Raw genomic sequence first — 66,551 nt, 5'->3', positions numbered from 1 at the left:
ATAATGGCGGGGGTTGAACACATTATGAAGTCTATTTCATTTTTAGTCTCTCCGTTAGGACTTTTCCATGTCCATTTCCGGTTCTTCCGTTTGCTGAAGAAGGCATTCATGATTCTTAAGTTATTGCGCTCTGCAAACTCAACTAGTAACTCCCCCCCGCTATTCCTAGAACCAATGCCATAGTCACCTACTACCTTGTCTCCTGCCTGTTTTTTCCCTACCTTGGCATTGAAATCGCCCATTAGTACAGTATACTGCGTCTTTACTTTTCGCATTGCCGATTCTACATCTTCGTAGAAGCTTTCAACTGCCTGGTCATCATAACTACATGTAGGTGCATAGGCCTGTACAACCTTCAGTTTATACCGCTTATTAAGCTGAATTACGATGCCTGCAACCCTCTCATTAATACTATAGAATTCATCTATATTACCCGCTATATACTTATTGACAAGGAAGCCTACTCCTAGTTGTCGCCTCTCTGGTAAGCCTCGATAACACAGTACATGCCCATCTTTCAGTACAGTATATGCCTCATTCGGCCTCCTAACCTCACTAAGCCCTATGACATCCCATTTGATGCCCTCTAGTTCCTCTAATAGCACTGCTAAGCTAGCTTCACTAGCTAGGGTTCTAGCATTAAACGTTGCCAAGGTCAGTTTCCAATGGCGGCCTGTCCAGCGGAGCCAGACTTCCTTAGCACCCCCTGCTGCGTCACAGGTCTGACCGCCGCCGTGGTCAGTTGTTCCGCAGCCGCTGGTGACTGAGGGCCGGGGTTTTATGGAGCTTATCATAGGAGGTTGCGGCCAATTACTGCACCAGGGTGGCCAACTCCTGTTCTGGTGAGGGAGTGCGTTGCCGGAGGTGTTCACCGGCATCAGGTCGCACCCCAAACCTGTTTATGCAATTCCATCAACACGCGGATTTTTTTTTTTTCTTTCACCCGGTGGAGAATTGCGCGGCACCGGGATTTGAACCCCGGTCCTCTTGCATGCGAGGCGGATGTTCTACCGCTACGCCACCGCTGCACCTCTTGTATCTACTGTCAAATGAAAAATACCCCCCCCCCCCCCCCCCATTGCAAACTAGAAAAACAAAAACAAGAAACATGCCACCGTTGAGGTCCGAGACCTGCACATTATGCATCCCATGCTTTACAAACTAGCTACAATGATGGCTATGCAATCTTTTATTTTCAAGCTATTTATGTTGCATGTATCCCAACATAGACAGCGTTCACCAGTGCTCAACTAAACCGCAGCAGCAGACGTGGGAATGCCCCGTAAATACAGCAACAAGGTTAACAACTGGGCGAGTTGGTAATCATTCATTCAGCCAAAAGACTAGACACAGAGAAGCCAGCCTCATCTCGTTAGCTTCTATTCTCCGTCTTGTTTTTTGGCTGGTTTAAAATAAAATACAGCAAGTGCCAAGTAGAACATGATATGGAGTGTGGTGTCTGAAGGGTTGTGTATGAACGAGCCGCGCTGGCGCGGCGCGCCACTGCTCGTAGTGTGCCCAACCTCTAACAGGCAGTGAGACTCACGGATTCGGGCAGTACGGCCAGTGCGACTCTTTCGTCTTCCCACGACAACTCTAAACTGTTAGAAATACGCTGAAAAAGAATGTATTAGTTTAGGCTGTTCACAGTCTCCAAACACACCACGAAATATGTCAGCTGTATTGCATTTCGCTTCTGCTCAAGGGGGGACATGGCTCTGAAAATTATTTTCCAAGTTTTGACCAAATTTGATAAAACCTGGCATTCTGATTCAGTTTCTTGCACTGATTTCAAACATGTAACCAATTTTCTAGCTGCCCAATTAGTTCAAGAGATAATGAAATTGTTCATAATTTGCAGAAATAATGAAAAATAACAGCACTACTAAAAATTCACATGGACACTTTGCTAGGTACTAGAAAGCGTAATGAATACAATGTTAGGAGCATTTTTTTATTTAACAAATATTAGCGATGTTATAGCAGTTCAGAGTTTTCAATTTTGCTCTAAATAAGACAGGAAGGCACTCACATTTGGAACAGTGAACTGCTATAACATCGCTAATATTTGTTATACCAAAGTGCGCCTAACATTATATTCGTTATGCTTTCTAGTACCTAGCAAAGTATTCATGTGAACTTTTTGTAGTGCAGTTATTTTTTCATGAACAATTTCATTTATCTTTTGAACTAATTGGCCAATTGGAAACCTAATTACATATTTGAAATCAGGGCAAGGAACTAAATCAGACTACCAGATTTTATCAAATTTGTTGAAAAACGTAGGAAAAATAGCTTTAAGAGCCATGTCCCCCTTAAAAGCAACCAGTTTGGCCATGATTTCAATTCGTGAAATCACATTCAATTAGACAGAAAAAAAAATTGTCATCGGACTTCTTGCGAGGATGCCTTAATATTTAGACACCGTGTGCAGCAAAATATAACTGAATAAAATCCCGAGAAAACGCAAAGTAGCTTAGTGTGCGTATGTAGCCTTTACGCCATGCCAAAACTGCCGTTCGTCAAGCGTAGGTACCACCTCCTCGATTCTTCTCGATTTAATGTATCTGTGAACTGGAGGCGACAGTGGTAGAAGACAAGAAGCTCAGGCGGCGTGCCCGCCCTGTGGTGTGCGAGAGGTGCCGTTATATCATAGCTCACAACAGCACCGCCGCCAGGGCCGGCACGTGTTCTGGCTGCAATGCTCTTCGCTGATTCTGCATGTAGAAGCCCCCCCCCCCCCCCCCCCCCCTCAATTTCCTGCCGAGGAAGATGGCGCCGCTGTGGCAGCAAGGCTGTATCTGTGGTTGAGGCGTCACGAGTGTTGAACACCAACCTTGAAAAAGATCGCACCTCATCAAGCGTTCGAATATTGGCCCTTCCCAGTGGTTTGTATGAGTTTTCCAGTTCCTAGCCTCCAGTGGTATATAACTGACCATATGTGGAAGCGCCTTATCGCAGACCAGACTGTCTGCGCTCGCTGATAGCTGAAACAGCCTCACCTGGCGCTATTCTAATTTATTAGGCGAACTCCACGCTGCACCACACCAGCGTAACCCGTACATGGCATTTTACGCTTTAAAACATGCAAGAGCGGTGCCTGACTGCTGCTCTTTAGTCGCCGGGGGGAGTAATTTCATATATTCGTTTGTATCGTTCAATGTGGCTGGCGCACGCCTAATTGTTTACGACACTGATTGACTCTATTTAAAAGTTGCTCATTCAAGATTTATTTATTTCATCGTCAAGGAGATTTCTACTCTATCAAGCCTTTGCGGCTATTTCAGATATGAGACGTTCCAATCAACAGATTAAAATGAAAACCATACCCACATTTGGTTTTGAATTTTCTCACATGGAGAATAAAAAAAGTGTACATGACGCCAAAAAAACAACAAAATAGCCATGTCTCTGGAGCAATGGTCCCAAACCGGCTCAAAGTGTGAGGACGCCGTAGCAGAGGCGTCCGGATCACTTCGGCCACCCGGGATTCTTCAATGAAACTGCCATCGTTAAGTATATGCCTGCCATGCTTTCAGCTTCGGCCAAAATGCTGTCTCCCAATTAGGATCAGACTAGGGTATCCCAGCTTTAATGACTCAGCCACCGCGGTGCCGTAATAAGTAAATAAATAAGCTAAGAAGACTAAACTTCTTTCTCGGAGTGTATCATGGCTATTTCATCCATTTCGCTGCAGCGACGCCGCGAATGTGTATTTTACTCTGACAAAGTGACTATAAAGGACATCGGCCCTCTGTGTACAAGCCCGAATCCAGCTCGGACCCGTACGTTTAAGCCCACCCCGAGTCCAGCAAAAATGTTCATGTGTCGGCCCAGACGGCCCGTGGGTTGAGCCGCACCCAGCTTTTGGGCCTGTCCATGCCCACGCAGTGTCGTGTGAAGCCCGTGCTACCTTCACCTGACGCTTCTACATAAGGTTTGACGATGTTCTATTTTTTCGATTCCTGGGGCTGCCTTTCAGTGGGTCGCTTTCTACTTTTCGACGTCTGAAAGGTAGGTAAGGCAGGCAGAGAATATCGTGGGGACCGCTTCCTTTGCTAGCAACGCGCAACGCTTTGCAGCATATGCCCATTTAACTCTGTCGTCCATGTTTTGGACATAAACCTGGGCTCAAAGTGCCCCTCACAAACAGTGACTGTATAGCTCGGTCCTTTCCTGGTATGCCGGCCACCATAGCTGAAGTCGTTCGACATCTTTTCGCACCGAAGAAAGCTGACATTTTTCATTGCAGAATACGTAGCCTGTATTGCAGCAGTGAACAATGCACTTTTTTCCACATTACATTACATTACAACTTAGAATATACCATGATCGAAGAAAGGCTTGGAGCAGGGCGCACCGATGCACGTTGAGAACTGACTGGCAATCCTTGCGGCACCAGTTAAGTTTGCGGGCTTCGCCCAGAAGGAGATTCCGAAGGGGCGACCAAGGTCAAGGGGCAGCTTGACGCGGGCTGATTTATGACGGTCACGCAGGCGACCGCTTCTCGGAAGTGAGCCCAGAACACACGGCAGCGGGGGGGCGACGCTGCCGGCTCTGTCCGTCCCGTGCCGCGAGGGAGGCAGAGCAGTGCAAGTAGAAGGCACAGCGCAAGCGCAGTGGTTGTGGGTTCGGCGCTAACTGCTGTGTCTCCCGGTTCGAGTGGAGAGGGCGCGGAGTCCATAAATCCCGAAACGCGGCATAACACGGGCCTGGGGAGAACGCGCTGTTGACATGTCTTCACGGGAAGATGCCTGTACGTCCCTTTGAATCCGCTGCCCACGCGCAACCGACCAAGGGCAGGGATCGGAATGTTTGGGCCTGAGGTCTGAGTGTGTGTGTTTTCGGAAGTGTAACCGTCGACGCCGTTTGTCTTTGCGACTGCTTGGCGCCTCTTGTGTGGGAGGATTTTGGAGAGGGAGAAAGCACAGATGTATGTGTTTGTGTGCGCAACCACTCGCCGCGTAGTGCGTGCTTTGTGTTTGTATTACTTAACATGCATAGGAGAGGGGTATATGTGGCACAGCAATTGGCCAGCCCATTTTGAAGGACTGCATGTTATTGGCCACAGAGTGACTAGTCGTTGATTGGTCAACGGATTAGACTCGAATTTTGAGCGCTAAGGAAGGAGCTTTGGGACAGTTGGGCTCGGAGGGACGAGGGCAGACGGGTTGTTCGAGGAGGGAGGCTAGGCTGACGAAGGTCTCTAGGGACTCCGGCCTAAAGTGTAGCAGAAGGCCAAGGCTTGATTCTGCTAGCCTCTGACCTCCGATCGTGCACCCAGTTGCAGTTAGCCCTCTATGTTTTGATGTCGCATCTGACGACGTTATTGTAAATAGTTTGTAAACAAGTGTAAACAAATGTGTACAATCGAGAAGGGATGTCCTCATCTCCGCACCGCAATGTGTCGCTGAGCCACAAACGCAGCGGTGGTCACCAACACCACTCGATACGAGCGAAGGCAGAAGAAACAGCAAGAAACACCTGCTGTATAGGGAAGCCCATCTATTCCCCACGCCTTCACCCGAAGATTTTAACTGCACCCAGCGAACCTGCGGCCACCAACAGTCAACGCAGTCTCTCGGCAGCCTACGGAAATCAGAGCATCGGTATCGTCACTTACTGTTCGGTGCGGAGCGGCCCGTTCACACACTTCTAACACCATGATGTGGAGGTTGTGGGTCTGAGCCGACCAATGGCGTATGGTAGCTTTTTGCTAAACAATTACCTTTCAGACAAACTCATTATGAATTATCCATTGACCCCCTGCCATTATGGGCATAGAGCAGGGGGTCTCAAACTCATATTGCTACGTGGGCTGCATTGAGAAAGCTTTTTCTCTCATGACCCAGGAGCCAGAAATTAACAAAACAACAGGAAACAAAGTACAATAAATAACAATAAAATGAACAAAAATAAGCTAACTTCGTTTTGTCAGACCAAGCCCTCCTATTATTGCAAAAGAAAAGCAATGTGTGCTCCTTTCCACTTCAATGCTGGACAAAAGCCGCTTCAGGATCGCTCGGAGAGAGGTACTGAAATGGTACACCTGTTAATAAATACTACCACACTTATAATCCTCAAAAAAAAAAAAAAAAAAGCACACTTGGAAATAAAAGAGAAGGCAAGGATGTCTGGCTCCTTGCTTTGAAGGCATAGTGATGTCAAATGAAAGTTCACGCAGATTAAGTGGTCAACGCCTTTTCAAAAATGAACGCGTACTAACTGGTACAAAGTCTGAGTTTATTTTAGTTGGAAATTAGGGCTGGTGGTAATGCTTTAAAAAATGTCAGCTGAAAATTTTGAGCTGGCAGACTGCATCACGCAGCTCCGCGGGCCGTGCGCCAAGGCCCCTGGCATAAAAGGATAATCTTTGATGAGCGGAAAGAAAGTGTTCGATGTTGGCGAGAAGATAGTGGATGGAGTGGAGGGGCTGCATTCCCCATTCTCAGCAAGGAAAACTAGAATGCTTCTTTGCTCATCAAGTGAAGAGGATATACTTTAGGCAGGCATTGCCTCTGCTACGAAATGGGCACCACTGTAGGCAGTGTACACCTGGCCAATGCTTTAAAGGGCCACTGCTCAGGGAAGGCCCTTTTAAGCAAAGGAGCCCAGTGTTTCGATCAGGTACCGGAGATAGTCTGTGCAAAATGCTACAGTGACACGCGCGCCGCAAAGTATCGAAAATACAATTCAAAGCTATCTCATGCTCTCCTTTGGGAAGCTAGCTTCCCCGTTTCCTGCGCTGGCCCGACGGGCCCCAGTAATGACGTACATACCGCGACCGACGTCCATTGGTCCGTCTCGCTGACTGACGGGAGAAGGATGGGTGTCTACCGCTCGCTGCGCGCTTTTCCCTCGCCACGGCCAGACTGAATCTAGCGGCGAGCGCTCCCTCAGCCTTTTTTTTTTTCTTTTTTTTCCGCGCTCGCGGAGTGCCACGCCCCACCTCCCGCCAAACGCGGAGCAGGAAGGGAAATTTGTCTTGCGGAGGCTAGACGACCTCGGGCAGGAGAGTGAAAAACCTTTGCGAGGGAACGGAAGGAGAGAAGCATGACAGAATCGGGCAATTGCGGTGGCTATAACTTCGGTATTAGTTACTCTTTTCAAAAGATTTTGCGGCCTTGCATTCTAGGGGCGAAGTCTCACAGTCACCGGGGAAGAAAATATTTTCGACCGGAGGGTGGACAGTGGGCCTTTAACAGTACCACGTGACCGTCGACTGCCCAGCGCTGCTGCGCTGGAAGATGCAGGAGTGCGAGGGCGTGCTCCCAATTCTTGCTGCTGCAGTGAACCTCGTTTGCTACGCTGCTTTGATCAATGTGAAGCAACCCTGCCACAATTGGCTGGCAGGCATGTCGGTGCCCGGAGAAGCTGTCATTGCTTGCTTTTAGCCGCAATAATATCTGCATATCATGTGAATAATATCTTCAAAGTACACACATTTCCAATAAAAAATCCAACTTGCCCCATAACTCTTGCCATCAATACTTTTGAAAAATTGTTGTATCGGTACTTTCATTGCTTAAAAAAAAAAAAAAAAGAGAGAAAAGAAACCTTTGAGACAGTATCTGAAAATAGAACCAGGGACAAGTATAATATTTGGAACGTTAAAAGTTTGCACAGCTTGAATCCACAAGCACATAGCAGAGCGCTCTCAGAACTACAATATGAAACTTGATTCAAGGGGTTGCTGCCAACGGAGCAGAACAGCCAAGCAGACAACACTCGCTGAAGCAGCATGATTACATCTCCCTGCTTGTTCCCTCTCCTGATTTCCCCTTTGCTTCTGCTCGGACAGTCGACGCTCGAGTGATACTGTTAAAGAATTGGCAGGGTGTATATTCTGTGCTGCTTGTCTTGCAAGCCATTGATGCCAATCTTGCAGACCTCATTTATCTTTCACAGTGGTTTCCAAAGCTATAAAGTTCTTGCAGCAACATTGTCACACGCACAAAAAAGCAACACAACCAACCTGTGCAGGAATATCATTCGTTGGCAGCTTTGCCAGTTTTCCACAGTGAATTGAGAAGACAATATAGCGTGGTTTGATCTTCCATCTTGCGCAAACATTTGCTTGTTTTTGGAGCTAGTCTGCTTTTCTTAGTCTGAATCAACTGTTACATTGCACACTGTTTGCATTGCATTAGTTGCAACTGAGAAAGAAAGGCTGCAAACTACAAGCTGGACACTGCAGCTGCAGGAATGCTTGCTTGTTTGATTCATTCATGCACTCTATGCAAACTGGGGACCTGTGCCCAAGCATGTTCCCCATGTAAAACAAATGACCATTCGCGGTGGCACAGCAATTGTTTCGAAATTAAGTACAGGGCTCACCTTGTGGCGTTAGAGCATATGCTGCCTCCGCCTTTCATAGTCCCTTGTTCAGCCTCAGCAACCAGCAAGCACATGCTAGACTCCAAAACACATATCAGGAAGGTCCCTGCGTACCAAATATTAGACGTCAGCTTATAAGCGATGTTTACACACACAAAAGAAATTAAGACAAGTACATGTTGATGCACTTAAACACAAGGCGAAATCGCTTACCTCACCGTAATTAGAAAGGGGCCCTCATACACTTGACAGTGTGCAGTCATAAAATGAGGTATGAAATCATTACACCGCGTCATAGCAACGAGGGCCACACAAAATGATAGTACGTCGCACAAGTGGTTAGCACGTCGTGGTGCATCAAAACAAAAGCTTCCCACACAGGCCTGTGTGATCCTCGCCTTTCCTGCTTCTACGCGTTGTTTTGTCATGTCCTAGTACCTCCTAAAGTCCCTCTATCAGCTCAGAGACGTTACAATCATTAACTATTCACCCAGACAGCTGCTGAAAGCTTACCCAAGTTTCCCGCCCTTTTCAAGCGCACGCAAGACTGATAGTCAGGCGTGCTTTACATGATTGAGATTTCCGTACGGTTGGCCTAATAAACTGTATTTAACCACATGTTCCTTAGTGTCGAACTGCGTTGAGCTTTCGATTGAAACCTTCGATGATACACCTTTGGGGCGTTCGGGCCCACTGCCGGCCAAGCAGGCTCAATGGTCGTCAACAGAACATTCGGGCGCACGGAAGTTGAAACCTAAATGTAAAACTCCAGACAGCGGGTAATGACTCAATACATGCACACTGAAGTATCTAAAGAATGGAAAAAATTGTTTACGTGCCGTACAACACGAGAGCACACGGCTGACACGGCGACACAGCTCTCACGGCTCCCACCATGAAGGACGACGACCAGCCATTTTGCTACTAGAAGCAACACAAAACCCACAAAACAATAGCCGGATGTGACGTTTTTCCTAAACCGGATAAGACGTCATGGGTTGCAGGAAGCATTTCGCTGCTGCAACCGGGTCGCAGCAGACGGCGCCGGCGACTTGCGTAAGTGTGTGCCGTATCCATGGCCGTATCCTCGCCAAATACATTTATATTCTTTCCCGAAAGTTCCACTTGTCGCAAACATTTATTTACACAGATTTTTTGTCCCGTTATGGACTCCGCTGTGCTGGAAATGTCTGGAATTTTTGCGAACAACTGGCTTGCGCGATTAAATTATAGTACACTATAATTAAAGGTTGTCGTCCGTAATATCCAGCGCGGTCGGAAAAAGTTGTCAGTGCTCTGCTGGAAATTTTGTGAAGTCCTAGCGGTTGTTTCTGCCGGCATCTAATTCAACGTGGTTTGCTTGTAATCAGTCGAAGAATGATTGGGTACACATGTAAAATAGGCCGCACATTATTAGTTTCCAGGGCATTTGTGATCGGTGGGCATCATTCGAAGAGATTTTACCCAGGTAACATAAGAACTTGTCGCCGATATTATGAATATGGTCGGATTCTTGGAGTTTCTGATTGCTCGCTCCAGGTCAGCGGCGGTATGAAAACTTCGAAATGCAGAGCACTTCACTTTTGTGAAAAATTCGGATGCTGAAGCGGCCAGAGTGCTGCCAAAATCCGACTTTTTTTGTAGCCGAGTACACGATGTTGACAAAATGCTGTTAGCTTGGAATTTAAGTGTTATTGTGCTACAGAAATGACGCAATATAAGCGCTCAGTTTCAGTTCTGTTTTTGATGCAGCAACTGTATTATAGTGTATCATACCTTTTATTTTTGTAACCTACCCACCCCTTCTTTCTTCGTATTGCTCACCTCTTTGATTTCCCCTGCATGTTTCTCATATTTCCGCCGCCCCTGAATTCAGGTGCTTTAGTTATTTAAATAGCAGATACTGGGGCTGGCGAACGTCTTTTTTCGTCCTTTTTTTTATTACTTTATTATGCAACCACGTACTACCACTTCTTGATGCAGCCAAAAAGAAGCGATTTTACAAGCAAGTCAGCATTGTTCGATCCGGTGGTAAGTGTCCTAAAACTGTAGCAGATCATGCTGTTTCGATATGGGATCCAAGCTCAAGATTTGCGTTTCTGACTCGTGCAGATCTGTTCGAAGTTTGCCTTGACCAGAGAAAGCTCAAGACGCCCCTGGGAAAGTTGGTGCTGGTTCCAAATGAAGCCCTGGCAGTTGCCATTGCTACAGAATGGGACTGCCAACAGGCAGAAATCAACCCAAACGAAATGCACCTGGTCAGTTCTGAAGGCTACACTATACACTAATATAGTTTGCATGTGCACGCGTTTAACATAATAAAAAAGCAATGCACCATTTATTGCATTTGAGATGACCTTGTAAAGTACGTAACTGGATGCCTCCGTAAAAATAATGGTGAAAATATTTTGTATATGGCTTGTGGTATTCTTGCAGATCATATAATTTTTGTTTGGCTGCAGCAGGAAAGAGTTAAGATTTCATCATCATTGAGAAAGTCAATTGGACGCCTGGAAGTGATACACAAGCAGTGTACATAAAAAGAGTAATTACTCAGTAGCATTCATCCCAACACTTTATTACAGCTCTCATACAGGGGGATTCCCCACAAAATTGGATTAAGCAGCTAGCTACCGTGTATGGTAGTAATTGTTATCCTGTGTATTTGCTGCAATTCAAAAGAATATCTCACCCAAAGCTCTGCATACTGTAGTTCCTGTCACTTGTATGGCTAGCTTTAGTAAATTAGAATTCTGGCATAAAACATGAGGTTAGTTCATAGCATGCAACATGATCGGAAGCAGCATTGGCAAGTCATGCATGAGAGAACCTCAGTTTAAGTGCCCTGACAGTTCACAATGAAAGAAATTTAGCAAGCAGTGTGTGGCTCTGTTTTATGAAGGCAAGCTACAGAGGAGCAATTGGGATTACTTTTGTGGAGATGGGTTTGACCTGCTGTTCTTGAGATGTGTGCTCTTAGCTTTGAGCATGCTTGTGAGATAATGCTATTGACTGTTGTGAGACAGTTGTGTATGTGCTTGTGAGACAACAATGCTATTGACTGATTGATGCCTTGGGATTCTTTAGAAAGAATGCAAGCAATAGAACTTGCTTAAAGAATTTGCCCTGCTAGGCTCTGTTACTTGTCAGTAGGAAAACGTGTGAAGATCCCCATTCCGAGAAAGGTGATGGGGGGCTTCTCACAGCAGTGCCAGTACTCACATCTCTATGAAGGTTATACATCTTGTCCTTTCCAGTTATCCTTCCCCTAAGCACGTGATCCTTTTTATTAAAAAAATTTGGTTCTTAAGTACGACCAAAGTGTTTTCTTTGATGTTTCTTGTCCAAGAAAATGCTGGTGGTCAACATTGCATCGTGGTAACCTCTGCAACAAGTTAGGGATAAGTGTGAAATCCTGCGTTTAATGTCGGTCTCTTGATAAGTAGTGTATTTTCGGTTTTGAAGCATCTTGTTAACTTTGGTGCTTGAGCCAAACAAGGAACACAGTTACATTTCCAGATTAGCTAGGTAATGTGAGATTTTTTGCTAACCTCGAAAAATGGTTTTGGTTTCTTATGTATCTTGATTTGCACAGTTTCCATAAGGGCCATCACTACACTGAGCTGTGTATTTCTTTCTATAATACGTACAAGTCCTTGTTCAGTATATGGAATTTTTTATCAGGTACTCTTGACTGCATGAGTGAACGTGAGGTCAGTATTTATTTTCCATCAGGTAGCTAAAGAATATTGCTTTTTTCATCCTTCTATTTCTTACTGTTATTCCCTATGTCTTCCTTTACTTGCATTTCCAATAGCTGTTCGGAAAGGCAGCAGTTTACTGTGTATGTTTTCTCTAGTTAACGTTAGTAGAAGGTGTAGTTTGAGTAAATATCACATCTCCCTTTATTATATTTAACTATTATATTTAACAACAATACATGCTTTTCAGAATATCTGTGGATGAATATTGGCAATATTACTTTTTTTTTGTGAACTTATTGACGTGGGATGTATTAATTTCTCCACATTTTCGACTCTTCCATTCCTCAGACTGGGCTTTGCAACACTGTACTGGACAATCCTTCGAAGAAGACCAAGGAAGACATGGCCTCCGAGATTTTGGAGTTCCTCGAGTCCGACACACTCTGGTTGGTTGCAGTGCTATTCACTCAGGCACACTGTCAATGTTGGACAATGACTTGCATAGTTTATATTGTCACCACCATTTGTGACGACATGCAGCAATTTTTAAAAAAGAGTTTATTTTAACATCTCCTAACGCAGCACATATTTATATCTATTCACATTACCTTTAATCAGATGCAACTCCACAACACAGTGGTGAAATCTTTTAGTGAACGCCCTTCAACCAAAGGCCACAACATCTTGGTCATGAAATCTTAAACTGCCGACTCCATTGGCTGACTTTCTTTGAGGGACATTCGCCGCTGTGTTCTTGAACTGTATCCGACTATAAAGTGTCAACTTGTCTCAGTCGGAGGCATTCCCTTTTCCTATATTTAACATGCTGCTTTTCAAACGTTGGCTAGTGACTTTAAAAAGGACTTAACGCCCTGATGAGTGAAACAAAGAAAGATGTCTGTGTATTTGTTGCTAATTCCGGGAGGCAGTAATCACTTTACAGTTCTGTGGAATTTGGCTTGACTTGTGCCTTCCTGTTTGTCTGCTGGTCCTGAATGGACCAACCACTAACCGAAATGTGTCGTGTGGTTATGGTGGAAATTTAAGCGTCTTGCCTCACGATGTAAAGACTGAGCACTCAACTAGTGTATGGAGGATGCTTGTCCCCTCTTATTTGCATATATTTTAGATGGTCGGTATTTGATTGAGTGATTCAGACATGCTGAAATAATTCTTTTTTTTATGCAAGCTGCATCTTAGTATATGCGCTCACTCCTGACTTTGCTGTATTTTTTCATGTAGAATTTTTCCCTCTGTGTGAGCTGCAGCCTTTGTATTGAATTTCTGCCGTATTTCTACACGCATGTCAAGTTTCTGGGCAGTTTACCAACAGAAATTTTGTGGAAATATTGGTATTAGTATTCATACGATGGTTTGGAATAGGGTTTTCTGACGCTTACAGCTACCGGATGCAAGAGCCTGATGACCTAGTTGTCTTGCAAAGGGAGAAATGGGATCCACTACTGCGCTGGTACGAAGAGAGGTGAGTTGAGAGCTGTTATGTTCTCTTCATATCGGTTTAACAGATAACCAATCTGGCATATTGCTGGGGCGTATGTGGCAGAAATCAGAAAAAATGTGCCTAAATTTTAAGGTTTTGATATCTGATGCCTCAGGAAAAGCAGATGTTTGGCAAAGAAAGAGCAAAGCCTTACCCTCTGAGTAGCAAAGAAGTGATGACTTTCTAGTCCCCGTCAGCTACATGTACCGTAGACGTCGCTGGGGTCATGATCTAGATTTGGGTATGTTCTTTAAGTTGTTTTTGGACAGAGATTGCTGCCGAGGTTCAAGAACTACCGGCCTGCAACTAAGGCGACCGTTCCAACCTTTACGGTTTAACCCCTGAAGCGCGGGAACGTCGCTCTGCTGGACAAATGAAAGCTCTCGCACTAAAGAATTCATTCTTGAATTGTTATGCTGTGACCAAGTGCATTTGCAGCCAAACTGTTGATTGTCATCCTATCATATTTAAAGGTTTGGAGTGAAGTTGGAGGCCAAGGACGACTTGGTGATGTCAAAGCTGCCCGAAGAGGTTTGCGACATTGTCTTCAAGCATCTGATGTCATATTCACTGTGGGGGCTAACAGGTAATAAATCAAGGATTTTTCTTTAACCGTTAGATTAGACATACGATGAACTATGAAGCAAAAAATTACGAGGGAATTTAGCGGCTAAAGTAGTGAAAGGCAAAAGCCTGAGTGCCACATTCTGCTATGCAGCTGGCACTAATTAGTAATTAATTAAGCAGTCATTTGATAATATATAGCAAGTTGTTAAGCTGGTAATTAATTATCATTCAGTTAATTAACCAATGACATAATCAGTCATCAATTAGTGATTAATTAGTAATTGGTCATTGATTGACATATGGCCATATAAGCCATGCATTTGCGCATACTGTGGTGGTGCTCTGTGATTGGGCAAGACCTCTATGACGTCATCTCGCCTCGGCCAATCAGAGCCACTGCAAAAGCGGGACACATTTTGTTCACAACAGCATGAGCCACTAAAGGCTTTCGCCTTAAAAACAATCAAGATTTCATCGTTCATGAAGTGGGCAATGCTGTTGTTTTAACGAGTTTATAACATGGCACTGTTGAACTGCTTTGGCAAAATGCAACCCTTGCTCTTTCCAGCGTGATGTTTAGGAGGCACATGAATACTTTGCTTTGCCGACGAGTTGAGAAAATCCTCCTCGCTGTTACCTTGTGCAGGGCCAGATTTGTGAGTCGCTCTTGGAAACGGAGGTTGTTTGTGAACCATGTATTTTTTGCTTACGGTGGATGGGTAAAACCTCCCATAATGCAACCCACTTAAATCCATCTCTGATGTGTTGTTCTTTTTGGCACTTGTACGGGTGCATATAAGCTGGACATGTATTCATGTTGTTGAGGGTAGTTTTACAGGGTGGAAAGTTGGGCTGGTTGGTGCATGAACTTGTGGCTAAAAACAGTGCCAATACAAGACGAAGGAGAGATGCTGACCACAATGCTGATGTTTGAATTTTTTGTGGATGGGGTCTTTTTCTTAATGCGGGAGTGTTAAAACTTGAATGCTTTTACAATGCCAGATCAATGTTCCATGTGCTGCAAGTTTTAGCATGATGGTGAAAATTTCAGAGCCTGATGGAATTTTTTGATAGATCACATTTTTGTGCAGTGATGGAGGCTGCACCAGTAGCCCTTGAATGGGATGTTACCTCATTTGTCACACTGCTGTCTGTTATCAATAGGGACCACCTGTGAATATGCGAGACCACTGTTGAAGTGAAATTCTTATTACTTGCACCTAAATATTTAGCCTGAGCTGTGTTGTGTATTTTTTATTTGTTTCAAAGTTACTGCAGGGAGACTGACTGTGAGTGGAAAAAAAAAAAAATAAGACTTCTAGAATGACTTAGTCCTTGTAAAGTATCAGTCAATGGCATTTAAGTGGTTCTAGGTGACCCGTGCTGTGAATAGAAAAGGCAAATTTCGCTTGGCAAGGCAGTTCTTTTCTGAATGATCAAATAAATGAATAATCTCACCAGCTTTTGGCACTCAAGGAGGGGCTCTAGACTCAGTCACTGCAGCATATCAGTAACAGATATAAGCAGGATCAATAATCTGATACAGTGTGCCTAGCAGCAAAACAACGAATTCATTCCACTCGTGCAATGTTTTTAACTTGTGTAAACATCCTATACTCATTAACGTGACTGACTGGATACATTTATGAGTAATGCAATGTGTATGAGATAGCAGGTTTTTCTTTGTTGTTATCCTGACAGAAACTATTTAATAATTAAAATTAATTTGCACTATGTTTGGGAAGTGCTCCTAGTTTGGCATGTGACATGTGGTTGACAATTAGGCAGTGTCTGGTTGACACTGAATACCCATTTAGACACTGCTGAAAATTTACTTCCAATGGAATTCGTTTAGCCCACTTGTTAGAGAATTGACCGCATTTTTATTTGTGCCCGCCGAGCTAACAAATCTCTAACAGCATTATTGTATGCAGCGCTGGTGTTACTGCTGAACCACGTTGTTCCAAATCTTTGCCGCCAGGTGTATGAATGCAACATATTAATTTGTCAGTGTGATCATGACTGGAGGCGTCAAAGAGCACTGGAAGAGGTGCACCTGTTACACCTGTGCTCTGCTGCACAATCTTTCCAGGCATCCAGTATGGCACGGAGAGCCTCAAGTCCTTAATCCTTTTCCAAGCAGCCACAGCGCAGTATGTGACGATCGAGCAAGCTGTCGCACTGGCAAGGCTGGAGAGCGAGTTCCAGGTGCGTTATTGCCCATTTCCTGCTCCACTTTCTCCTTACTGTTGTTACAGTGTCGCATACTCGGGCCTGCCTGTAAGGGGCTTTTTTATGACGATCGTGACGATGACTGTGAGAAAGCACTTCTTTTCAGGAGAGACAAAGCACTCTTGCTACCATTTTCCTGTATACAAGATGACAATACCAACTCCATCGTGTTCAAGAGAAACCAGGGGTTGTATTCAACTGCATTAGATTTTTCGTTTGCTCCTCCTCCGTCATTTGTGTCGTCCACCATGGACTATGTGACGGGGAAACTGCAGCCAGTCGTAGAGGGCCAAATGAAACAAAAACGAGATGAACCGTTACAACATATGGTCCCAGGTGGCAGTGTTTAAGGCGTTTTACATTTACTGCTCTGTTTCTGCGATGGGGTGTGTGTTGTAGAGGTGAAAGTTCTGTGGACACGAGGATTTGGGAACTCGCCATTTTCAGCAGTCGAGGAGACTTCTCACCTATTCAGAGCTTTCAAGTGCTGTGCGCTGCAGTGGTACAGCACCATTACGCGGTCCAGTGTGAAAATGGGCGGACCGACAGCTTTGGCTGAATGATGACGGTGCACAAAAGATTGGAATGTCTTTGTGGGATGTAATGATCAGCCCTTTAGTAAGGGAATAATTTTTACGACTTGTGAATTTGGGAAAACCTGTTCTTAGAAGAATGCATGCAATTCATAAATGGTGTGTTTTTGTTGATCCTTTTATTGTGGCAGCATCTGAATGGCTTAACTGACACTTAATCTTTCTACTGTCTACTCCGTATCGAGCGTCAATTTGTGGTGGTCATTTATGTAGACCTGCAAAACTTAGTGTCTAAGCTTTATTGTTTTGGAACTTTAGATCAGACATTAAGACATAGTGGCTATTTCATAGTATTTGTTATAGTATACTAACAGTGGTTACAGTTTGCCCAAAATTTAAACTCGGTGGCACTCGGTTGCTAGAAGAGTCACCTTTTGTGCGCTTGTTTTATGCTCCCCTTTTATTTTTTCTGGCATACAGACCTGGTTAATATATGCTTTAGGATACATAATATTGCCGTGAGAAGCCGGGAAAGGTTTTTACCACCTCGCAGGGTTTTTGCAGGCCACTGAAATTTGCTCAAGCAATCTTGAGATGCATGTTCTGTCGTCGACTGTTTATGTTCTTTGTTGCTGCTTTTATTCTGGACGTGCTGAAGCCATTAGCATGCTTACTTGAGAATGGAACGAGAAACTCATCTTGCTCTGTTGTCTTTTGAGGCTGCTCACCGCTTCATTGTACTTCACTGTGTTGTAATTACAGTGTGCAAACTAATTGTAGGTGTGCTGGACATGAATCGAACACAAATGGCTATATCCAATGGCAGCATCTCTTATGCATATTACTGAATTCTTTCACGCATATCATTGGATAGCGAGTTGCTTATCCGTCACTAGGTACAGACACCCACATCAAAATGTAAATCATGTCGGTTGTTGTTCATATTGACAAATCGCCGCATAGAAGTGTTTTTTTTTTTTTTAATTTTTTAAATTCCACTTTACGCTGGTAGCAGTGCCCAGATGAGTATTGATCCTTCCTTTTTTTGAGACACCGTGGCTGCCTTAATTGTTGGATTTAAATTAGTTGTTGGTTTCCATCACTAAACTGCAGACAAGTCGCTGGGGCAGCGTGGAGTGGGCGCACGACCTGGACCGCGAGCAGGTGTTGAGCCGAGTCGCAGCAGCGGTGCTGTTCGTGCAGCTGACCTCGGAGTCTTCAAGTGTTGTCGCCAAGTCAGGTCCAGCCAAACAGGCTCAAACACTGGGAGGCGTGCAGAGGTGACCTGACAGGATTCCAATAGGTTCTTCCTCGCCGTCGTTTTAGCTCTGTGTCAATTTATTAATAAACTATTTTAGGCTGGTCTCGGACAACTGGCCACAGCCCGCTGCATCGACACTTGTGAGCACAAGTTGTGTGCTCGGATGCAGTTTAGAGTTGAGTAGAACTTCAGAAGAATCGAGACCTCGCCATATTAAATACCGATGACTACCTACTACGAACAAGCTCCTTGTTGAAGGGACAGTGAAGTTGGCCTATCAGCAAACAAGAATAAAGCCAGAGGATGGCACCTACTGTTGTGAAACCCAACTTATTTAAGGTTTGGTGTCAGAATTAGGTGTGTGCCATATATACTATAAGTTCTCTGTCACTGGCTTAGACTTGAAATAGTGCAGTAGGTGTGAACTCATTCATTTCTTCATTGGATCACAGTATTGAGCAGCAGTGGTGTCTAATTGTGCTTTGTAATGTTTCCAATTGTTAGTTCAATGAATTTTTTAGCACTTTTGTCAATGACTGCAGAGATGATGCGCTTGATGCGCAGTGTAGGGGTTCATGCTGCGACATTATGAAAATTTGAAGCTTAGTTTGATGTTGCAGTATCTTAATAAGTGACTGTGTCAAGGTTTCTTGAGCATCACACATGAAAGAATGCCCTCAATGTTATTGCAGCATTACTAATAAAGGCATCGAAGGTTTGTATGGTGCATATTTTGTTGTGATGTCGGCACACATATCGATGGAGGGTTACGAATATAATCATGCTCATTTTGACACCTTGCAGCATGCAGCACTGTTGAAGCCAACATTCCTACTATGTTCACTAGGTTTTGCATTTGAACAATAAACAATGCAAAGTAGAGAACTGTGAAAAGCGAGTTCAATAAGAGCAATGACTGGACACCAGAACACCACAGCAGAGCAACCTTTTCTAGTGGCAGCACTTGTGTTGTGATTAGCAGTGTCTCACAATTCTAGTGTCTAGCAGTGTTGCGACATTTTTCTTCTTCCCTGTAGTTATGCGCCCTTATCTGCACTGTACTTGCGCAACTTTTGCACAATAAGAAGACAAACGGTATCAATTTGTAACGTGAATGGAGGCTAGCACATCCTCTTTTATAAAGGCAAAAGTGATGGTGAGAAACTCATTTGGGACCAAAATATGTCAGGGGAAAGAAACCATGCTTATCTGTATGTGTGGAGAAAAATAAATAAATAAAAAAAAAAGGAGCATCAAAGATTTGCTTCCAAAGCAAAAATTTCAGCAAGGTACCACGTAGTATGTGCTAACTGCGCATGAAAACCAAAATATTCGCTGCATTTGTATCAGAAAGTGGGAGGGGCAAAATGAAATGTGTTAGAGATGCGATTAGTTTTGTGCGAGCTTCATAACTTGGCATTCTTTAATTGGAATGCTTTGATACTGACAGACCTCTTGTCAAAACATTCAGCATGGCAAGGTTTTTCCTCCCACCCTTCGTTCCAGTTAGCCTGTCAGGAATTCAGTCTCCTGTGAACTCTTTCTACCATGGATTGCTCTAGCATTGGTAGAAAATATCTACCACGTGGCCTACCTGTGAGCTTTACCCTGGGAGCTTTATTCTGCACAGCTGCCAAGTTCAGGAAATTTGGAGTACATCCTATGCTTTCGAGTAGCACTTGCCATTACTTCCAGATATATCCGCATTGGGCAACCGCCACTGTTGCTATCTCTGGCCATGTAAACGCACCCAATTTCTACTCTTGTTCTTTCCGTCGCACTATTTGAGAACCAGGAGCAGAAAGCTTTGCTTTTTGAATCAGAGAAATAGTAGCCATGTGAGAAATGTTGGCTAGCTTTGGAAAGTTTTACTACTAACAGAACTGCGTTCAAGTCTCGCAATAACAATGGCACTGGATTGGAGTAGCCAAAGTTGCAACTCATCTTGCAGAAAAGTCAAGGACTAACGAACAACTGGCACTTGTAGAACACTGCCTCCGTAAAGTGAAACTGAAATCCCTATGCAGTATTACTTACGTGAACTTCATGACCAAGACAATGCAGAAAGGTGTAATATAACATATTCAAAGACTTGTGATCTTGACACCATAGTTGAAGCATATTTTAGTGTGATATGGTACGTGTCACTGCATGCTACTGTCCCTCTCGCACGCACACGCACGCACACACACACACACACACACACACACACACACACACACACACACACACACACACACACACACACACACACACGTTCCTTCGAAAAAAACCACATCGTATGTATGGTCTTTGCACTACTATACCAGCTTTGATTACAAATCTCATGGGAAACTAGCCCAGGGTGATGTAGAAGGCAGCTTGTTGAGGACCACCTTCAAGACACAGCTCGTGACATAAAAATCTGGCGTCTTGCTATGGGTTCTAGGAGATGGCAAGAACAAAGGAAGCAATGCTTCTGTCTTTCACTCTTTGAAGAGTGTTTATTATTAGCCCCTCTGGTGGCCACAGAAAAAATAAAAACAGGTATGGGCTTCAATAAAAGCAAACCCCTAACAGCACTGGTGTCAAACTGTATGGAGATGGGCAAAACTTAACGCTGTGGACATATGGTACAAGAATATGGCTCGACAGAAGTGGTGCCAGAATGCACTGCAGGGAATAGTCAGTCCATTGCCGCCTTCTCCTAGTTCCTAGACGAGAAGCTTTTCGATCTCCTGCTGGAGGGTCTGTATCTGGGGCTTCAGTTGCGAGCCCTCGTTGACTGTGACCGAACAGGCGATGACCGGTCGTGACACGCCGCAAGCTCGGCCCAGGGCTGTGACATAGAATGGGCAAAGTAAGTGACAGCTTCACAGATGACCTTTGGAAGGTAAACACCATCAATAGCATTATTGTCAATGCTAACCCTAAATGTAATGTAGGCATGAGGGCCGAAACTCTTCCACCTTGCTGGATTACCCAACACCTTCAGCGCTTCAAGTACTTCGTGAGTTCGCTCTCACAATACCATTTTATCAGCTAGCGCTCTGGATTGGCTCAAATGGTAGAGGGGCTGCACCGGTGGAGGTCCCGTGTGTGATCCCACCAGGACGAATTTTTCCTTAAACACTAAATTTGGGTGACAGCTATGTTTTTTTTATCTGTAGCCATTAGGCTGAGCGTGGATAGACGCTACTTAGCAGCCACTCCCTTATAACCAAAATAATGTGCCGATACAGAGGGCCCTTCACAATTAAATCTTTGCAAACAACGACCGCAAGCAATTCCTCGGGCATGCTAAGCTGTTTACTGTTAATGTGTGCTCTTTTCGGTATCACTTGCGCTAGAGGTAGGGGGTAAAATAACTGGTCGCAGCTTCTTGGGGCTCGGATGCATAACCGCCAATGACTGGCAGGGGTCACTTCGCATTAATCACAAAGCCCACGAGCCGGTGCCACCATACATAGCAGTAACTTTGGGCATGTCCCTGCCTTCGCAGTGCCTTCCGCGACTGCCGAGGAAAATGTGAGCTGCTTCTCAGGTGTGTGAAATTCTTGTATCTAGTGTGTCAGCGCGAGAAGGGGAGCGAACCAGCACCGGCATATGAAGATTTGTGGCACTCTTCCATGCCTGATGCCGGGTGGTGTTGAAAGCAAAAGCACAGAGTGTGTACGCCTCACGGGGCAACCACGAAATTTAGTGAAAATAAATACTCTCACTGATCTTTCCTCGCTTGCATAATACACAGATAAAAACTTATTTTCCCGTTTTTGCTATCCTGAAAGTACACCTCGTATTAAATTTGGGTTTTTACTATATTGTGTGTTTTGACACTTGCAGATTTTAGATGAGCCCCCCCCCCCCCCACCTGTTTGAAAGCCCTTTAACTTGATATGCAAAAAATATTTAATAAATGCATTAACCCTCGGAGAAAGAAAATAAAGATGTTTTCATAATGCAGGAGAATAAGTCATAATGTTGAATGTTGGCAGCAGGTGCATTCCTAATGTGTATGAATCAGCTTATTTATTTATTTACCCTCAAGGCCTTTCGGTGTTTTGCGAGCTTTAAGATTATACGATGGCTGAATTATAGTAAGACTGTTTGAAATGGCTCCTTGAAAGTCGTATATGAAGGTTCTACTGTATTTTGGATGAAGTTCAGATAAAAGCTTGTATGCTTGTAAACGTCAGCACGTAGACATTGCAAGGCCTGAACAACTCTTGATTGCAGTTGGCCATCAAGCCTAGAAGAATGTTATGCACCCAAGTGGCTACTTGCAGGGCATAAATGCTCTGCTCCATCAGGATGCCTTGCTGAAAACAAAAATGTAGCAGACAGCTGGTACCACCTGGTCCACTTGTCCTGTGGCACATTGTTCTTCTTACGTGAATCTGGTGCCTCACATATTTCAACCAATACAATTCACTGCCTTTGTCTTTGGCTGTTTCCAAGACAATGAGAAGCATCAGCGACTCATTAAGCCAGTAGCTAGAGCAAGCAAGCTGAAAGGAAATGTGCCAATACTCACCGTGTTTAGACCTAACGAACACGTACGGAACGTTCTGAAACGGAAAAGAAGAAAAATTCATGAACTGGAAGGAAGCTATTACCATCTCATTGGGAGATGAGTGACACTAAAGCAACAGCTATTCAAGTCAACACAGTGTCTAGACTCCTGAATGATGATAAAGAACGTGGAATAAGGCTTACCTTGTCTTCACAAAGAAGAGGAAGGTGCAAAAGGATCTCCAGAGGTGTGGCATCAGCAGCCATGACGATGATCTCTGCAAGCCCACGGTTTAGAGCTTTGGTGGCTGAAAAAGGAAAGAAAGGAAGGAAATGAAACTGACAGTGCAAGGTTAATTTTCTTTACCGTTTCCATCTAGTCAGTACCAGCTGGTATCAATTTAAAAACAGCTGCTTTGCCAGAGGCAGCCTTTATACACTGTTTTGTGAACTTGCATTTCTGTTAAGACTGATTTAGAAACACCATGCTCACAAGTGTTACAGGCTAAATTTTAGATTATTAAAAAAAAAAAAAAGAAAAAAAAAACTACTTCTGTTTTCCAACAATGTGTTATTGCTTAGGAACAAAGGCCTCGAGATATCTTTGACATGCTATGTACGCAGTTGTGTATAAAAAGAATAGGAACTTTTCCCTAGTCCGCAGTGCCTAGCTGTGGTTTCTGTGTTACCAGTGGCTGTCACATCTTTAAAGAAGCAAATAAGGCACTTTTTTTTTTTTATGCCACACAGCTAACACAGAAAATATTTCGCGAAACAGTGACCATGGTACGTTGTGTGCCATTTTTATGCAGCCCTATCTGCCACAAGGAGAAACTACTTTTTTTTTTTTTAATGCTTTTATACACTTCGAAGTGTAATGTGCTCCTCTGAAATGCAAATTATTTCCTGGATCCTGTTTGCGTTTAACTGACCAATTGGGACATTTCGATGCTGCTAGTTCAGTCAATTATGAGACTGAAAAATTTCGCACACTGCTGCTAAAAAGTTGACAGATGGTATATTGCGCGGGAAAACCGGCAAGCTTTTTCTCAAGGCCAATTTAGGTGGAATATTTTCCGATAAAAGCAATGAATGTATATGGACTATCAGTTCTGCGTGAGAATTACATGCCTCACATATATTCGTTCCTTTTTCTTGGTTTTGTTTCCAAACCCTTTAATTCCAAGTATGAACACTTCTGTTCAAGTAAGTGACTGTTCCAGAAATCTTGATTACCGGCTTTTAAGCTGTCCACACTCCTCATTAACTTTTTTTAAAGCTCTCAAACAATGCACTTTCCCGAAAGATTCCAGGCTACTACGTGAGTGGCTTGTTAAACTAACACCACCCTTTGTATTAAGATTTTTACAACGTGAACCATGACGTAAACTGACATGCCTGTTTTTGTGTTCCTTAGCTATTACTGCATCGAACCCCGCCGCCACCGCTTCTTCACTTGGACTAGACACCCGCTTCAAGAATGAATTTGCAATAAAATTAAGATTAACAAATAAAAACAGGTACGTCAACTTGATAAGCTAATGGAGATGTCACTATGAGCTGGTAAACTCGAAACGACGACGACCATGCAGACGAGTGCAACTTTGAAATGGGTGCGAATGACAGCCTACCTTCGTTGGCGCCTTTCCTCATCTGCTTGTAGTTGGTGGCCTGCTGCACGATGTTGAGGATTTTCGCCGTCAGCTCGGGATCCGCCAGCGGGTATGCTTTTGGGTTGACTTCGTCGGCCTGCAGTGAACGACGCAGCGCGTGTCGTTGTAAGTGCGCAGCACGAGTGACTGACAAACTGGCGTAGCTTGGACGCCGCCGGTCACAAAGCAGGAAAGCAAAGGCAAGATCTTTCTCGTTTCAATACTATATTTTGCTCGAAAAGCGACCGACATTCGTAAAAATCCACTCGTAGGCTTATGCCAACCGGCGCACATGCCGGCATTCTCCAGACGGACAGACAAGTTTAAAACTGCTTGTATGCTCAATACTCACCATTGCAAAAATCCGCGGTGGCTAGAATCTTCTGTCTAAGGCCCCTTTGGCACAGCACAGAGAATTTAGGATCAGGACAAGCTGTTATTACTTCTGTCCTTGTTTTTTGCGATTCCCACGTGTTGTTTGTTAGCGTCGCGCTCTTAGCGCCACAAATTCGCCTAACGACGACTGCAAAAACTACAACCTTGTTGCCAGATGTCCTAAGTGTGTCGTTAAATTTAGCGACAAGTTTAACATAAATATCAACTTCACTACTCCAACTACATTGCAGGACGAAAGCTTCTTTTATATATTTTCAATTTGCATGCAACTGCCATAATCTTTAGGGCGCAGTTTAAGCAGCTTCTACTTTCTGCGCATGCGCGTTGTTGTTACAGCTACGGAGAGACTGCTCAGCGCGTCGTCTGCTTGCTCTGTCGATTCTGCGCCCTGTCCTGTTGAGTTAGCGAAGGGCTGGCTTTGAAAATCTCATCTTGATAAAAGAATACAGCCAATGTCTCCTCTATTTGGCTGCACTCTCTGCACTAGTTCAGGTGGTGCGGCACTCTCGCAATCAATTTGGCAGTGCAGCTAGCGCCACGCGCACTTCGGCACTCGATTTAACGCTGTTCTGCACATGTTCTCCTGCACTGGACTAGTCTCCTCGTTAGTTCTCTTTCCGTGCAAGTAGTAGCCTCTTGGCGTGCTCCGTAGCAGACAAGTATCAGACGATTCCATTGTGATGCGCTTGCCGCATTTTCCGCGTGCCAAACATATGACAGTGAAGGTGAGTTCTGCTGTTCTTTTTTTTTAATACGTGGACGATCAAAGCGTTTTTGACGACTCGCTGCGACCTGCACGTTTTTTTTTTTTGTTTACTACAGACGGCCTCGTTTCGCATCAGCATTCAGCATGTAGTAGGATGATGTGGCATATACAGGGTCTTGAATATTTGGGGCTGGGATTTAAAAAATTCCTATGCAAAATCTACTACCCCATTCCAGCTTAAATAACGTTCACAAAGTAGCAAAATATCGTCTACGTTATCTGATAAGTGATTCAGCATCAGTACTTGCCTAGACTTCCCGAAATCGAGAAAATTTTCGCAAAGGAAGTCGAAAGCTATTTTGACATGATACGTCATCTGTCGAGCAGTGAGACAAGCTCATTCCCGGCCGTTGGCGCGCTTGCCTCAGTGCCCGACAGATGATGCATCATTTATATATGACGCATGTATATACCTATATGAGCAGCACGTATGTCTGCTTACAGTAGCGGCTGGTTTCGAGGTCACCAGTAAACCCACGGCTTCGTAAATTAGTCTGCCCACGCTTCAGTCTGTCACTCGTTCCTTCCACGACCATCGCCCGCCAACATGCAGTGAGAGCGAGTTCAGTTAAGTCGAAGCGAAGATCCTTTCCGCTGCAATTGCATCGGACATCTGGCGACGTATTTCGCGTAGAACGGCGACAATATGAATAATCTTGACTGTCAGCCTGCGCCACTATACAGAAATGGCGGAGTCAAATAGAACTAATCGCGCGCATATTGACCTATGCGACAAACGCATCCGCAGCAGACGAGCGTTTCCGCACTTTTTAGCACTCTATTTGGCCGCTGCAGTGAGAACGCTAGTACCCTGGCTGCACTCGCACCTCAAGCGCTAACTCGGCCCCGGCACGACACTTTCCTGAACTATCGACCTATATAAAAACAGTTAATGACCTTATCGTGTTAAATTTTGATATGATTTAGTTCTCGCTAATCGACCATTAAGTGACGCAAGCCACTCTCCCATGTTGACATTTCATCACGATAGCATTTGCGTGGGTTTTAGAAACGACTCAAAGGCACAAGCACAATATGTTGTGATTAGTGGTGACCACCATGGTGGCGACAAAAGGACAAAAAAAAAGAAGAACGGACGCAATGAAATAAAAGCTATACACAACAGCACGGACGCAGGCCTGTGGAGCACGTTCCGTTTACGAAGGGGTGCTAAGGAATCAAACGGGAGAAAGGCATAAATAATTGGCAGCTGGAATGAATTTGAAGGATTTGCTTATAGAAAAGATGCACCTGTCTCGTAGCCGACTTTTCTCCTAGACGGGTGTATGACAAAAATAGCAATGATAAAGGGAGAATATACAAAGTACAGATTCGCGGTTCATGGGTTCGTATCCATCGGCAGTATGTGATCTTTTCTTCCATCTTCTAGTCCGAATTTAACGATTAGTTATTACTTCACTTGATCAACACAAAACTCTCCCATGCTTTCTTTTGTGTCAGTGGCTGTTATTGCAATGGCTTCCTTATGCATGTAATAAAAAAGCCACCGATTTTACCTGCGTTTTGTTTGCTGATTTGCTTAAAGAGGGCTTCGTTGTGGCGGTCTTGACGTCATAGGTAGCGTAAGAGGGTTATCACACGGCTCTCACCCTTACCGTTAGATCACGTTCTACATGACACTCGCGGTATCACAGGAAGTTCCACGTCCTCCGCTAGGGAAGAGGGGTGGCGCTGGTGAACACTCTAGGCACTCTACTCTTAAGAATGGGTTACATCATAGCCTCCTTTATAGAGTATAAAGGAGGCTATGGTTACATGCAACATAAATACATGACACCATAGCTCAATGGTAGACCACCGGAAGCGAAATTCAGAGATAGTAGGTTCGGATCCCACCATGGCCATGTGGGATCCTGAACATTGTAAGGAACGGTTATAGGGCTCTTTTTGGGGTGGAGAGCAGAAATCACTCGCTAAACAGGGCCAGTACAGATTTAATCAGAGCCGTATGCCCCCTCTCACCCGACGGTCTTGAGACTACGCCTAGGTGCCACTGTGGCGAGCCGGTGCTTCCCAGACAACCATATCAGATCCAGGAGATGTCCATAAAATGCACTCAAAATATTTAATATTCAGAGGATCTCCATACCCACAATTGGTCCAGTGGATATTCCAGAGATGTCCCTATTGCCTCACAGTGGACGTCCACATGGACATTCATTATGATGTCTAGAGGACGTTGCCAAATCAGTCTCTGGACATTGCATGGACATTGCCAAGATGTACAAGCATGCACGTTTAGCAGAGCTAGGGATAGCTGTTGAGCAAAACACATAGTGTGAATTATAGTTTTATTCACAAAAAGACTGCAAGCTTTCAAACACCTTCCCCATGGCCGGGTTTCAGTTTGCGTCCGTGCTAGTGCCTCCTGGAAAATATGAAACATGAAGTGAACAATAAGGTGGGAGATATGACCATAGCGGCAGGCAGCGCTGATGATGGCGGTTTACACGGCGAGCTCAATATACGACGCCGGCAGAACTACGAGCCATCTTCGTATTTTCAGGCAGTCGACCCTCGGGAGTCGAGGCTGGGTCGACCTCCTCTAGCTGTCACTCGTTCCTCTTTGCCCCACCGTCATTCTGCCGCTTTCCTTGTCACCTCGGGTCTTTTCCTCAATACCTATTTCGAGCACTGGCAGTATTTTTTCTTGGCCTAGAAAGATCTCAGTTGGCATGCTGCTAGCTGAGAGCTGCACTTGCTTGCGAAACCATATTCTCAGGGTAGCATCCTCTATAAACAAAACGATGTTGTGATTATTGCTGTGAATAATAATGACAATGGAAAAAACAATGTTTTCTAGAGCAGATCCTGACAGTAGAGTGAGCTATACAAAATAACGCGATAGGGTTAAAGGCCACTCCGTTCATCGAATATGCGGCGTTGCGGCAGCACCAGCGCCGGCCTTGTAACTTGTGAGAGAGACATCGCGATCATGGCGCCGGCAGGCGTGGTAGTCGAGCACTGGCTGGAGGCTGGACGTAGGGTTGCCTGACGTTACATTTTGCGGGAGCTGCCAATTCAGGCCTCTCCATTTATGCTGGAGGGTGATATCAGAGCCAGCCTACCAGAACCCTTGCATTCACGTTTCCCGTAGACCACGCAGACACATGCATACGGCGTGGATAAAGCAGGGCTTTATATGTGGGCTGGTAGCCAATACTCTATCGCGTCATATTCTTAAAGGCGGAACTTACGTGTGCCTCATAACTTTTTTTCTGTCAATAATGCATTTATAAGCTGTAGATTGGGCGAATCAGATTGTAGCCCGCCCATTTGCAAAACAGAGAATTTTCATAACAGAGCGGGAAACAAGGAGCTCTAAGCGGCGTTCCGTATTTGATGTAGAGATGGCGCCACGCAGCGTGTTTAAAAGAGCGCCCTGCAATCCGCTGGACACGCAAGCTTTATCTGGAGCGTTCTCATGTAACTACTTGAAATATACAGTGGGAGAGGGTATGGGAAAAAATATGCTTAAAAATAAAAGCCATTTGGCGTATCTTTTTGCATGGATTGAAACCATATATGAATTCGTCCGTAGCTTTAACGAACATGATGCTTTTCAAATATTCTCATTGCTGAGGAAGCAGTTGTCTTTCCCCTGTATATTTTTCTCCATCAAATTTACGCACGAGCGCTCTACCACGGCGCATTATCGTATTTGGAAACAAGCTGAGCGTGGAAAGCTGTAGATGCATGGCCTCTGAGATCACCCCCCCCCCCCCCCGCGGCGCTTGGGGCGTTGATCTCGGAGGCTGTGGTAGATGCTACGCAACTTCCCGAGCAAGCGCGCGATGGCGCCACAGTTCCGAATGTTCGTAATTTTCGTGCGCCAGGTTACAGTGAGAGGTCCTACCGTGGCCGCACCATACTTTCTGCAGCCACGGCCGGGGAGAGCGCGCGCTCTCCCTCGAGACCGGCCGTGCTGCAGCTTTTCTGCAGCCTGCATTGCGCTACTGTGGATGGGTGGTGCCATCTAACCGCGACTACTCGAACCCTGTCGCCAGCCAAGCTTCCCGCCATTTTACGTATTCTAACCACTGTAGTATCCGCAATGACAACCTTTCATCGAATGCATAAACCAGTTTATAGAGAGAGGGTTCTGCAAACTCTAATATGTTCACGGGCGGATGCGCCGGTGGTCAGCGGTGAGTGACATATTCTGTATCGTCTGGTGTCGCAGGGACTTCTCCTTAGATTGATTGTTTTGGAGTCGTCAGAGAAAAAATTTGGTGCGAATCAAGGGGGTGTCTTCAGAAGAACAAGCAGGTTCAAACCCCGAGGGAAACCACTGGTCTAGATTCAGGCTGAAACAATGCTTGTTTGCCTCATTTCTCACATTAAAAAAAAAAAAGAAAACCTTTAAAGAGGACACAAAAGACTGCTCGTGCTTAGAAGGCGAGAACATGAATGCCTCATCATGAGTCTATACGCCAGCGGTTGGAGTCCCTGTCATTAGGTAGTCTCCAATTCAATGACCAGGCAGCTGTATGCTTTGCGAAAATGACAAATCAAATCACGCCATCAGAACACCGTACGACGAACGGTGGCGTCACAATTGTTCAACGGAATTCTAGTAATGGCGCAGCATTAAACATACAACGGCTGTCAAAAATACGCAGTCCGGGGAGTTCGTCTCTAAACCCTGTAACGGGGTACTCTGCGGATTTTGAGCGCTCGCAATTTCGAAGGGGTATTAGGTATTCCAGGAGTTCTTCCAGGGGTCCCATTGCAGGTCTTGGAAGCAAGTCTCTTGGACTGCATAGTTTTGGCAAAAACTGAGCATATGCCGTTCACTGGATATGCTGTCATGAGCTAGCCGCCATCTTGACTAGAGACGCACGCTGTGTGCCACGCGAAAACATACGACGTCACTCGGAACACTGCATGTGATAATGTTGATACGAAAGTCCGCTATCGCTGTACGAGGAACGCTGGAGTCACAGTCGGAGGCATATATGTCGTCAGTTCAAACCCATGTCGCAAACTAACGTCTAACCTAACTACAGGCGGATGCTCAATGGAAAGCGAAATGGAATCACACGATCCTGAACGGTGTAAATGGACAAACCAAACGGTTAGGTCAAACTTTTGATTCGAAATCAGTGATAATTTATATATAATCACAAAACTTCCTGCTCACAATCACACATTTCGTGCAGGCCACTCATAGCACAAGTGAGGGTTTTGCCTAAAAATATTGCGTCAGGTAGTACGTCTGACGCACAGCAGCTGTCCGGCATACCAAAAAAAAATCTGAGAGAGAAGCGAACTTCCTGTTAGAGTTTCAGCTCTTACTGCCTCGGTACCGTTTCACGCCCTCGGCGCACCTACCATATGGTAGGTGCGCCGAGGGCGTGAAACTGGGTACCACATATGTTTGCGTGAAACTGGGTTAAACATATGTGTAACAGGTGCTAAAGCGGAAATAGTGCGGTTTCTTCCTCTTTGCATTTCATCATCAACATCATCACCCTCACCACAACCACCGCAATAATAATAATAATCATCATCATCATCTGCCAGACTATACGCACTGCAGGGCGAAAGCCTCTCCCTTATTTCTCCACTTAACCCGGTTCTGTGCGAGCTGCATCCACTTGACCCCTGCGGACTTTTTAACCTCATCCGCCAATCTAGCTTTCTGCCGCCCCCTGCTACGCTTTCCTTCCCTTGGAATCCAGTTTGTTATCCTAAGTGACAACCGGTTATTGTCTCTTCGCACTACATGTCCTGCCCATGCCCATTTCTTCTTGATTTCCACTAGAATGTCAGTAACTTCAGTTATTTCTCTAACCCACTCTGCACGCTTCCTATCTCTTAATGTTACCCCTACCATTTTACGTTCCGTAGTCCTCTGCGTTGTAGACCCCTCTTCGTAAGCCTCCGCGTTTCAACCCAATAGGCGTGTACAGGTAAAATGCAACTGTTGTATACTTTCCTCTGTACATTTAGGGATAGGGAAATAGGATGTGAGGCGACGAGCGGGCTAATCGCTTGGAAAGCCATGGCGACAGCGGAGGAGTGCGCAGAGGAAAAATTGTCCCTACGGATGAACCACGTAGTGGGGCTACTGCGGGAGGAAATTACGGAGGATGCTTGCCGCGACCACAGCTAAAATACATTGTATAGGCTTAGAAGTTACCTATTTACTCCGCAAGCGACCTTCCGAAAGAACTATACTGCAGAGGTTTACTTGCAGTTCTAGCAAGTCAAGGCCTACTTCAGTCTGGCCGACATTGGAAGATAGAGGGAAAAAAAAAATTCTCTGTGAAAAATGCTTTGCTCTCGGGAGGTAATAGTCCAAGCCCGCCTCATTTTAAAGCGAAATATCTTAAGCGCTGTTTACCGGGTTTTGCGTAAGCTAGTAGAGGTAGTAGTAGTAGCCGGCGTAACCTGGAGCGTGGTTACCACGAGAACCATCAAAAGAGTCATTACAACAGAAGGAGAAAGAGAAGGGTTGTGCCGCGAAAATGTGGAAGTTGTATGGAGAGAGCGGAGAAATAACCAGTAAGAGGGGACCTTGGCAGTGTGCTTCATCTTGGGGCGCCACATCTCAAACAGCCGTCGACTTGGTTTCGCGTCGTTTTGTTAGTGGTGGTAGCAGTGAAAAATGTATATCAATCAATCAATCAATCAATCAATCAATCAATCAATCAATCAATCAATCAATCAATCAATCAATCAATCAGTTTATCTCCAGTTTATGCTTGAAGTTTCTGAATTTTCTGTTTGTATACAGTGAAATGATATTTCCACTGCTGTCAATAAATGTCTAGTTACGCGGTGATTATCGTCCAACTGGCTTTGATGATGTGTGATGTCAATGTATGTTAGAACCCCAGGTGATCGATATTTTTGCAGTCCTCCACTACGGGGTCTCTCATAGTCTGTGTCCCCTTGGGACGTTAAACTCTATAAGCTGAAACCTAAAAAACGCAGTGGAAAGCATGACAATTGGCTTGTTGTCAAGCCATTTCGTGCAGGCAATCTTCTTATCGGATCTCAATAGCTCTTCCGACGTGCCCCTTTGTTGCTTCACAAAATCTTTGTCATTCTTCAGGTGCGCTTCTTTTGGAATTCGGTTCTTCATAAGCGTTCCAGTAGCAACGATCTCTTTTTTCAATAGTTCATCCATCAAAGAGCTGGATGAAAACCAGCGGTCGAAGTACAGTGTCGAACACGGTGGAACAGTTTCCACAAGCGTCAACACTGAGTTCCCGGACACACCAAGGCTGAAGTCGGGAAAGGTGTCTTTTCCCTTGTAGATCTTGAAATCGTAGATGACTCCGTCCTTTCCCGCTAGAACGAAGTTTCTGAGCCCCACTGGGTGCAGTTTATTTGGGACATACTGCTTTACAGGGCAACGGCCAGAAAATGGGATAATCTGCTCGTCCACGCAAAAGCAATTTGGTCTCTCGAGGGACAAGCAACCCTCCCGTACCATCTCAACAAATGGTGCAACCTTCCAGAGCCTTTCAGATTTCTTGTCACTTTCAGTGACATCCCCCTCAGTTCGGCAGCACAGGTTGGATCTGATTAAAAAAAAGCGATATCTTGGCATAGTGTCGGCAATGGCACTCACAGCCATTCCTCTTTTCCAGAAAAACCGAATTCTTGGATATCCAATTACTCCCATGAGCATTGAACATCCCAGAAATTGTTTCACTTCCTGACCACTGATTTTTGCTGCAATTCCCCGCTCTTTGTGAATCCGATGGTTGGTTTTCTGTGCCATTTCATCCAGCATCTCTTCTTTCACATATTGCTTGTAGTAGTCTAGCGGTGAGAAGTCACACCTCTCTTCGGAAAAAACACAGCCAGTTTCTAAATCTGGCACATCCTTCTTTGGAGCTGAACTAGCTGTTTTCCACAAAACACGTCGCTGTGAAGTTTGAGGAGTTGGCTCTTCGCTGTCACTGTCCGATGAGGCATCGGTGTACACCTCAGTATCACAATCGTGTGCTTCATTATCCTCTTCTTGACTTTCTGAGTCAGAAATATCGGAGTTATCACGATCACAAATTGATCTCAAAATCTCCTCGGCCTTGCTAATGGATAGGCCTGAAAGAAACAGAATAGTTTCAATTTCTATTCTACATAAGTTGAAAAAAAAAAAAAAAGCATTTCTGCGCGCGTAACACGTAAAAGGATCGGCAGGGCTGGGACCCAGTGTCCCTGTGCAGGGACATTTCATTTACTGAACAGAGGGGACCATAAAACTGGAATTTTTTACATTAAATAGCACTAAAGTTTTCCCTAAACGTTCGCGATTATACACATGTTGAATACAAGTCCAATCACAAGAGTTTTCAACAAATAAATGCGCCTTACCTCTTCGTCGCGTGTAAAACGTGCTCGTGCTGATCGCCGCCATGTTTTCTTCTCGACGGAGCGAGGTATCTCGCTGCGCTCTTCAGAGATGGCGCCACAGTGTTTGTCCTCTGAGAGGGACACCGGTTCTATGTTCTGTACAAGCTGGTTTTAACGTCAGGATCTGAGAACCAATGTCCCTGTAGAGGGACAAGGGGTCTGAAGAGGTTATCCTTGTTGATCATAGGACACAATGTAGCCAGCTTACAAAAGGCGGAAAACACTAAAGGTATTTGGTACTTATTGACGACCTTCTTGAAGTTATACTCCGTTTCATACATCAAGTGCAACACTGCCAAAGCTACAGCTCTTGATTGCGCTCTCCGCATCCGCGATGAAAAATAGTGCTTACTTTTGACGAGAGCAAATAATAGTTATTTTGTCTGCAAGCTTAATACATCTTACATTTTCCATCAACTTCATAAAGAGCACCTTTTTTAGGGTGAAAGGATCGGATTCGGTGAATTTGTATGTTTTTATGTCGTTTTCGTTCGTTTCGCGTTTTCACTGTCCCGCAACCTTGCCAGCCGTGCCAGTAGATGGCGCTGGCTGTGCCCTCCGCCGGATACTGTGTGAGTGTACACCCGCTTCAAAGGGCATGGCCACCAGTTCATCATCATGATCATCATCAGCGCTGCACATCTTTTTTTGAGAAAATGGTTCTTCGGTGCGCATTTTTTCTATAAGATCCGCACTGCGAAGATGTCTAGGCACGTGAAGCAACTTATTGCAAACGTGTATGCTCGGAATAGAGCCCGTTTCCGCAGGAACCACTCGGCCACAAAACGAGCGTGTAGTGATACGCCTTCATTTTTTTTTTCTTGCGGACTACCTGCGTAGCTTTCGCTACGTTGCACCTGATATATGAAACGGAGTATAGTCTGTATATATATATATATATATATATATATATATATATATATAAAGAGCACCTTTTTTAGGGAGAAAGGATCGGATTCGGTGAATTTCCGGACTCCTCCACTACGGCGTCTCTTATAGTCTGAGTTGGTTTGGGACGTTAAACCCCACAAACCAACCAAACCAACCATATATATATATATATGAAGGAAAGAAGCCAACAGTCGGCGAGGCCAAGGAAAGCGTTGGGGATGGTAATTTATGTCTTTTTTTAATGTTTACTTGGATAATCACAGAAATTAGTAATGTAATCTATTTAAGGGGAAAGATAATTACACACAAAGTAGAAGAAAAAACAACGTGCCGATGGTGGGATCCGAACCCACGACCTCCGAATAACGCGTCCGTTTATATATATATAAACGAGATGACAATAAGAAATTTTCCAATCTAATGTGTTTAATGGAAGACTGTAATGTGGGAAATCTCCTAGTGCGGAATATATCTGAAAAAAGAAATCGCTCTTTAGCATCCATTCATAGCGCTGACCTTGCGAATGCGATTATGAGCATGTGCTAATGAAACCAGCACATCTTTCCTTTTTGAAGTATTCCTGTGCTTCAGTGATGCTAGTGAGTGTATATTCGTTTATTTCAAATATTTACAGTGAAAAAAATAACCAGCTCATGTTAGTCACTACAGACTGCAGGCTGAACTACATGGGCAGCATGATCTACCAATGTCCACGTTTACATCTACTTGAGGGTAGCCAGTCATGAGTTTTTATCTGCTAGATTCCACTTGACTTTATTTATTTCCTCCAGTTACCAGAATGACGGTGGACTCACGGCAACATTTTAGGTTTAAGACCCTCGAAAGAGGCCGGATAGTGAAAGTATAAGTATATATAAAAAAAGTATATTTCATTTCCTGTATATTACTGGAAATAATGTTTTTTTTTTTAATTTTAAATTAAATTTTCTTTTTCAAAATTCAAAAGTAATTCAACAAGTTTCTATCTAACAGCGGGCACAAAGACAGGAACCATGTACACATTAGAATCAGGGTGGAGGGCTGAAGGGCGGAAGTTTTTGTGCTGTCCTCATGATGCGCCGAGCCTCGCCCGCAATGATGCTTATTTCGCATTGAGTGAGAGCTGGAATCTGGGAGAGTTGGTATTCACGCATTTTGCGGGTCCAAAGCTACCATACCAGACTTCTGGCCGTTCATGCACAGAGCATACATTAAAGCAATAAACAAGACGCGACAGACACGGAAGTTTCGGCGGGCCGATTGTGTCCCCTCCGGGAAACAGAGAGTATTAGCATGCAAACGCCATGCTGACGCACAGGTTAAGACGAAAGTGTTATCTGTAACGAGTATATAATTCATGGAGCTATCTATATGTCGTCAGTGCCTCTTATCGACTTGCCAGGCTGCGAAGTTTTTGGATTTTCTCTTCTGGAACTCTGGATGCACCCAAAATCTTGTTGTTGTTGTTGTCGCTTTTGCTGTTGTTTTTGACTGCACCGGAGGATAGGCCGAAAATTGGGTCGCAGAGGGAGTTTATTAGATCTATATTTACGCGTGAAAAAAGTGATTTTCTCTTTACTTTCATTGCTGTTCTTTAGCTTGCTTCTTCTTTAGAAACAGAAACTGTTTCCTTAACGGCAAACGCTTAGGCTGTGATATGACTATCATTTGTATTGCAAAACGATCGAACGTCTTTTTTTTTTGTTTGTTTTTGTTTTCTTCACATTGCACTCAAAACCGCAACTGAAACACCGAAAAATCCCGTTGCGTGCAATTTTTGCGAAGAAATGGTATTTAAACCGATCTCTCATTGACTTTTTTAAGAGTAACACGTACTGAAACTCAAACGTCTACAATAAATAATTGTTCTCAATATTCTTTGCTTGCCTGGCAACAGTATATGCCGGCAGTATGCCGCTTCCCGCCGTGTCGCCGGCATCTGCTTCGACTTCGTTGGCTGGGAGGACCGTCGCGACCGGCCAACGAGTTCGTAAATGCGTACTGTGCTTATTTTTTCGTCACGGACTTGAAAGTGAACATTCGCCAGTCACTCGTTAGACGGCGCCAAGCCTGATGAACGAAAGAAGTGTGAAGCGTCACACTTTTTTCATGCGCTCTGTGTACGCGTTTTCTACAAAATGAAAAAAAAAAAACAAAAAAAAAAAAACGCTGATGATATCCATCACCGAATTCACACGCGGGTTCGCCGCTTGTGAAAGCACTGTGCGAAAATCGCACTGCGACGTCACAGACTGCACCGAAAACTTTCGCTACCGAATTCACACGCGGGTTCGCTGCATGTGAAAGCACTGTGCGAAAATCGCACTGCGACGTCACAGACTGCACCGAAAATTTTCGCTGCAGTCACAGCATGTGAAACGGGCCAGAGGCGGGCGCACAGTCGGCCGTCTCAGCCGAACCGGATCCCGACATGCGAAATAGATGTAAAAAGGGCAACGGTAGGCTCTAGCCTTACCTGAAGACAAGGAAGACAGCACGAGGTACGTCTGCGTGACCCCGTGCTTTTTCTACCTTGTAACTTTGGCTCTTCTAATTCCTCACCGCGGTGCGGGTAAAATATGCATGTTAGTGCAAAATAACTCATACGATCGTTAAAGGTGAGCAAAAATCTTGCTTGTGCATCGCTGGTTGCCATAGCAACCGTGACGCCAGCCTTTGTCGAGCAACCGAAGCTGCGAATGGGATGACGGCAGGATTCTTCCCCGCGTCGCCTTGGCGCGCCATGTGCTCGTACGGCACTACTAACAAACCTCCATTTGGCCCTAGATTTTCCCTATTTCGAATCAGAATTATGAATCAAAAGTTGACCACAAGGAGTTTAGACTGGATTCATAACATTTCACTTCCCATTTAGCATGCACCTGTTAGCTGGAGGCTACTTTGCAATAGTTTGCGATATAAATTGGAACCGACAACATAAACACTTCCGGTTGTATGCCATGCAGTAAGCACTGTAAACACTTTATCCAACTTTGTGCCAGTTCCTCGATACTATACTGCCAAAGAAAACCATGTCAAGCAGTACTTTCATTTGTCTTAATTGGTTTAATGGGCGCCAAATCCCAATTAATTTTTGTTGCAACGTCGCAGGTGCATTTCTAGCTGTGTAAGTAGCTGTCGTTATTATCGAGCTTGATAGGAGCTACAAATTCAAAGAAGTGCAGGCCATTGAACTGACATAGAAACAAGGGGACGATACGGTTGTAAGCTTTTTGAAACGTTGTGAGGAAGTCATGAAGGTATTAAAAGCACGGCGCATTACAAATAACGACGCTCAAAAGTAATAGCATTTTAGATTTGTAGGTCATAGGAGAGTCGAAATTAATGACATATGCTATGCGCGTTGCGTGTGTTAGTTCTCGGGCAAAAAATGAGGAAACATCAGGCACAATATAGGGCTCTTTACAACCGCATATCGATGATTTAATCGAGGAAGATGAGCGTAAGGCATAGCAAATAAACGTCAAGCTGCGAAGAATGAAATGAGCAATACAAGTACGAGGTCAAGTGGATGTGACCGGGCACTGTAAAACACTCGCAGTGAACAAAGTGTGCGAAATGTCGAATCAAAACCGCCTATTCGCGCTTAGAACAGACCGCACGAGCGACCCACCATGGCGACACCCACAAACAGAACACAGTGCTACAACAACAGAATTTTCATTGCATGTCTGCCGGCTGCTTTTCGCGGCAATGTACAACAGGAAAACCAACGAGGCCAAAATTAGGGGAGAAAACACACCCACGGAAATGATTTCATAAAGTTAACTACGCGGTTACCTGGACACGTATTTTCAGTTAACCTCTCCCTTGGTTAACCTCTCCCTGTACCTCGCAGTGCATAACAGACAAGACACGAGCATTAAAACTCCACTTGTAATAGTTTAGTTCAAGTAATCATAAACCAGCACTCCAATAGCCTTAATTTAAGGAGTTATGAACCAAGTCATTCAGCACTCAAAGAGTCCAAAGAACGGTTGGCTTTCGGAATACGCTTTCGATAACAGATCGCGTTCATCCTATCAGTTAATAAAGGCAAGAGAGAACGAGGACAAAAGTACGCGTTAAGGAACAAAAACTGATTTAATTATTTCGCAGCACCCTAACTGTACGTAATAATAATAGACTCGAACCCGGCATATAATGCGTGGAAGTGACCACAGATAGATTGTAAGAGTGACAGAGTGGGTGCAAGGAGTAGAGAAGTAATCGCGTGAGCCAAACTAGTAACGGAGCGAGGAATCAACAAAACAGTATAGGTGTGGTCAAATCGTAGAGGCTGATGAGCGAAGGGTGCTCTGTTACCACTATAGTAAAGGCCCTTGTCCTAAAATGGGCTTTAGCATAGTATGTTGTTGCCTGTCACATTATGGTTAGAATTAAGGGCGCCGTCGTCTTGTCTGAAACTCACAAGAACGCGCATGACAATCCGCGTATACGTCATTGACTGGAGGGCCTCCTGCCAGGTGGTGCATACTTCGGTTGTTTCCGATTACTCCCGTCCATGAGGGACATACGCACTGCGGAACGAACACACTTGAGAACAAGGTGGCCTTGGTCAAAATGTAGTGTGGGTACGCTCTTGAAGGCTAGAGGGGTCGCCTGGAAGGGTGCGGCGTCTGGGATTTCTTTTGGCTATTTCGATTATTTAGAAAACCCGTATCAGGGCAGCAGATATGGGTAAATGACCTCAACCATCCTTTCGACATAAGCCGCAAGGGGCACAAATTTACGCTTGTCACCACAACCCGATCCCCTCTCGTCGATGCCTCTTATAGCGGAAGAAAGAAACGCTGTAGGTTCAGTCCGCAACAGTCGACATTCTCTGAAAGTCAAGAATACGACCCATTGATCGGCGTGAACTTGTGAACGTTCAGCTCTATGCGAGAGAGACAGTAATTTGTGCGTGCCGATCCTCTGATCGATTACAAATTGGGCAGATCGGGAGCGCGAGACGATGTTGTGAGCAGAGGCCGCGCGTGTAGGGCTCGACGAAAGATGAAGGTTAGTTGACAACAAGCGCAGTTCGGTCCCGTGACACATGCAAAAAGCAAGCGATGACCTGCATTCCTGAATGCGTATGTCCTCTTGAATGGAAGAACTGAGATTTTCCCCGTCCAACTTTTATTTCTCGGGGCACCACCACACAATGTCGATCGCCATCCGCTGCGGCTGGCATGCAAGACGAGGAAAGTTGAACACGACTGCGCCAGGATATGTCGATGCACATCTTGGTTCGTCTCACCTGTCATCTCCGTCTCGCTGCCTTTCGGTTTCTTCTGTGTGGGCATGCCCTGGGGACAGGCAGTGTTGGGTCACAGCGGGCAAAGTGAGGAACCAGAGCATTGCAGCTGTAGAGCTGCGAGGCCGAGTGGGGCCGACTGAAGAGCCTTGACCAACGAGTTGTGCGTGCCAGCGATACCGTGAGGCCCACAATAGGTACCAATCTTCTCAAGGACTCGGGCACTGGAGCGTACGTCGTGTGCACTCCGTACTTGCCCGACATCGTAACCGAGACGAGTGGGCCTTTTCTCAACCCTGCCAACATCCCTTCTCCAGATCACTTCCATCGGCAACGCCACTTAGACCTTTGCACAGCTCCCACGTACACATAACTATAAGTATACCACTTATACAAATTCTTAGTCAGCCTCCGTTCCATATAGAGTCTCTCACCGAATCTCCCATCTCCTGTAAACTACAAATTCCCTCATGAATACGTGCGTCTCTACCTCTTCCATTTCCATCTAGATTCTTTTGTCCCAACTGTTCCGCCCTTTATGCTAACTTAAAGCATTGCGTTTTCCTTTGTCCCGTAACTATCACTCTCCGCTGTTATCCCGACCCCCCCGACCCCCCCCCCCCCCCCCCCCCCCCCCCCCCCACACACACACACATACGCACATCCTTTGGAGCGCCGACTGGAATATGTCCTCGGCCCAGGAGAATCAACTGGCCCTAGTTAGGCAAGCCGCCGGCCTCCTTGAAGCCTAATTTTGAACTCAATAAAAATTCGTAATACTACTATCGATCTTTCTTTTGAAGATTCATCGCTGTTCAAGTCCTTGAGCACATTAGTGATCCTTTATTGAAAACAGTGCTCACAATTGAACAGGGAGTAAGGCGTGATGGAACGTTATGAAAAATTGACAAAAAGTAACAAGAAAAACATTTGAAATAGGAATAACAAAACTATAAATTTCGCTTTAATTTGTAGGCTTTCAAACAACGTTTCACTTCCTGCTTGGTGTTGTGTTCGCAATCTCGACGCCGTTCCAGCAAATCTGCTACAAACAAACGTTGTGTCCGCGTTCAATGGCGAACGGTATGGCGTTTCCTGCTGCAGCTGCGTCACAGCCACGCAGGTTTTGAGCAAAGGTGTTTTTGTTTTCTCGTACTTGCTTTAGAGTCATCATTTGCGTGCCCCCATTTATGCAATCACGCGAGCATGCAACGCCACCTGTCGCTCCGCTAACGAACACACCGATAGAGAATCGAATGGTAACGAGTAGTAAGTACCCTAAACATTTTAGCGCAACTATTTGGGACCTATGACCCCTTTCTCAAGCATTTCACCTCGGAAGAGCAGAGCACCATGCCGAGGGGAAATATTGTGCGCGTTGGAAACCGTCGGGTACCCGACGGCACCAGGGATCGAAAACCTGGTACCTCCCGAATGCGAGGCGGATGCTCTACCAGAAGGCCACCGCATCAAGCACGGTGTGCCATCTCAGGAAAACGCTGCAAATATTCTTGCTGTGCCATGCCTGGCGACCACTGTACTGCATCCGATGGCAGTTGTCTTTCATCTGCCGAGGACAGCACTCGATAAACTAAAGTGAACAATTGCGGTTAGGTGAGGAAACTACGAAAAATAAATGAGAAGGGTTCAACGCTGCTGAACCGAATATGGAGCGAAAGCATTAGCTGCGGGTGACCGAGCGTTGTTCTTCTTCTTCTTCTTCTTCTTCTATTCTCCTTCTTCTTTTCTTCTTCTTCTTCTTCTAGGCGCAGCGCCGGCTCAGGGACCACAGACACGCACACGGACACGGTACGCTGCGACGAGCGGTTAGACCTGGCGTAGTATAGCTTTCGCAATAAAACAAGCACGACAAAGCAACCAATATGACAAAACTACCCTACACATCAGCTATGGCTGGAGAGCCATTAAGGCCATAGGCTCCTTTGGAGAACCGGGCATGGCATCCCCTTGTTGATGCCCTTTCTGCGATCATTAATATGTTTTGAGCAACAACAAAATCACAAAAGCGCCTGTGTCGTCCCGATCACTTTGTCTTTGCATCACGTCTTGACCATCTATTCTGGACAAGTTTCGTACGTGCCATAAATATTCTCTCTGCATTTTGTTAGGATTACTTGGAGGTGTTAATGGGGCTCTGTAGCTGAGCAGTGGCATGCATTTTTCTCTGACGGACTTGCAGACTCGCTGCACGAGACTAACTCGTCAAACTAACAGCCTTACAGAGGAGAGTGGTCGTCCTTGCGGACCAAAACAAAGTGACGAGACGCACTCGAGCGCCAACGCCGGTTTTGAAGAAAGGCTGAAATATTTGAAGCTGGTGCAAGGTCACCATCTCTTCGGATTCGATATATAGAGAAGCGCGGAGTAGGATGGGGTACAGGAAGGTGTGCCTGTAATATGAGGGGCGGGGGGCAAGGAGAAATTGCTTTCCTGCTGGTCACAAATCGGTGCGCGAAGGGATTGGGTAATCACGGCCGCGCTATCGTCGTCAGGTTGGGTGGCACGGTGCAGACATACGTTCATCCATGCACAGGTGGGCTCATGTTTGTATGTGTGTAGGATACGCGTATGCGATCTACATGCCGGCGAATTGTTGTCGGCGCCACCACGCAGCCGCCACGCAGGGGTACATACGCGCGATGACAAGCGCCCACGGGATGCCCAGTGACTGGCTGGCTCTGCTGGCCTACATCCTAACGCGTGACGGTCGTTTCTGGAGAGACCTCGGAGCCAAGCGGAGCTACAGCCTTTTTTGTGCTTCGTTCTTTAGCTCTGCAATTCAAGGTGTGGTCGATTTCATCTCCTCTTATTTTCAATTTTCGCGGTTCATTTTGTTCTTTTTATTTTCGCTCTCCCTTTTTCACTGCCGAGGTGACCTCCAGCCACGCAGCCTTGATCGTTTCCTTGACGAAAGTGCGGGGATCGATAGAGGCGGCAGTCGCTCGAAAGACGGGTGTGGGATTTTCTTCCTTCTGAAAATGACTGGCCGTGCTACGCATCCCATTATTATGCGTGAGCAGGCTTTGGCTTCCAGGTATGCAGATGTTCTTTAGTACTTTGTCCTGCTTTTTTCCTGTTACAAAGGGAGTTGTGGGCTTGCTTCGCATCGCGACACTGTTGTGTCCCGAGCAGTGAAAAGGCTTCCTTCCAAGTATTGGCGCACCAGTTAAGAGCAATGCTTGACATACTGCGATAAATTGCGGTTATATAGGGCACTAAATTGATTTATAAAACGTACTCATCGCCCAGTAACTCACAACTAAATATCGTTCACTACCGGTGTCGTTTAGCATCTTCGATTGACCGTCAGAGGAAGACGTCAAAGAGGTATTCACATGCAGTGATTCATCTGTAACGCCGCATCTCTGCATTTCACTCTTTTTCATGTTTTCCTTTGTTTTCGATGGTGTGAACTGGCCCAGGTTAGCGCAGAATTCCCGGGCAGAAACAGGTTGAACTCGGCCATATGCACCACGTTCTTCTTTCCATAGAAGTGCCTGACACAACATCGAACATGCTGTGGCGTGCGATGGTGCAGGAACTGGATCCACCACATTTCTTGTTAGGCATTCCCGGTCATGCAAAGGCAAGCTGAGCGCAGTAGCTGTCGGGACACCGAGGCGCCAGGCGCAATCTGTCCGGCTCGGGCCACTCTTTGTTCGTGTTGAGGCGTTGGTGTAAGCGTTAATGCGCTGAGGAAAACAAACAAAAGCACAACGTATGGTACAAAAAAAGTGAAAAGTAGATATAAGCAATGGACGTAAGTCCTGCTGCAGGCATTGATGCGCGGTTTTGTTACTACAGCCAGAGCCGGAAGTGGACCGCTGGGAACAGGCGGCGGGTGTCGTCCAGCGTCAGCATGTTGCAAGGTTTATTTGCCGAAAGCGAGACATCAGCAGTGCGGCGGAAATGTTGACTTGGCGGAAGCCAGACATCAGCAGTGTGGCGGAAAGATTTACTTGCCGGGAGCCATACTTCAGCAGTGTGGTGAAAGATTTAGTTTTCCGGAATCCAGACTTCAGCAGTTTGGCGGAAAGGTTTAGCTGCCGGTAGTCATGCCGTGAGCAGTGTGCCGGAAAGGTTTATTTGTCAAGAGCAGGCATCAGCAGTGTGTCGGTAAGGTTTACTTGCCGGAAGATGTGCGTCAGGAGACCCCAAGGGTGGTGAAAAGGCGCTGGTACCGAAGCCGGGCATCAGCGGGTGGCAGTGTGGTGGCAAGACCAGGTTACCGGAATCCTGGCGTAACAGACCCAAGGCCTAGGTGCTTGGCGGGTGCTCACTAACTGATCTTGGGGACACCGAGCTCTAAGGGAAACGTGTTGCCGTATGGCAAAGCCTCACAGTCCCACTGCCGTGATTGTCTTGGCATTGAGAACCGACGTTTCAACCAGCACGCTTACCCCAAACCGGATCACCCCATACCTGGCTACACTTCACCCCTGTAGACCAGTATCCCCGCGCCGACGCAGGACACATGAACATAACGTTCATTATATAACGCCATTGTTAACCTTAATTGTAAACGTTACCTGTTTAACTCAATTGGACGAAATGTTATTTATGCATTTAGTCCAGTCTTGCTTATAGCTCACTGTTAAAAGAAATTATGGGGGACACTTAAGCTCCGCCTTCAAGTGTATGACGCTATAGCGTAGCCTACCACGCGACATATAAAGACCTGCTTTAACCAAGCCATATGAGCGTGTCTGCGTAACCTAGGGTTATAACTTGGATGCATCAACAGTGTGGCGGGAAGGCTGATTCTGATGCCACCGTCCCATATACGAGAGAGAGTCTACTTGACAATTCCTGCCAAATGTAACCTCAGACAATCTTTGGTCTAGTCACTTAGAGGCCATGCCAGCTGCCAGCTACCGCCTGCCAGCGCAATGCTCGGGAATTCCCCTTCATATTACCGACAACACAACGACGCCGAGGAAGGATTATATAAGTACCTGCTATAGTGCCTCTGGACCCTTCAAATCCGCCAAATAATAATAATAATAATAATAATAATAATAATAATAATAATAATAATAATAATAATAATAATAATAATAATAATAATAATAATAATAATAATAATAATAATAATAATAATAATAATAATAATAATAATCAAAATTAGCAGCCAAGGAATTGGCGAACTTTCATTGCTTGAAAGAAGTGAATGAGTGAATCTAGACAGATTGTTAGCAAAAAAGCGATCTCCTTGAATAATGGGAAACGACGCGATGGATTTTGAGGTATAGTCTGCGGAATTTCAGTACCACGCACTACGTCTGCTCGAGAGCAATATAACAGCCCAGACTGCAAGACACAGCGGTTTTCACCTACTTTTGGGGTCTACTACCCAAGCACTTTTCTCATTGCCCAACTACAGCACGCCATTGAAACCATTGTTTTTTTCTTTGTGCACAACACGCCAACTTTTCAGAGAGTATATTTTGTTTTTCAAATGCACACCATCGTTCAAATTTTTGGAGCTTTTCATCGGCATTTCAGAAAACAGAAATGCAATTTGGAGCGGCCTTCCGTTACCATTTCACCCCTGTGATTTTTGTGCACTATGTTCGAGCCCCCCAACGTCGCTTGAGCGCTCCAAGTGCTGGTTCTCACCCTGTCTTGATGCCGCGCGTGCGGACTTTGCAAAAAAGGAACCTAAAATAAGAAGCGCAGACCTGTCCGTATAGGTGACGCTCGTGTACATGCTAAGAAGTGTGACATGCGGATACTTGCCTTGGATCAATTCATGAAGTCACTTCGGTATGCATCACGTGGCAACTGCCTGACTTCGGCTCTTGAGGGTAGCATAATCGTAGCTTATCGAAGTATCCTGCGCTTCTAAAAATATATCTTTTGTGCCATCCACCATCAACGTGCAAGTAACCACTGTCGCATGCAACCTTTTCTGATCCAGGCTGAAACGAAACATGCGCATAACAGCTCAGAGCACAACCGCCAACTTGCAGTCCTTTTCCTCTCGATAAACTGCCAACACTGATCTCCAACAGCTCATGTATCCTATCTGCACTGAAACGATGTCTCTGTTCACAGAAAATGAAACGGCGCATTCTAAATTGGGCAACACAGTGATATCATACCCTGACTGCCCCTGCACCAGGTAGCGCACCGGTCCATGATGCTTAGAGCATCCATTATGGAGAAAGAGATGCTCTTTCGCTATAGAGAAATAGCAGGTCCGACCAAAATCAACAAGAGCAAGTAAAAAAAAAATGACGACTTCACTTCCATGGCATCTTTCCAAGGCTTTTTATTCGTCGGTAGATTGAAATGGGCCAGGCAGGGAGACAAGCGAGATTTCTTCTTACTTTTAGGTAGATTACAGGCATGCTCGTAACGTGATATAATCCCAAGAACTGTCTTATTCGGCATGTGCAACAGTGTGCGGAGAAGTAGGCCTCATAGCCGTTTTTTACTTTCAATCATAAAAGCCTGTATCATCCTCAGCTTAGCCATGCCCCATCTATTAAAACGCATTGTCATCCGACAGCAGAGACCCTGATACACCTAGCCTGAATACTCTACTTCACATCACATCACTTTATTACCTTAAAGACTCCCAGTTCGGGGGTATTACATAATAGGTCGGTACATGTATGAAGATGTGTTGAGTTGTGTTTTATGGCACATATGCAACTAAGGTTATCATGCGCCACATGTATGAAGAGTATAAACAAAATAAACATAAGAGATGGGTGCACGTGTGAAGATTATACACAAAATAAACATATTATTGGTTAAATATGGCAGTTATACAATTACAAAATGTGGATGGGCGGCTTCCGCGGCAGGCTTCGAACCCGGGTCCTCCGACTCAGCTGCACTTCCCTATACCACTGAGCCACCGCGGCCAATCTCTCCGGTCCCCCTCTTTCAATTTATGTTCAGCTGAAATGCCAATTTGTGTTTGTTAGTCAGTCCGTCTGGACTGTCTTTATTTTTTAACAATTGACATACAATTTTATTGGCCCATATGTCGCAACTATTTGCATTCCAAGCTCACTGGTACCGCTTCCGCTCGGTCACACTTTGAAAACATTTAGAGAATATTAATGTCCTTAAACTAGAAGCAGACGTCTTGAAGTGCATAGCGCGGGAAATGTGTTGCTCTAATATTGCGTGTAGTGTTCCAGCGGATGTCGTTTCCGTTCGTACTTGGTTGATGCGTGGGTGATGCGTCTCAAGGCACGTGTGCCAGATTTTTCAACGAACAGCCAATCTGTGCCGCCCTTTTGAAACGGCAATAGAGCGACGTAAAGAAACTACTCTCCTTTGACCGAACTTTCCACTGAAATGACTTCGTTTTCATGTGAGCCTCGCTGGCGGCGCCGGATCACTTTCACGTCTCCTGCACATATACGACAATGCTGTTGCCGCGCCGGTGGCTGCCTTTCGAGCTGCTCGTTTCTTCCTCATGGCAGTCTTGGGCGAGCCCTCCGACAAGACGACACCCGTGAACTCACAGGGAGAGCAAATTTGCACACAAAAGCACAAGCGCACACGCAGACGTCGCCTGAACGCCAGTAGAAGAGAACGTACAACGTCTGCAAGAAACCAGTGACCGTGACCACGAGAGGAAGACAATTTCATCATGACGGCGGGCATCGCCGCAGTTGAGCAGACGATGCATGCCGCAGTGTCTTCTGCTTCACCACAGACTTGTGCCCGTCGTCTGCTCTTCGCGTTTTTCTTCGTTCTTTGCCGTCGGCGACGACAGGAGGCGCGACGGATCGTCGATGTTTACCGTAATTGGGCTAACCCACTTTTTGACCACCGGGCTATAAGTGAGCAAAAGCGAGTGGCGGAAAGGGCATTCCGCAGCCGCCCAGCAAGCAACTCCCCGCTTCGACGGCGTGGTTCAGTCAGGGCCAGGCCCGTCTCGGTGTTGCCGCGAACGTTTCGGCAAGGCACCCGCGCGTCAGCACGTAGATTTTTCTTGTTCGATTGTTCCCGCTGTGGTCTCATTAGGCTTATTTTTAGCCGCAGCCTCCGTCCCTTCACTCGTTGTCCACGACGAGAACTGGACTGACCGCCCGGGCATTTTCCCGTAATTTAGTTTTGTTACTCGGGTGCACACTTCGTATGAGCCATTGTGTCCATTTAGATTCCTTATGGGCCTAGGCGTTTGTCAGCGACACAGGGCCGCAATTTCGCAATTACACGTTGCCAAAGCAAACGAAGCGTAGCTCAACACGGCAGGACGTAAAAATGGCCCAGGCGGGCCCACGTTACGCTGGTTTACAGTAGTCAACAGTCTGCAGCTCCCGAACTGGTCTGGTATACCATAGGCTAATTGGAGGTATAGTCCATAGGAGTCCCGCGAACGTCAACGAACTCTGCGTCTACAGGGGAGGTTGATGGAGACAAACGAGTTCAGAGATCCCGGCTACGGCACACACGCGTGCTGACTTAACATTAGGGCTGGGGAGCCGACAAAACCTTTTGATCTGCACCGCCGAGTTTCTATTAAAGGGATCACAGGGCCTCTTCCGAGCCACGCAGCGGTTCAAAATTGATTGTCGAGTACTGGAGCCGGCTGGCAACTGCTATGTGTCGCGTGCCGTTATCGATCCAGTCTGACATGGCATCACAGCGAAGTTGCTCCAGGCGATTTGTTTTTCATTTTTTTTTTAGCAATATTAGTACCGAAATTATCAACAAGAGCAAGACTGTGGCAAATTGCAGATCGTGTAAGAGTCGTGATGCAGATAATCTAGTCGGAAAGCCCCTTAATTCTGGATTCATTGCTGTTTACAAGAATCGTAAGCCATACTCAGTGCAAGAGAGGATACTTTGGTCCACGGGGTCGACATAGTACCCAACATAATCAGACACTTGTAGGATTTGTACCGAGTAATGAAGGGAAGCTTGGCGCGACATGGATGAAGTCAAGACTTGCTATTCGCCGAATTTTGTAAACAGACAATACACTCATGCGCTAAAACATCGAGGCCATCACCTCAGCCGCTCAAACGGGATGACAAGGCTGTGCCATTGTTTCTGGGCGCCGCCAATCGTAGATTACATGGCTTATAGACAGAGGACAAGCCTAAAACTCTTGAAACTTGAGCACTAAAATGGGTAGGATTTTTAGCCGCTCACTTGAATTCGAGAGAGAGAGAGAGAGAGAGAGAGAGAGAGAGAGAGAGAGAGAGAGAGAGAGAGAGAGAGAGAGAGATGAACTTTTTGTTGAGAGCAGGTGAAATATATCCACCTTCAAAAAATGGTAGTCAACGCTCAGCATGATTAACAAGATTTGCACAACTCCGGCTCAACACACCGTCGTAACTCCGGGAAGTTTTTAGATATCAGTGGATTCGTGAAATTACTCTAGAAACGGAATAAATCGTCTGTTCGGCTTTACAATTGATTCACTTTATTGTTGAGTAAACTCGACTAAATTGACTACATACTGAAAAGTTTGCGCGTGGACACACTGACACACAGACAAAGACGCGCGTGTCCAAGCGCAAACTTTTCAGTATGCATGCCAATCAACTAGTCAAACTTTCCGCTCTCCTAAATTGAATACACCGCTACCACAATTCCAATTCCTTGCAGGCAAGCAGACGTAGTGTTTGTTGGATACAAAACGAAGCTCCATTTATCCAAATAAATTTCATGCTTTAGGCGTGCGGTGGATCTTAATTTTTGTCTTCAAACTCTGCGGAGAGGCCTGCTCTGCAAGAACCTTCCGTAAGAACTTGAAACGCTGACCAGTCGATGCGGCGCATACGTGTGGCAGAGATGGATGTGGGAAGGCCAATAGCGATCAGATATGTTGGGATGTGGACGTTTCGGTGCGCTTCTATATCCGCAAACCACGTAATGCTGCTGGTATGGCATCGAGACACATAAGTCAAGTCAAGACAGCTGCTGCAAGTCGCCCCTCGAATATAGGTCGGGTTACCGTCATGAAGACATTAAAGGGCAACTCCGGAGGTTTATTGACATTCGAATATTCTAATAAAAATTTTACTGTAGATTCTCCTCTCCGTCCTGACGCATTCTACAAAATTTGGGCGCCGTACGATAATCCGTTCGCGCGCAACACGACTTTAAAATATGCTGTTTTCATGGCTTAAGTTGAGACGATTTCTGCCGGCAACACTGAGTTTTTGACGTCACAAACAGTATACCGGCGTTACTGTCCACTTCCCACATGATGAAATTGTGAGGTTTATGTTGAACTACCTCAGACATTTTATGCAATGCTTCATGATTTCCATACGTTATTTTCACCATCTAACGCACGTACGAGCGTTTTTTTTTAATACCGAGTGTGACGTCACCATTTGGACAAGTGGGACGTCGTTTCTGGCCGTGAAAACAGTTTCGGTTTCGATTTGCTGTTTTTCCTTTTTAAATATACGTCTAATTGGAATTTTGAAAAACGTTTTTTTTGTGTTGGAGTCAGGACGGGCCGAGGAATGTAATTCAACCAAAAAAAAAAAAAAACAAAATTATGGAAAAACCACCGGAGTTGACCTTTAAGTTCATGGTCACAAGACGAAGTACACAAGCTTTCTTCTCTTAAGGTCGTTTCGAACGCCTCCCCACATGATGCGGTGAGCGCTAAAGTCTCCGATGATGATCCAAGGGCCAGCTGTAATCGCCGTCAAGTCGTCCAATTGTGTGACGTCAAAACGACTTGATGGCCACACGCACCCACAAGCGTAAAGTATGACTGCGCCTCTTCATTGTTAGGCAAACGTACTGGTTATCGGCACTATCGCTATTTGGAGTTACCGGATGGAGCACATAGGTGAGTTCACGTCCAATGTAGATGATCACTTTGTTTCAAAATAACGGCTTAAGGGGCTAGTTGGTGCTGCATAGTATTCAGAAATGTGGCGCAACAAACACAAACGTAAGAGAAGAGACACAATCACTTTGTTGTTTCCCTGGTGCATGGGGGATGTAAATGCTTCGTAGCCTGACAGTCGCAAAATCTTTGGTACATTCGGTTCACATACGAGATATGACACAAAAGAAACGAGACTAAGTGTGTAGCTTCAAAAAAACAGTGGAATTGTTATGATTGAGTGGATTCCCGTGGTCAAAATGTTAATCAACACTACTACGTTGAAGTACTACAAAGACTTTGTGAAAAATATTTAAGAAAAAGGTCACAGTTGTGTAGTGATGGATGCCTGTTTCACGCAGGACAATGCACCCGCTCACACGGCGCTATTTGTCAAGCAGTTTCTGGCCACCAAAAAACATTACTGTTATGGAGCATCCTCCTTATTCACCTGATTTGGCTCCATGCGACTTTTTTTTTATTCCCTAAAGTTAAATCTTGCTTAAAGGGGTCCCACATTATCTCAGTTAAATAGGTTCAGGCAAAAACGGAGATTGTCTTGAAGGGCCTTCCAAAAACCTCGTTCCAGAACTGTTACCAGCAGTGGCAGCGCCGAATGCAGAAGTGTGTGAATGCTGAAGGCGACTACTTTGAAGGTGATAATGTCACAGAGAACTGATTCTGTAAGTGTAATATTTTATTGCATTAGTTTCGTTTTTTTTTTTTGGTCACACCTCGTGTAACAAGGATTTGGATATGATTTACATGAACATATTTCCGAATATCTACAATTTGGACTGGACCCCACGGGCATTCCATTAAAAAATAAAGGCATCCTTGAGTGTTTTTTTTTTAAATTTTAATGCTGGGCGAGCCATTGTGTCTGCTACTGTAGAGCCGCAAGAACTAGTGCTAGCGCGTCCAGTACCTGAAGAGCATTTGAGCTGCTGACGTGCGCAGATTAGATTGCACAGCGTGGATTGCATTCATCATCGATGTGATAATGGCAATAACCTGTAGGTCTTAGCCATGGCCCAGATCCCGACAATTATCTGGTTCGGAAGTAGGTGCAGGACACTGGGTTAGCTGGAAGATTCCTGGCCCAGTGGACATGGAACGTTTTAGTAGCTGTGGCCAGTTACCGTCTGAGGCAGCAGTTTCGGATTCACCGCCTGTCGAGGTCCTTGAATTTGGTACAGCAGGTGTAGGAGTACGACAAGATGCAAGAGTGCTCGAGGCCACGCTGTAATATTCCTGCTAAACATATATATGTCGATATTTTTGTTCATTTCACGATTCTGCGATTGATATATAGGATGTGTTGTTCTTGTCTTTTTTGTCGTAATATATGTGTTTATATATACGTGTGGTTTACGCGCACATTTTGTTTTCTATTTGCATTTTTATATGTCTAATGTACGTGGGATTGATGTTCACGTTTTCTTATCGCTTGTATGCTATTGCATACAAAAGTGCCAGGGCCCCGTCAACATGTTTACCACAGCTTTTAGTCCTGGCCCTTCCTTTTCATATGGGAGATAAATAAACCTGGCTTCCCTTCACTTCACTTTACTTCATTTGACACTGTCAATCATACGATCTTAATACAAAAGCTAGAGTCGTATGGTTTCAGAGGTTCCACTCTTGATTTCTTTACAAGTTCAGTTCAGTTCAGTCGTTCAGTCGTGTCCGACTCTTCGTGACCCTATGGACCATATCACGCCACGCTTTCCGGTCTCTCACTATCTTCCTAACATCACATAACTTCATCTGCAGCGCCTCGGGAATGCCATCTAACCATCGCGTCCGCTGTTACCTTACCACAAAAAGCAATTTGTTCACCTCAAACGTTTGAAATCAGCTCACAACTTTATTTGTTCTGGAGTTCCCCAGGGCTCATTTTTATAAGCCCTGTGCTATTTTTCCTTTACTTTTCTACTTCTCGAAGATTGACGGGCACGTTATGTGATCACTTATATGTGAGCGCTTCAGTGTTAATCACCCTAGCTGATCATGTGTAATCGAACTTTGTGTATAGACCCTATTCACTATCAGGTTTAGCAAGGGGCAGTTGTGGCAACCCTGTACTGTGGAGATGCCATTACGTTCAGAGGTTCGAAGCTAAAAACACAGAAAGAAATGTTTTCGACGCGTTTCGGCGCCACTCTACCGGCGTCTTCCCTACTTCACGCCGTTCATTTGTCGGACACTTGAGACGCCGTTTGCAACGCCGCTCAACCAGAGCTCGGATTGCATGATTCATGATTCGTGTCATGATTCGCCGTAGCCTTTTTCTCTTTCTTTCCCCCTCTCCGATGTTGCGTAGTGCGTGCCACGGTTGCCAGTAAAGCTAGCCCCGCTGGGGTGGTGCAGTGGTAAGACGCCCGACTACTGTGCCGGAGTACCCGGGTTCGAACCCGACCTCGGCGGCTGCGTTTCGATGGAGACGAAACGAAGAGGCGTCCGTGTGCTGTGCGATGTCAGCGCACGTTAAAGATCCCCAGGTGGTCGAAATTACTCCGTAACCCTCCACTACGGCTCCTCTTTCTCTCTTTCCACTACTCCCACCTTCCCTTACGGCGCGGTTGCGGTGTCCATAGAAAACAAGTCAGACAGTTACCGCACCTTTCCCTTCCTATAAAAAAAATATAGTAAAGCTACAATGACGTCACGTGAATAAGCTCTATATTCTGTTGCTCAAACGAAAACGGGTAAAATGGCCCTCTGCTAGCTTCGGCTATTGGCCCAGCAAATACTTTCAAATGTTTCTGTATTAATTCTTAAAAGTAAATTAAAAAACAAACGATGCTTACTAACACTAATGAACATAACTGGAAAAAACACGGTGAGAAAACCGTCATAGCTAGGCGGTGCAACCTATCCAGAAAACATTTGTGAACCCTGTTAAAAGCTGGGCAAAAGCAACTGTGGCGCATCATATATCCACAGTTGATTTTGCGCCACTGAACCGCGTATAACTATTTTAAAAGGTGAAAATTTTTTAGTCTCTCGCTTGAAATCTAATTTAGCGGAAGAGGTTTAAGAAATCTAGATTCTCAAAGTCAATGAAAAACTTCTGGAGATCGCAATTAAATCCACTGTAGAAGGTCACAAAAAGGTGCCCCATAATATCGCTCACAACCGTGCTGGGCCAGTAAACAGACGAAAGAAAACAAGTCTAGTCACATTCCAGACGGCTGTGACAGAAACCCGGTGTCCCCCATTGGCGACCGCATGCCTCCCATTCTCGGTATCACGGCCACCTTAAATTTTACTGTATTGATTCCTGCAGCAAGAAACTCTCCCAGGCTAAGGCAGACGAGCCAGACTGGCGTTTTAATCCCGTCCATCGGTCAGAAATGACCATTATTGTCGGCTCCTTTTCGCGACGACGTGCGGCCATTATTACCGGCTATCGGCTCGCAGACGACAGGCAGGCGCCGGCGGCCGTCAAGCCGGATGGCTCGCCCCCGTCGACGTGCCCAGGTCTTTCGACCGGGTCGACCTTTAATGACGCTTCTTTCTCCATGGCCGCCTTTAACTGCCTTCTTGAATACCACCGTGGCCAGCTGTCTGTGATGTTCTTTAGGAATTGGCGGCAGTAACTCTTCCCCCGCCTCCCTTCCTCCTCCACTCTTGACGAGTGACTGACAGCTCTGTTCCGTGGAAAGATAACTTTATTTTCCTTCGTGTAGCTCAAGGCAGCTTGAGACTCAGCCGATATAAGTAGTTGAACTACGTGGCAGGATTTGACTACCACGAAGGGATCCGTGTGGAACGCAGGAGATGGACGCAATTGTAGTGCAGAGGAGAACGGCGACGATGGAGCCTCTGTACAGAAGTGGAGTGCTACTTGCAGAATTGATTTACAATGTGCCCACATATCGGCACCTCGATGAAACACTAAAATTACGTCTTTATATCTTTTTTTATGCGAGGGGAATCTATAAAACGAAGCTTACGTTCTGTGGCACCAAAACGGGCTACACTTATCTACACTCTTAAATCTGGTTCCACATACATTCTGCTTATAAGTGGAACTTAAGTTTCACTTATAATCTAATAAGTGAAACTTAAGTTCCACTTTTTAAGAGGAACTTTTCTGAAGGTTCCACTTATAACTGGAACCTATATGAAACGAGATTGAAAGTGTACCTTTATGGAACGTGGCTTGAACCACCTCTCACTAGCTGTGGCTGCTTCGCTCCCAGTGAACATAATACGGCAAGAGAAGGAAGCAGATTCGAATGTCACAGAGACAAGCACGGCTGGCTTCAATGAGGAACTCGCTTATAATTGCACACGGCCATGTTTGCATAACTTGGTTTGGCGATATCAGCTATGAGGGAGGGCCTAACGGAGGGCTGCGGAAATTTCGACCACCTGAGGTTCTTCAACGTGCTATACCATCGTATAGTAAACGGGAACCTTGCGTTTCGTCTCCTTGTAAACACGACCACCGCGGCTTGAATCGAACTCGCGTTCTCGCGATCAAAATATAAGCGCTCTATTTCCTCTGAGCCACCGCGCCGGACCGTTCGTATAACACACCGTTTGAGTTACGCAACGCAACCAAACAAAAAAGACGTACAAATCCGGCGTATAGCAATGATTAATTACCACGCTAAGCTTTCATTTACTTCCATACTCTTTATTTGCAAAGCACCATGGTTTTATTGAAAGAGAAGCACAGTAGCATTAACATTATGTTCCTTTCTCGAGAAGGCGAAAGCGACTTTTTGAGCCGACGGACTGCGCTGACAATGGCGTAAGCAGTCGAGAAAGTTTCGTGCCCATTTGCCGTTCTAGTGAAAAGAAATGAACTGAGCTTATCTGACGAAGCAGTCAGTGTGCAGTTGAATTGAGGAAGCGAACTCCGGTCCACCATAAATAACCTGAATATCTTGTAATAGCCTGCATCTGGGATAGCGTTGACCGGCAAGGACACACACGCACTGCTGCATACATTACAGCTATTCAACAGTCATCGCTGCCACTGCCACAAATACTACTCTCATTCTTGCTTGATTTCTCGACCCCCGATTGATGCCATAGATGGCGAGACGGTTCTTGTAATAATCTCCGGGCGTCGTGGCCCTTCCTCGACATGAAAAACGTTCCCACGGTTAACTTGGCGCCTCGCACTAGTAACTTGACGGTGGAGGTCGTTAGAGACCTAGAGAATAAATCGGTGTTTTTCGCACGCCTTGCCTCGGCCAGTCAAATGTGATAGACCAAAAGGAGTTAGATTGCTAGCATATACGCCGCGTTGGGCCCCTAAGACTTCGTGGGGGGCGGAATGAAAGGGAGTGGGTGTAAGCTTATCTGACGGGGATGTACCATCAACACTGCTATGCGCCTACGGCAAGAGAAAACGATAGAGAGGGAAAGAGAAGATAGCGTTAATGCACCATGCATGTCATGACAGCGCCGTGAAGCGCTATTACTGATAGACTCGAGTGAAGAAAACGCAACATCCCTCCCGCACCCTCTCTTCCTCGAAAGACGGTAATGATCCTAACAAGCAGCGCACGAGCGTCTAGGTAGATGATTGCTGCCTCAAGAGGAGCGCGGGGATGGCTCGATAATTGGGTCAGGCCGGCGTGTTTTGAGTTTTACACGCGACGGCCCTCCACAGAGATGCATTCTGAACGCGCCACGCTCTTGTAAGCCAGAGCAGCGCCCTGTGAACATCTTGAAGCCGGGAGCGCTCGCTTGAATCTCTTTTTATGGTAGCGCTACAGTAAAGTGCCAAGTCTGAAAGGTTATACGATAACAGCTAGACTTTTCACCGTCCTCATTGCTGAAGGGAGCGAAACTGATGGTTGCGCGCAGGGCTATACTCCCCTTCCTTCGCCATTCTGTAATGACTTCGAGCCTACACCAATGCCAAGGCCAGGCCAGGATGGATCACGTGTCCATGCGTGTGGACTCGTGTGTTCTGTGAAAACACAAAACACAGAAGTCCGTTTAGTTAAGCGCACAGAACTTGCTGGATTGCATGCTTGAAATGGGTCTCCAGGCAGCAAAAAGCATCGGCCCAATATTGGTGCTATGCTAGCGATGCACTGGTCCTATGTTGGGTCGGACAGTGCCAACAGTGTGCCACTATTGTCCCAGTAGATTGTGCTGTCTGGGGACATATGCCTTCTTCGGCCAACCTTATAAACGTTCTTACTAGACGTCTCAAAACCGCCATAGTTATTTCTTGTACTGCATAAGTAGCGATGAGCTCACAATTTAAAAAAAAAAAAATGACAAGGGTTGCGCTCGAAAAGCACTGGCCTCACAACCCACCACAAACGGGCCAAAATGAGTTAATGCAGAGTAGGACATAACCCCGGGTCGACGCTTGGCCAGCGTCACGACGCTTTAAACTGTCGTTTGGCGGCAGCTTAACAAAGTTTTACATACATACATACATACATACATACATACATACATACATACATACATACATACATACATACATACATACATACATACATACATACATACATACATACATGCATGCATGCATGCATGCATGCATGCATACATACATACATACATACATACATACATACATACATGCATGCATGCATGCATACATACATACATACATACATACATACATACATACATACATACATACATACATACATACATACATACATACATACATACATACATACATACATACATACATACATACATACATACATACATACATACATACATACATACATACATACATACATACATACATACATACATACATACATACATACATACATACATACATACATACATACATACATACATACATGGGTTCAACGCTGCTCAAACAAATATTGAGCGAAAGCATTAGCTGCGGGTGACCGAGCGTTCTTCTCCTTTTCTTCTTCCTCAGCCCACATATAAAGCCCCGCTTTAGCCAAGCCGTATGAACGTGCCTTAGTGGCCTATAGGGGTAACGTGAATGCCAGGGTCCTAGCAGGCGGATTCTGACATAACCGTCCCATGTGAAACGAGAGACCCAAGTTGCCACCTCCTGTCAGCCCATCTCTCGCTTTTGTGTCACGTGGGGTGTGACGTCACGCATTGCGCCGCGGCTGCGACCGCGCTACGCCGACTGCTTGAGTTGGTAGCCCAGCTCTCACTCTAGTACCACGTGGAGTGTGACGTCAGAGCGTCACGTGGATAAGACGTGGCTACCGGTCGCGCTACGCTGAAGACTCGAATCCTAGAGTAGTATTGCTTTCGCAATAAAAAAAAAAGTGTTGCATGTAGAGAGCACGCGCTTTACATGAAAGAATTAATATTCACAATGAAGATGGCATGCATTAATTAAAGCCCAGATTCACAACGCACACTAGCAAAATGATCATCGGGGAACGCTCCTAGATTAGGGAATAGCGCTTTCACGCCACAAACGCAAAAAGACCAAAGACGAAAACAGCTGCAATTTTGAGCATCAAACAGATTGAATACAAGCAGACACTGAATATATATGTGGGTCATGAATGTGTCAGAAAATCCAAATGAACATAGCAAACCAGACAATGGGAAAGACCTGGCCGACTGGTATAGCGTCTACAGTCTAATAAGCTCCGTGTGAATGAATAAATAGAATAGAATAGAATAGAATAGAATAGAATAGAATAGAATAGAATAGAATAGAATAGAATAGAATAGAATAATGCATAAATACACCCGCCCTTCTAATACTACAGTAGACCGGACTAGTTCAGCCTTCCGTGCACAATTTTGTGAGGCCTGCGACGTATACTGGAACTTCTACTTGGTCGGATGACTGGCGTACGCATTTCTTTCGAGAATAAATGTTCTTGTTCACAGTATGCGTAAAACTTTAAATCAGATCCACAGCAAACCTCCAGCACTTTCAATTTGGATCAAAATAAGCGTGTGCGTTCACAGTGAATATTCCTGCTTCAATGCATTCGAGGGTGTGAGTGCGACGCGCATGCAATTGTCCAGATTTTGTTGCGAAAGTAACACTATCGCCAGCCAGCTCGTCTCTATCGCGTGTGCTCGTATATGCCATAGCCGCAAATGGCAAGAGCTGCCAACTTGGGTCGCTCGTTTCACATGGGACGGGTATGTGAGAGTCAGCCTACATGCCAGGACCCTGACATTCACGTTACCCCTATAGGCCACTAAGGCACGTTCATACGGCTTGGTTAAAGCGGGGATTTATATGTGGCTAGTAGCCTATGCTATCGTGCCATACCCTTAAAGGGCAACTCCGGGGTTTTTTTGACATTCGAATATTCTAATAAAAATTTTACTGTAGATTCTCCTCTCCGTCCTGACGCATTCTACAAAATTTGGGCGCCGTACGATAATCCGTTCGCGCGTAACACGACTTTAAAATATGCTGTTTTCATGGCTTAAGTTGAGACTATTTCTGCTGGCAACACTGAGTTTCTGACGTCACAAACAGTATACCGGCGTTACTGTCCACTTCCCGCATGATTATGAAATTGTGAGGCTTATACTGAACTACCTCAGACATTTTATGCAATGCTTCATAATTTCCATACTTTATTTTCACCATCTAACGCACGTACGAGCGTTTCTCTAATACTGAGTGTGACGTCACCATTTCGTCACCTAGGATGTCGTTTCTGGCCGTGAAAGCAGTTTCGGTTTCGATTTGCTGTTTTTTCTTTTTAAAAATACTTCTAATTTTAATTTCGAAAAACGGTTTTTTGTGTTTGAGTCAGGACGTGCCGAGGAATGTAATTCAACCAAAAACACAGAATGATGAAAAACCCACCGGAGTTCACCCTTAAAGGCGGAGCTTAAGCGTCCCCCATATTTAGATGCAATAAATGCCTTTACCACCACCACCTAAAACGCCGGCCCACTTCCGGTTTCGGTTCTCAGCTTCCTGTCACGTGTCTCAGTGCGGAAATGCGAAAGCCTGAGCGCTGCGGCGCACGGTATACATAGCGCGCCCCTTGTCGAACACAACTAGCATTCCGTTGAACGCATCAAAGTTCATCGGCGTGCTACAGTTGGTTTACAGAATCTGTCACTCGCGGAATTGCGCTGACACATTTCGCAGACAGCACAGCAACGATTAGGCTTACGCATTTTTCCCATGCAGATTCTGCACTGATCTCGAAAAATGTTTCAGTGTTACAGGCAAGCCTCTTCGTAATTTTCACCAGACTGGTTCTACACGTTAACTTCTCTCTTCTACCAACCGCTTGTGTGGTGAAGCGAAGCATGTTTTTACAGTCAGTTATAGTCGCATAATTTGAGCGGCATAAAATGCTGGCATGAGAAATGACTAACTGGCTGCGTTTGATCTAAATCTTCATATCCGTAAACACGCTTTGGGTTTGATCTAAATTTTCATATCCGTAAACACGCTTTGACGCCGAGAATTCCGAATCTATACGTTTTGACACCCAGTGTTCAGGTCTAGCCCCGTCGTCACTGAACAACACGACATCCTGTGCAGCACGCAGCCTGTCCAACTTTTTTTTTAGAAAAAGGAATGTGACTCCTGGTACAGCAGAGTAAAGTAGACATCTTTTATGTAGGAAAACGTGCGCAAAAGCGCAAAAATAATTTACACAGGCTAATATCTAATCGCAAATCAATTGGCAGTCTGCGTTCGATGACCACCAGGTGCATATTTTATGAGCGTGGTAAGCGTGAGGACAGCAGACAACATAGGAACACGAAGTGGGAAGTTTTACAGCTTCCTTTTCAGGTTCTAAAAAAGCGAAGATGTAAACGGAAGAAAGCGGCAGAGGAAGGATCTGCGTCTTCCTCTCTATAAGTTCCTCGCCATCTCCTATCTGTCTTCCATTACGTCGGTCCAGTGATGCGCTTTGACCTATGGCTATGCTGAGCGACAGACTGCTACAGCATACAACAACCTCAACTGTTCGCCACTCGATCGCACTGAAATTTTAGCCACGTGGCTTAGTTTCCCAGGGCAACCAATAATTACAAAGACGCTCAAGAAGCCGGAGACACAACTGTAAGCCCGTACAACATTGGATGAATGGTTACAAGGTAAGTTGATTAGCTGAGATAAAAGAAGTCGTTCCCAGTGAACTGTTCCGAAAAAAAAAAAAAAACAAAAACGACTGGAGTCGTATAACGTTTTCCGATGCTGTTTTTATTTTATCAGTAATGCATTCAGGGTCTGCTTACAGGAGGAAACGACAAATTGCATTCTGCGGGCTTTTCCTCGAGGAGACACGTAAAATGGAACGCACAAGAACTCAGATATCTTTACTCGTTTTGTTTTCTTATCTTCTCGTGGCGGCATTAGGAGGAGTCAAAACCAGGGATGCCATTTGGTAAAGCGCGAGTAATTGACACCTATCGTGCACGACTGGATCCACCCTGATCCGGAGGTTTCTTGCAGAGGTCGCTAGGCAGCGAGGAATGATCCACAATTGCGAACGTGCGTGCGTGTGTGTGCGTGTGTGTGTGCACGTGCGTGCGTGCGTGTGTGTGTGTGTGTATGTGTGTGTGAGAGAGAGAGAGAGAGAGAGAAAACTTTATTGTCCACTGGTGTGGGCCGCGAGCCCGGGCCAGGCACGGCCTCGTGTTTTGCCTAATACATAAAGTTGTGATTTGCGAAAAACCTGCAGCGTCTAAGAACCGCTATCAGCATTAAGTGTTAGATACAAATGTAAGTGCACTAGGGATGACGTTTCCAGCGTCCCTGTCCTCCGCTCCTCCTCATTCTATACATCCTCGCGCTTTGTTTCAATGTGCGTTTGATGTGTGTCATTTCAATGTGCGACAGGTCGCCAAGTAGTCTATACATCTATGATTTTCGAATTCAAATGTCTGGTTTCCATTAATGAATGTACAGGTGGTTATCAGCAAGCCTACGGCATTACAAATGTATTGTCAAAGGAACAAGCTTCCGTTATGAATGCACGCATATTGTGTTTGCGTGATACCTTCGGTTGATATCTTGCAAAACGATCAAGGCAATACTACTGATTTTGTCTTTCTGGTTAGGAATTTCGGATTGCAGTCACCATGTGCAGGAAACTCTTCCCGTGCACTCGAAATGCTGCCATTGAGGTTCGTCCCAGTAATGGATGGAAGTGTTTCTGGTTTTCTTTTGTACAGAAGGCGTGACGCACTGGCGATATGCACACCTTCGAAGCGCTATCAAAACAGTTTGTGTCAGTTAAGAAAGCGTCTTTTTTGCGTTCATGGGCCAGGCAAATCAGAAGCGCATCCGGTGCGTTGTGCTTCGCTGCCCTCTTTTGAGGAATTACAGAAGAATGGCGTCAAGTATTTCATTATAGAACCCCGCAAAATCAGGCTTTTAGACCTTCAAGCGGTTTTACTTTCTTTTTCAAGAAGATGCCACTCTTGTGGTCATCTTCTCAACCCAGCGTCGTAAGCATTGCGCTCCAAGCTAACATTGGTCACCTTTTGCTTCATTCATCGCTTCACATTCAGTTCACTGGGCCAAGGCCGAAGAAACACCGGGATATAGCTGTCATTGTCTTATCATAATGAATAGCCTTCTGCGCCATCCGACCAAAGCACACGCGAGCGAACCTTCGCTCGCTTTCTTGCATTGCAGTTTCCTGAATCGTTATTTCCCAGTTCCTCATGGTGAGCAGGACAACCTTCAGTGAATTCTCGCCGTTTTCACCGCATCTTCACAGGAAAGCTCGTCAGAATCTTTCGTGCGTGAGCGGACCGCGCGCTCCCGCACACTGTAAAGAGCAGCCGAGACTAATCCACTTGCCCGCAAGCGGCTCACGATGCGCACAACTGCGCACTAATAACTTCATTAGGAGCACACCGGATTACAACGCCAATTGTTTCTCGCAAAGAAGCAGCACTCTAGATATGAGTAGCACGCAACCTATAGCAACAGCAGAAGTGTGAAAACTGCAGCCATCCGCGGCCACTTTCTATTTTTCTTTCTCTCTTTCTCTCTCTCTATTTCGAGTCTCCGTGCTTCTAGGCCTGACGCGTAAAATGAAGCAAACATGGCGTAAAGTGAAACCACGTAGCATGCTCTCTCCTATCCGAGCGGCAAATAGAAAAGAAAAACAAACTAGAAGGCGTCTGCTACACACTTCGTTTGCGAAGCCAGCTGAAAAAGCTCGCGCAGACGAAAGGAAATAGAGAAAGAAAATTTCCTTAAGGAGGCGTTTCGTCTGCTCTTCGAGAAAGCAGTCGTCTGCAACGGATGGCGACGCTGCTACGAGGTGCGGCGCCGCCTTATGCCGGGTAATTGCTTTTGAAAAATGGACTCCCTGAACGGACAAGACAGCGCGCGAGCGCTCATTGTTGCCCAAGCGGTCGGTGGAAGGCGAAGCCGCCGTTATCGCAGTTAGCATGCTTGGACAAGTCGACTAATTGAGATTGCCAATAGAGATAGAGAAAAGGTCGCTTTCTTACCGGCACGCACGTGTCGGCGCCGGTCTGTTCTCTACTAACTGTCCTGCGTGCGCTTTTCTTCCTTATCTCTGCCAGTCTCTGCTTTCAGCTCGGTCGAATCGGTGCCCAGAGTCGCGGCGCCTGGCGGTCGGATTGGTAACTAGGTTGTGAGGTGCGGCATTTCATCGTTTTTGTGCGTTTATACTCCACTCCTCTTTTCGTGTATCGCACCAGGCGTTCTTGAAGCAACACCCCGAGGTGGAGCAAGAGAAAACGGCCGGCCAACGGCCTATAAAAGGACACCCTAACAAGCAACATATACAGGCCCGTGCGCTACCGTGAGCGAGTCCCGTCTAAATTACATTACAATTGCTCCTTCTCCGTCATGAAACGCTCTGTATGACAGATTAACGCTTGCAACACCTGCACGCGTTCCTTTGTCTCTTTTCCCAAGGGAGGGTCATTCGTCTCACGCGACCAGGACGCTTCCTTGAGAACTGTACCATGTCTCAGTAACATTCTCGTATTCTTGCTTCGTTCTCTTTCAGTCTTTCCCTCTCAGAACGAACCACCTCCCACAGTAAAAGCAATTATCAGCGAGCTTACTCGGGTAATTTTCTACCTTCATAGCTTGAATTCCATCTCCTCCTTAACAGCTCGCCTCCGTGCGTCTTATCCTCACATTTTCTATTTTTGTTTTTTTTTTTCTTCTACCGCGACCTCGCGAGGAATGCCCTTGGATGCTCCCAGCAAGCTCCACCGTGACAAATGAAGGTCACCTTCCAGAATTATGGTTTGGAGTCAACGCCCGCTACTGCGTGTAAACACAGGAAATACCATCATCACCGTAATCAACCATACGTGCCGCAACCGAAAATGCACCGAAGGTCACGGCTGACCGGCGCGCAGAAGACGCCCTGTACATTGGTGCTTCGACTAACTATCTCAGCGCAGTGTCTTATATATGTCTTTTTTTTTTTGCGTTTTCTGCTTCCGTTCCCAGCATTCAGTTCTCTGTTTACCAGGAGCGATGCGTGTTTGGTTGTCGAACGGAGCAGACCTGTTATTTGCCGACGAAGCGTGATTTCCAGCAACCTGCGGAAGCGATCCGCGCAGGATGCCTTTGGGGAATTGGAAATACCGTCGAAATCAGGCAGCCAAAAACGCTGCCCTCTCGAAAAACAAGAAGGCAGAGAGAATAAAAGAAATAGCACGTCACGAGGGAGGGAAAAAGAAATAGATAGAGCAAAATGAAGCGCAAGTCTTCCACGGGATAATAAGCGAGCAGACGACACCTCCCGCAGAAGGCGCGCCATGTTTGCCCCGCGTAAGTTGTCGTCTGCTTCTACTCTGCAATAACTCTCGTCTGGTGGGCAATCTTCTCCCTAGTTTTTGTCTGTTTTGTTGTCGGCCTTCTAACGCAAGGAAACAAAACTAGGGGGCGAGGACGTTAGGAGTGGCGCATGCGCGTGCGAGAGATGGTGAACGTCGGAATGGCACACGAAGCCGTGCTCTTTTCCGATTGCCTCTGAGAGTAGGCCAGTATGAAGGGCAGGTAGTTACGAAAAATCTAAAAGTAAAGACAGACGCAGCTGCAGCCTGGTTCTTCTTCGGCGAGCAGGAATGTCTTTCTTTTTGTTGTGACGTAATTTCCAGGGTGGTGAAGCATCCGGTCGCGATTGTTGAGGTTCAAGATTTTGCATACACGCTCTGGACCTGAACCACTGGACGCGAGCAAGGCCTAAATTATGCTGTCAGCTAAGGCCGACCTCGGAATGGTTTGCTTCTGTCTTTTCTTTGTGGTGAGAGCAATCAAAACACGACGGCGCTACGTAGCAGTAAATAAAGATCGAATCTCCTTGTGACGGCGAGGTGTTGCTACATCTAACAACAATTCAAAGAGTCCGCGATCAAATGCAGGTTAGGACAGAAGCGTCTCAGTTATTTGGGACATTGCAGAATGGTTTCAGACAACGTGGTAGGGCAGTAAAAAACTTTCTTGCTGTGATCAAAAGCATTGAAATTGATTAACGAACAACGACCACTATGTGTAGCAATGTTATACACCTCGGGCGGTACGAGAATGTAAGATACTGATTCTGACGGGAAGCTGAGGAGAAAAATAGGTGTAGCGAGTGAAATGAGGGCTATAAAAAAGAGCTAAAAGCAGAACCATGCGGAAATACCTTTCGTAGATGACGGGGGACGAAGCAAATTTAAAAAGAAGGAAACCTTTAAAATAATGTAGACTGTGTTCTGATTTGTCTGTCAAACGTAATGAATATTTAAAATGGACTAGAAGGGATACCACTTCGCTCAGCTGTTTTAAATTATTGGAAAGCCTGGATGCAAACAGCCAACTTGGGTTGGAATTCATCAGTGATATACCCCTCTTCCGGCAAAAGGACCATGGTGTTCTCATTATTAAGCACATATATGCGTGAACATGAGACTGCGCTTATTGGGTTAAAATATAGCGCACACAGCTCTAGCGGCATTGTATTAAGACCAGGAACTCAATGTGACAGGGAGGAATAAGAAGGCTCTGCCTGCAAGGTTGCTGCGTGCAACCTTTTGCCCTAAATTCTTCTTCTTCTTCTTCTTCTTCTTCTTCTTCTTCTTCTTCTTCTTCTTCTTCTTCTTCTTCTTCTTCTTCTTCTTCTTCTTCTTCTTCTTCTTCTTCTTCTTCTTCTTCTTCTTCTTCTTCTTCTTCTTCTTCTTCTTCTTCTTCTTCTTCTTCTTCTTCTTCTTCTTCTTCTTCTTCTTCTTCTTCTTCTTCTTCTTCTTCTTCTTCTTCTTCTTCTTCTTCTTCTTCTTCTTCTTCTTCTTCTTCTTCTTCTTCTTCTTCTTCTTCTTCTTCTTCTTCTTCTTCTTCTTCTTCTTCTTCTTCTTCCACGAAAATGCGCACACGCGCGATGGGCAGGAGGAAATAAGAAATAAGGCGAAAATAAAGGGTCCTTTGAACGGTTCAGAAATACAAAGTGAATCATGATGTGTGGAAATGGGTGATGGAGCATAGTGTGGTGCTTGTAAAAGCTGTTGCATGCCTGCAGCTAGCACTTGGTAATGGCGCACATGGCATTAGCATTAGCAGACTAATGGTGCAATCAAATCTTATATAGCTGCTTATGGTTTGAAACACAACAGCGAGTCATGTGTAGGGCTGGTTGGTACTTAAACCTAAAGATGCAGTGCACGAGGAACACAAAGGAGAAAACCGAAACGAGGGCCGACCAAAAGTCACTCAGCTTTTCCGTTAGTTTCAGTTGTTAGTCGGCGCTTGTGTCCATTTCTTCCACTGTGTTGCGTCCAAGTTCCACG

At 45.5% G+C, this 66,551-nt stretch overlaps 2 protein-coding genes across 2 annotated transcripts; one reads left to right on the top strand and one right to left on the bottom strand.

Annotated features, from left to right (window-relative positions):
• The first annotated feature begins 9,594 nt into the window (after positions 1–9,594).
• l(2)k14505 (ATP synthase mitochondrial F1 complex assembly factor 2 homolog l(2)k14505) lies at positions 9,595–19,368 on the top strand. The gene is made up of 8 exons (XM_084604575.1): positions 9,595–9,805; positions 10,321–10,368; positions 10,450–10,595; positions 12,390–12,487; positions 13,444–13,524; positions 14,016–14,128; positions 16,202–16,317; positions 17,988–19,368. The coding sequence occupies exons 1-8, from the start codon at positions 9,715–9,717 to the stop codon at positions 18,156–18,158; spliced, it is 864 nt and encodes a 287-aa protein (XP_084460701.1). The 5' UTR covers positions 9,595–9,714; the 3' UTR covers positions 18,159–19,368.
• A 1,223-nt stretch (positions 19,369–20,591) lies between these two features.
• hoip (NHP2-like protein 1 hoip) lies at positions 20,592–24,796 on the bottom strand. Its single transcript, XM_084604574.1, has 5 exons — positions 24,631–24,796; positions 24,258–24,375; positions 22,831–22,934; positions 22,649–22,682; positions 20,592–20,953 (listed from the first exon to the last, which is right to left on the bottom strand). The coding sequence occupies exons 1-5, from the start codon at positions 24,631–24,633 to the stop codon at positions 20,829–20,831; spliced, it is 384 nt and encodes a 127-aa protein (XP_084460700.1). The 5' UTR covers positions 24,634–24,796; the 3' UTR covers positions 20,592–20,828.
• Between the last annotated feature and the right edge of the window lie 41,755 nt (positions 24,797–66,551).

This window comes from Amblyomma maculatum, chromosome 5 (assembly GCF_055883805.1).
Source record: "Amblyomma maculatum isolate TAMU_Amacu chromosome 5, ASM5588380v1, whole genome shotgun sequence".
NCBI lineage: Eukaryota > Metazoa > Arthropoda > Arachnida > Ixodida > Ixodidae > Amblyomma > Amblyomma maculatum.
Note: the sequence above shows the minus strand (reverse complement) of the source record. Positions and strands in the feature narration are given on the sequence as shown.

Excerpts from the sequence above, each read along its gene's own strand:
- hoip (XM_084604574.1), bottom strand. Across the intron at positions 22,935-24,257 it reads GAGGAAAGGCGCCAACGAAG|CCACCAAAGCTCTAAACCGT; the intron begins GTAGGCTGTCAT and ends TTCCTTTTTCAG. Across the intron at positions 20,954-22,648 it reads GTTCGTTAGGTCTAAACACG|CCCTGGGCCGAGCTTGCGGC; the intron begins GTGAGTATTGGC and ends TCTATGTCACAG.